General features: G+C 47.7%; 6 protein-coding genes across 6 annotated transcripts; all 6 read left to right on the plus strand.

The window, feature by feature from the left end:
• Window positions 1-2,574: 2,574 nt before the first annotated feature.
• Window positions 2,575-4,961, plus strand: LOC129695206 (heat shock cognate 71 kDa protein-like). The gene has a single exon (XM_055631982.1). The coding sequence runs from the start codon at window positions 2,739-2,741 to the stop codon at window positions 4,659-4,661; it is 1,923 nt and encodes a 640-aa protein (XP_055487957.1). The 5' UTR covers window positions 2,575-2,738; the 3' UTR covers window positions 4,662-4,961.
• Window positions 4,962-9,354: 4,393 nt separating this feature from the next.
• LOC129695205 (heat shock cognate 71 kDa protein-like) lies at window positions 9,355-11,482 on the plus strand. Its single transcript, XM_055631981.1, has one exon. The coding sequence runs from the start codon at window positions 9,404-9,406 to the stop codon at window positions 11,324-11,326; it is 1,923 nt and encodes a 640-aa protein (XP_055487956.1). The 5' UTR covers window positions 9,355-9,403; the 3' UTR covers window positions 11,327-11,482.
• Window positions 11,483-15,933: 4,451 nt separating this feature from the next.
• Window positions 15,934-18,318, plus strand: LOC129695204 (heat shock cognate 71 kDa protein-like). Its single transcript, XM_055631980.1, has one exon. It carries the CDS (start codon window positions 16,097-16,099, stop codon window positions 18,017-18,019), a length of 1,923 nt encoding a protein of 640 aa, XP_055487955.1. The 5' UTR covers window positions 15,934-16,096; the 3' UTR covers window positions 18,020-18,318.
• Window positions 18,319-23,982: 5,664 nt separating this feature from the next.
• On the plus strand, window positions 23,983-26,354 carry LOC129695207 (heat shock cognate 71 kDa protein-like). The gene has a single exon (XM_055631983.1). The coding sequence runs from the start codon at window positions 24,131-24,133 to the stop codon at window positions 26,051-26,053; it is 1,923 nt and encodes a 640-aa protein (XP_055487958.1). The 5' UTR covers window positions 23,983-24,130; the 3' UTR covers window positions 26,054-26,354.
• A 4,347-nt stretch (window positions 26,355-30,701) lies between these two features.
• Window positions 30,702-33,016, plus strand: LOC129695210 (heat shock cognate 71 kDa protein-like). Its single transcript, XM_055631985.1, has one exon. The coding sequence runs from the start codon at window positions 30,797-30,799 to the stop codon at window positions 32,660-32,662; it is 1,866 nt and encodes a 621-aa protein (XP_055487960.1). The 5' UTR covers window positions 30,702-30,796; the 3' UTR covers window positions 32,663-33,016.
• Window positions 33,017-36,480: 3,464 nt separating this feature from the next.
• Window positions 36,481-58,478, plus strand: LOC129695215 (neural proliferation differentiation and control protein 1-like). The gene is made up of 8 exons (XM_055631991.1): window positions 36,481-36,632; window positions 43,274-43,423; window positions 44,278-44,457; window positions 47,467-47,533; window positions 51,806-51,863; window positions 53,936-54,015; window positions 55,700-55,799; window positions 58,224-58,478. Exons 1-8 carry the CDS (start codon window positions 36,551-36,553, stop codon window positions 58,299-58,301), a joined length of 795 nt encoding a protein of 264 aa, XP_055487966.1. The 5' UTR covers window positions 36,481-36,550; the 3' UTR covers window positions 58,302-58,478.
• Window positions 58,479-61,377: the final 2,899 nt, after the last annotated feature.

The raw sequence follows: 61,377 nt of genomic DNA on the forward strand, positions 1-61,377 counted from the left end.
AATGTTTTCCACTGAAGTACTTGAAACATGAATACCACTCAACTATTTTATTAAAGTGTATATTGGTGGTTTTGCTAACTTTGGAATAAACCTTTCAAATTTGTTCTTTGACCGCAGTGGTCTCTTGCCCAGAGTCAGGGAATCGAGGACCTGAGGACGTAGGTTTACGGTGAGGAGGAAAAGATTTAATACGAACCCGAGCGGTAACCTTTTCACACAAAGGGTGGTGGGTGTATGGAACGAGCTGCCGAAGGAGGTAGTTGAGGCTGGGACTATTGCAAATCTGAAATTGAAACATTTTAGAAACATTTGGCCAGGTAGATGGATAGGACAGGTATAGAATGATACGGGCCAAGTGCAAGCAGGTGGGATTAGTGTAGATGGGACATGTTGGCTGGTGTGGGCATATTGGGCCGAAAGGCCTGTTTCCACATCGTATAATTCTATCAGCATGTTCCCTTGATGCTAGCGAAATTCATTTCTCATTTATTTATTTATGGTCCAAGTACGATGGAAATGGAATTTTTGAAGTTTAATCTCGAAAAAACAATGCGCTTTTCAACCAGAAAATACACGATCTATGAATTGTATCCAATTAGTAAAAAAGAACAGGAAATTCAAAGTAATTTTCCATAGGAAAAAAACATCAATTTTGCTTCTAGCTCTTCTAGCTTTTTTTCTTCCCCAACCATGCAATCACCCTGAAGAAGGGGCCCCAACCCGAAACGTCGCCTGTGTATGTTTTCCGGGGTGCTGCCTGACCCTCTGAGTTACTCCAGCACTTTGTGTTCTTCCTTGGAAAACCACCTGTAGTTCATTGTTTTTCCCGTTTCTTGCTTGCTGTGGTAATCATCACTGCTTTCCGAAATGCCTAACAGTACTGTTAAACTAATTGCACGTGTACAGCTGTGCCTATTGAGCAAGCCTACAAGTACTATTTACCCACCACTGCCCTTCTGTTCTATCATTTGAACTCCTTTGCTCAACATATTTGGAACTGACTATCTGTAATAAACTCATTAACATTTAGTTTTATGGCTGACAAAGGTCACATGCTTAAAATGTGTCAGTCTGGAATGTGTCACCATATAACCATATAACAATTACAGCACGGAAACAGGCCATCTCGGCCCTACAAGTCCGTGCCGAACAACGTTTTTCCCCTTAGTCCCACCTGCGTGCACTCATACCATAACCCTCCATTCCCTTCTCATCCATATGCCTATCCAATTTATTTTTTAAATGATACCAATGAACCTGCCTCCACCACTTCCACTGGAAGCTCATTCCACACCGCTACCACTCTCTGAGTAAAGAAGTTCCCCCTCATATTACCCCTAAACGTCTGTCCCTTAATTCTGAAGTCATGTCCTCTTGTTTGAATCTTCCCTATTCTCAAAGGGAAAAGCTTGTCCACATCAAGTCTGTCTATCCCTCTCATCATTTTAAAAAACATTCTTGGTGAAGTTGGCACAATTCTCTCTGACTGCTTTCGGAACGCCTTTGGAGATGAAGAACCTAGATGTTCCCTTTTTTTTGTATCAAAAAAAATATTTATTTATATTCCAACATGATGCAAAACAACAACAAAAACACAAAACCGTGGTGGCACACCAACCACCATATTACAGAATCACCAAACTATTCAGATATTAAATTACAAACAACTATGTTACAAATAACATCACCCTCTCCAATACCTCACGGGCGCGGACGTAACCCCGGGAAAGGGGCACGCATCCAGGCTCGGGCAAAGCCCTCTTCCACCTGCCGCCGTGAATCGCAGATGGCCAGCTTGGCCAGGCCTAGGATCAGCCCAACCAGTACATCTTCGGCCCTGCTCACTCCCTAGATCCCGTCATCAGTCCTTCGGTCACTGACAGCAGAGCCACTCCTCCCCCTACGGAGCCCTGGGTCAAGTGGCGGTCACTGCTGTCAGTGCCACTCCGGACCCTGTCAACAAAGTCCTTGCCGTCCGGACCCTGGCTCCTACTGGTCCCCCGACGTTCCCCTTGGTTGCTTCCCCCAGAGTGTCTGGGGAGTCTTCGACACCCCCCCCCCCCCCCCCCCCCCCCACACACACACACACACACACACACACTCACACACACATACCCACCACCACCACCAGCCGCGCCCACACAACAACTTTCCAGCACTTTCTGGCCACTCTCCTGAACTTTCTGCCACTTTCCCGAACTTTACAGAACTTTCTCGCTCAATCTAAAGCCGCCGCCCCCAGCAGCTTCCTGCATTCGCCGATGAGATCACCGACACGCCCTCCCATTGGCCAAGGTTGCCATCGATCAAAGCGTGGGCGGGTCTTGTGCGGGTCCAACCCCCGCCATTGGCTGGTGGGCTGGGAGTCTCACCTCATTGGCCAGTAGACTGGGCCAATCTGCGCCCCCGGCGGCGCCCGTCTCCCCTGCGATTGGTCACTTGCTTCAGAACGTTCTCCAACGTTCTGGCGGTGACTCACCGGCGCCTCCTCCCATTGGTCGAGCCCAACGCAGCACCGCCCACATCTGGGCCGCTCAAGGTATATAAGGAGCTGGTGGTTGGTTGTTCGAGCAACTTGCAGCGGGACAGAGAGAGAAAGAAGGAAAGAACTATCGGAAAGAAAGCAGAAGTTAAAGAAGGAAGAGAAGTAGAAGGAAGAGAAGAAGTGGAAAGAGGAAAAAAACAACGACTGCGACTGAAGACAGGAATCTGAAGACAAACTTTGTCGAGAACCAGAGATGCCAGGATCCAAGGGGACAGCCATCGGCATCGACCTGGGCACCACCTACTCCTGTGTCGCCGTCTTCCAACATGGCAAGGTGGAAATCATCGCCAACGACCAGGGCAACCGCACCACCCCCAGCTACGTGGCCTTCAACGACACCGAGAGGCTCATCGGCGACGCTGCCAAGAACCAGGTGGCCATGAACCCGTCCAACACCGTCTTCGACGCCAAGAGGCTCATCGGGAGGAGGTTCGACGACCCCGTGGTCCAGGCCGACATGAAGCACTGGCCCTTCCAGGTGGTGAGCGACGCTGGGAAGCCCAAGGTGAAGGTGGAGTACAAGGGGGAGAATAAAACCTTCTACCCGGAGGAGATCTCCTCCATGGTGCTGACCAAGATGAAGGAGGTTGCCGAGGCTTATCTGGGCACCAGTGTTACCAATGCTGTTGTCACCGTGCCCGCTTACTTCAATGACTCCCAGCGGCAGGCAACCAAAGATGCCGGCGTGATCGCTGGTCTCAATGTCCTGCGTGTCATCAACGAACCAACTGCAGGTGCCATTGCCTACGGCCTGGACAAGAAGGGCAGTGGAGAGCGCAATGTCCTCATCTTTGACCTGGGTGGCGGCACCTTCGACGTGTCCATCCTCGCCATCGATGACGGTATCTTTGAAGTGAAATCCACCACCGGCGACACCCACCTGGGTGGAGAGGACTTTGACAATCGTATGGTCAGCCACTTCATTGAGGAGTTCAAGCGGAAAAACAAGAAGGACATTAGCCCGAACAAGAGGGCGGTGAGGAGGCTGCGGACAGCCTGCGAGAGAGCTAAGAGAACCTTGTCTTCCAGCACCCAAGCCAGTATTGAGATCGACTCTCTGTTTGAGGGCATTGACTTCTACACCTCAATCACCAGGGCTCGGTTTGAGGAACTGAACGCTGATCTGCTCCGAGGCACGCTGGAGCCGGTGGAGAAAGCCTTGAGAGATGCCAAGTTGGACAAGTCTCAGGTCCATGAGATTGTCCTGGTCGGCGGCTCCACCCGCATCCCCAAGATCCAGAAGATGCTGCAAGATTTCTTCAACGGCAAGGAGCTGAACAAGAGCATCAACCCTGACGAGGCGGTGGCCTACGGGGCGGCTGTCCAAGCGGCCATTCTGATGGGGGACAAGTCGGAGAACGTCCAGGATCTGCTTCTCCTGGACGTTGCTGCTCTGTCCATGGGTCTGGAGACGGCGGGCGGTGTCATGACCACACTCATCAAGAGGAACACCACCATTCCCACCAAGCAGACCCAGATCTTCAGCACCTACACTGACAACCAGCCTGGCGTCCTCGTTCAGGTATACGAGGGCGAGAGGGCCATGACCAAGGACAACAACCTCCTGGGCAAGTTTGACTTGAGCGGCATCCCACCTGCCCCTCGTGGAGTGCCCCAGATCGAGGTGACCTTCGACATCGACGCCAATGGCATCCTCAACGTGTCTGCCGCTGACAAGAGCACTGGCAGGACAAACAAGATCACCATCACCAACGACAAGGGCCGGCTGAGCAAGGAGGAGATTGACCGAATGGTGCAAGATGCAGAGAAGTATAAGAATGAGGATGAAATGCAGAGGGAGAAGGTCGCAGCCAAGAACTCCCTGGAGTCCTACGTCTACAACGTGAAGAGCACGATGGCCGATGAGAAGGTGGCGAGTAAGGTCAGCGATGAGGACAAGAGGGCGGTGGTTGACCGGTGCAACCAGACGATATCGTGGCTGGAGAAGAATCAGACGGCGGAGGTCGAGGAGTTTCAGCACCAGCAGAAAGAGCTGGAGAAAGTCTGCCGTCCCGTCATTGCCAAACTTTCCCAAGGAGCGGCCCCGGGAGAGTCATGCCGAGATCAGGCCCGGGACACCGCTTCCTCAGGGCCCACCATTGAGGAGGTGGATTGAAAGCCAACAAATATTATCAGAACATATTGAACTTAAACTAATGGCACTGACCTCCTAGTTTCCTGAGGACATTCCTGAACTCTTTTGTAATTATTTGAAATTTGTGTTTAAAAAAATTTGAGTGTGTGGGGGGGTAACCCATCGGGGCTTTTGGTATCTTCTTGGATTATTGTTGTATATGTTGCCTTCTGTACATTATTTTTAATTGTTCTACTTGGTGGTTTTACTTTGTATAGCTTTGTTTAAATATCATGTTTTCTAAGGTGGCTTTTTGCCAATAAACAGCCTCTTGACGTTTAACCATGTAGTGGTGTTTCTATTTGACACAAGGAACTGCAGATTGTGGTTTACAATCAAAGAGGAACTAAATGCTGCAGTAACTCAAATGGGCTGGGCAGCATCTCTGGAGAACCTGGTTAGGTGACATTTTGGTTACGGACTCATCTCGACTCTTTGTACGCATATCTAGTCCGTGAGAGATGCAGAGGTATGGTGACCTAGTGGTTTGGGCAGCATGTCTGGAGAACATGGTTCAGTGCCATTTTGGGTTGGGACCATTATTTAGACATTTCATATGCATATGTGCTAAAGTAACTTAGTGAGTTGCAGCATCACTGACGAACATGGATGCCATAATCCTGAGCTGAAACAACACCTATCCATGTTCTCCAGAGAGAACGCATGACTTGCTGAGATACTTCGGCACTTTGCTTCCTCTCATGTCTTGCTTCAACTCTTGACACTTCCCCCACTCCCATCTCTATTCTCCTCCCAGCAGACAAATTGAAGCCTCGGGCTATTACCATTATGATTTGAATTTGTTAATTCTGTGGAGAACGATGGTATGAAAACTCTTTGCTACAATTCTAAGGTAAACCAATGTCAGCTCTCGTAAGCTGAATATTCTGCCTGTCTGCACAGGTATGCCTGGCCCATTGTAATGGCTATCTTGAACCAAGACCATTTCAACCTTTTGACCCAATTTTTTTTAAAACAACCAGTTCTTGGAGACCATTATCTGATCTCATGGTTATTGTCTATCTTAATTGATAGGTGGTTGCAGGGAAGGGATGAGGGAAGGTGGTGATTGCCAGCTCCAGAAGAGTAAGTGACAAAGCCCAGGGATGCAAAGGAGATCAAAAGATCAAAAAATCTAAGAGGGGAGAAGGACACGACAGTGGCAGAAATGGATGGAGACCTTCTGCAATTCCTTGTTTTTCCTGTTTTTGTGCTTGCGGTAATAATCATTACTTTGAAGGAAACGTGTCAATTAAGTTCCCTGTTTTCCGAAATACCTCACAGTACTATTAAACTAATTGAACGTGGTCAGCTGTGGCCATTGAGCAAGCCTACAAGTACTATTTACCCACCACAGCCCTTCTGTTCTATCACTTGAACTCCTTTGCGAAACATATTTTGAACTGACTACCCATAATAAACCCCTTAACGCGTAGTTTTATGGCTGACAAAGGTCACATGCTTAAAATGTGTCAGTCTGGAATGTGTCACCATTCTTGGTGAAGTTGGCACAATTCTCTCTGACTGCTCTCTGATCCCCTTTGGAGATGAAGAACCTAAATGTCCCCCTTTTTTTCATATCAAAAAAATAATGTATTTAAATTCCAACATGATACTAATTTTTTTTAAAACACAAAACCGTGGTGACACACCCACCACCATATTACAGAATCACCAAACTCTTCTGACATTAAATTACAAACAACTATGTTACAAATAACATCACCCTCTCCAACACCGCCCAGGCGCGGACGTAACCCCGGGAAAGGGGCACGCATCCAGGCTCGGGCAAAGCTCTCTTCCGCCTGGCGCCGTGACTCGAGGATGGCCAGCTTGGCAAGGCCAAGGATCAACACAACCAGGACATCTTCGGCCCTGCTCACTCCCAAGATCCCGTCACCAGTCCTTCGGTCACTGACAGTCGTGCCACTTCTGTCCCTGCGGGCCCCTAGGTCAAGTGGCGGTGCTCCTTGCCCTCTGGACCCTGGCTACAAGGAACGCTCTATTGGTCCCCCGATGTTCCCCATGGTTGCATCCCACTAGTGTGTCGGGGAGTCTTCGACACCCCTCCACCCGCCACCCCCCCCCCCCCCCCCCCCCCCCCACACACACACACCACTACCACCACCACCCCCACCATCCGCACCATCCCAACCCACACCCCCACCACCTACCGTTGTTACAAAACCTACCATCAGCGGCGCTCCAGATCTGCCACTGCCTGTGGGTGCGATTCCGGAGGCAGTGGTAGGCGACTCCGGAGGCTGTGGGGGACGGATTAAAATTCAGGTTTGTATTGGTTGTCGGAGAGGTATTTGCTCGGACTTACAAGTTGATAAAGAAAATTCGTTCTGCGCTTCTGTTCCCGTTTAAAAAAAAGTTCCTCGACGATTGCATCACTGGATTGAAGTTAAACGCGACTTCTAACGCCTTCAACATCTCGGATCAAAATCAACATCAAGGACTTCCACATCAGGACAAAACAAAAGTTATCTCATTTATTTAACATCTTACCTTGCTTCTTGGTGTAGTTTCATTGAAATCTGATGATTCAAGATATGTTATTTAGGCCCCGATATCGGCCATGTCTTGCCTGCCTATATAGCGGGGCTTATCACGGCAGCGGCCACATCCCGATCTATCACAAAGCACTCTCAAGATAACTAAATTCATTATTTGTTTGCACAATCATCTCATAAGAACATGTAACTCGTCTATATTTTGTGTTTTTGTCTATTTTTTAATAAATATATTTTTAGCCTTTTAAGAATGGGATGTTTAGATCTAGTAATTGAATTTAGATGAATTTCATTGATTTGATGACACTGATGAACATGCTTTTTTTGTTGAGTATTTACAGTTTGTTTTAACGTTACAATAATATTAAAGTTCTGATCTTGATAATAACACATTTTTGATTTTTTTAAGGCAGTCTGGGTGTTTATTACTATTTCCGTCACAACGGTCCATTTGTAATTAATTAAATAAGTAAGTAAGTAAGTTTATTGGCCAAGTATTCACATACAAGGAATAAGCCTGGGTGCTCCGCCAACAAGTAACAACATGACATACAGTGACAGCTACGAATGACTCAGAAAACACTAAACATTAATAATAATAAAATATTAATGATAAAACACCATTGATCAAGCATGTGAACCAACAAAATACCAGATCAAAGGGACGCTACAGTTAGGTAACTACTAATCTACAATTAGGTAACCTTAGAAGATTGAGGGGGGACCATATAGAAACTTACAAAATTCTTAAGGGGTTGGACAGGCTAGATGCAGGAAGATTGTTCCCGATGTTGGGGAAGTCCAGAACAAGGGGTCACAGTTTAAGGATAAGGGGGAAGTCTTTTAGGACCGAGATGAGAAAAAACATTTTTCACACAGAGAGTGGTGAATCTGTGGAATTCTCTGCCACAGAAGGTAGTTGAGGCCAGTTCATTGGCTATATTTAAGAGAGAGTTAGATGGGGCCGTTGTGGCTAAAGGGATCAGGGGTGTATGGAGAGAAGGCAGGTACAGGATACTGAGTTGCATGATCAGCCATGATCATATTGAATGGCAGGGCAGGCTCGATGTGTTTTGTTTTGCCTTCCTTCACAGCGAGGAGAAGATGCGCTTTGAAGGATGTTTGTGTAAATTGTGTTGTGTCTTGGGCCTTTTTCGTTAAATTGTATTGTATTGTATTGTAAGGCCCGAATGGCCTCTACTCCTGTACATATTTTCTATGTTTCTCACTAATTATATGCTTTAATTTCATGTAATCCAAGTAAAATGTATCATATTTGTTTCAGAATACTTCAATCTACAATGACTGACAATTTCATTCTGTTCTCTAATTTGTTAAGAAATCTATGGGCTTTTATGTCAATCGACTGACATCCATCTCAGCTTCTGTGTTACGTTGATGGAAAAGCAATAGGGAGCAAGATGCTAATTTCCCAGTATGAAAAGGACCATAACTTTTGTAGAACTGAAGACATTAACGTGAATTCGGTATCAGATTAAAGTTATTGTTATGCTTAATCTGATCGGATAAATTACAGGCTTGATTTTTACAATATCAAAAATGTGTAACATTCCTGCACCACCCCCGCCCCCACCCACACAACAACTTTCCAGCACTTTCTGGCCACTCTCCGGAACTTTCTGCCACTTTCCCGAACTTTACAGAACTTTCTCGCTCAATCTAAAGCCGCCGCCCCCAGCAGCTTCCTGCATTCGCCGATGAGAACACCGACACGCTCTCCCATTGGCCGACGGCGCCGTCAATCAAAGCGTGGGCGGGTCTTGCGCGGGTCTAACCCCCGCCATTGGCTGGTGGTTCGGAAAGTCTAACCTCATTGGCCGACAGGTCCTGGCGAATCCCCGCCCCCGGCGGCGCCGATCTCCCCTGCGATTGGTCAATTGCTTCAGAACGTTCTCCAACGTTCTGGCGGTGACTCACCGGCGCCTCTTCCCATTGGTCGAGCCCAGCGCAGCGCCGCCCACAGCTGGGACGCTCAAGGTATATAAGGAGCTGGTGGCTGGTTGTTCGAGCAACTTGCAGCGGGACAGAGAGAGAAAGAAGGAAAGAACTATCGGAAAGAAAGCAGAAGCTAAATAAGAAAGAGAAGAAGTGGAAGGAAAAGGAGAAGAGGAAGGAAAAGAGGAAAAAAACAACGACTGCGACTGAAGACAGGTATCTGAAGACAAACTTTGTCGAGAACCAGAGATGCCAGGATCCAAGGGGACAGCCATCGGCATCGACCTGGGCACCACCTACTCCTGTGTCGCCGTCTTCCAACATGGCAAGGTGGAAATCATCGCCAACGACCAGGGCAACCGCACCACCCCCAGCTACGTGGCCTTCAACGACACCGAGAGGCTCATCGGCGACGCTGCCAAGAACCAGGTGGCCATGAACCCGTCCAACACCGTCTTCGACGCCAAGAGGCTCATCGGGAGGAGGTTCGACGACCCCGTGGTCCAGTCCGACATGAAGCACTGGCCCTTCCAGGTGGTGAGCGACGCTGGGAAGCCCAAGGTGAAGGTGGAGTACAAGGGGGAGAATAAAACCTTCTACCCGGAGGAGATCTCCTCCATGGTGCTGACCAAGATGAAGGAGGTGGCCGAGGCTTACCTGGGCACCAGTGTCACCAATGCTGTTGTCACCGTGCCCGCTTACTTCAATGACTCCCAGCGGCAGGCAACCAAAGATGCCGGCGTGATCGCTGGTCTCAATGTCCTGCGTGTCATCAACGAACCAACTGCAGGTGCCATTGCCTACGGCCTGGACAAGAAGGGCAGTGGAGAGCGCAATGTCCTCATCTTTGACCTGGGTGGCGGCACCTTCGACGTGTCCATCCTCGCCATCGATGACGGTATCTTTGAAGTGAAGTCCACCACCGGCGATACTCACCTGGGTGGAGAGGACTTTGACAATCGCATGGTCAGCCACTTCATTGAGGAGTTCAAGCGGAAAAACAAGAAGGACATTAGCCCGAACAAGAGGGCGGTGAGGAGGCTGCGGACAGCCTGCGAGAGAGCTAAGAGAACCTTGTCTTCCAGCACCCAAGCAAGTATTGAGATCGACTCTCTGTTTGAGGGAATTGACTTGTACACCTCAATCACCAGGGCTCGGTTTGAGGAACTGAACGCTGACCTGCTCCGAGGCACGCTGGATCCAGTGGAGAATGCACTGACAGATGCCAAGTTGGACAAGTCTCAGGTCCATGAGATTGTCCTGGTCGGCGGCTCCACCCGCATCCCCAAGATCCAGAAGCTGCTGCAAGATTTCTTCAACGGCAAGGAGCTGAACAAGAGCATCAACCCTGACGAGGCGGTGGCCTACGGGGCGGCTGTCCAAGCGGCCATTCTGATGGGGGACAAGTCGGAGAACGTCCAGGATCTGCTGCTCCTGGACGTTGCTGCTCTGTCCATGGGTCTGGAGACGGCGGGCGGTGTCATGACCACACTCATCAAGAGGAACACAACCATTCCCACCAAGCAGACCCAGATCTTCAGCACCTACACTGACAACCAGCCTGGCGTCCTCGTTCAGGTGTACGAGGGTGAGAGGGCCATGACGAAGGACAACAACCTCCTGGGCAAGTTTGACTTGAGCGGCATCCCACCTGCCCCTCGTGGAGTGCCCCAGATCGAGGTGACATTCGACATCGACGCCAATGGCATCCTCAACGTGTCTGCCGCTGACAAGAGCACTGGCAGGACAAACAAGATCACCATCACCAACGACAAGGGCCGGCTGAGCAAGGAGGAGATTGACCGAATGGTGCAAGATGCAGAGAAGTATAAGAATGAGGATGAAATGCAGAGGGAGAAGGTCGCAGCCAAGAACTCCCTGGAGTCCTACGCCTACAACGTGAAGAGCACGATGGCCGATGAGAAGGTGGCGAGTAAAGTCAGCGATGAGGACAAGAGGGCGGTGGTTGACCGGTGCAACCAGACGATATCGTGGCTGGAGAAGAATCAGACGGCGGAGGTCGAGGAGTTTGAGCACCAGCAGAAAGAGCTGGAGAAAGTCTGCCGTCCTGTCATTGCCAAACTTTCCCAAGGAGCGGCCCCGGGAGAGTCATGCCGAGATCAGGCCCGGGACACCGCTTCCTCAGGGCCCACCATTGAGGAGGTGGATTGAAAGCCAACAAACATCATCAGAACATATTGAACTTAAACTAATGGCACTGACCTCCTAGTTTCCTGAGGACATTCCTGAACTCTTTTGTAATTATTTGAAATTTGTGTTTAAAACATTTTGATGGTGGGGGGGGGTAACCCATCGGGGCTTTTGGTATCTTGTCGGATTACTGTTGTATATGTTGCCTTCTGTACATTATTTTTTATTGTTCTACTTGGTGGTTTTACTTTGTATAGCTTTGTTTATATATCATGATATCTAAGGTGGCTTTTTACCAATAAACAGCCTCTTGAAGTTTAACCATGTAGTGGTGTTTCTATTTGACACAAGGAACTGCAGATTGTGGTTTACAATAAAAGAGAAACTAAATGCTGGAGTAACTCAATGAGTTGGGCAGCGTCTCTGGAGAACCTGGTTATGTGCCATTTTGGTTACGGACTCATCTCGACTCTTTGTATGCATATCTAATCCGTGAGAGAAGCAGAGGCATGGTGACCTAGTGGTTTGGGCAGCATGTCTGGAGAACATGGTCGGGCGTTATTTTGGGTTGGGACCCTTATTTAGACACTTCATATGCATATGTGCTAAAGTAACTTAGTGAGTTGCAGCATCACTGACGAACATGGATAGTCATAGTCCTGAGCTGAAACAACACCTATCCATGTTCTCCAGAGAGAACGCATGACTTGCTGAGATACTTCGGCACTTTGCTTCCTCTCATGCCTTGCTTCAACTCTTGACACTTCCCCCACTCCCATCTCTATTCTCCTCCCAGCGGCCAATTTGAAGCCTCAGGCTATTAACATTAAGATTTGAGTTTGTTAACTCTGTGGAGAACGATGGTATGAAAACTCTTTGCTACAATTCTAAGGTAAACCAATGTCAGCTCTCGTAAGCTGAATATTCTGCCTGTCTGCACAGGTATGTCTGGCCCATTGTAATGGCTATCTTGAACCAAGACCATTTCAACCTTTTGACCCAAATTTTGTTAAAACAACCAGTTCTTTGAGACCATTATCTGATCTCATGGTTATTGTCTATCTTAAGTGATAGGTGGTTGCAGGGAAGGGATGAGGGAAGGTGGTGATTGCCAGCTCCACAAGAGTAAGTGACAAAGCCCAGGGATGCAAAGGAGATCAAAAGGTGTCAGATGAGGGGAGAGGGACACGGCAGTGGGAGAAATGGATGGAGACCTTCTGCGATTCCTTGTTTTTCCTGTTTTTTGCTTGCGGTAGTAATCCTTACTTTGAAGGAAACGTGTCAATTAAGTTCCCTGCTTTCCGAAATACCTCACAGTACTATTAAACTAATTGAACGTGTACAGCTGTGGCCATTGAGCAAGCCTACAAGTACTATTTACCCACCACAGCCCTTCTGTTCTATCACTTGAACTCCTTTGCGAAACATATTTGGAACTGACTACCTATAATAAACCCCTTGACACGTAGTTTTATGGCTGACCAAGGTCACGTGCTTAAAATGTGTCAGTCTGAAATGTGTCACCATTCTTGGTGAAGTTGGCACAATTCTCTCTGACTGCTCTCTGAACCCCTTTGGATATGAAGAACCTAAATGTCCCCCTTTTTTTCATATCAAAAAAATAATTTATTTAAATTCCAACATGATACAAATTAAAAAAAAAAAACACAAAACCGTGGTGACACACCCACCACCACATTACAGAATCACCAAACTATTCAGACATTAAATTACTAACAACTATGTTACAAATAACATCACCCTCTCCAACACCACCCGGGCGCGGACGTAACCCCGGGAAAGGGGCACGCATCCAGGCTCGGGCAAAGCTCTCTTCCTCCTGGCGCCGTGACTCGAGGATGGCCAGCTTGGCCAGGCCAAGGATCAACCCAACCAGGACATCTTCGGCCCTGCTCACTCCCTAGATCCCGTCACCAGTCCTTCGGTCACTGACAGTCGTGCCACTTCTGTCCCTGCGGACCCCTAGGTCAAGTGGCGGTGCTCCTTGCCCTCTGGACCCTGGCTATAAGGGACGCTCTATTGGTCCCCCGATGTTCCCCATGGTTGCTTCCCACTAGTGTGTCGGGGAGTCTTCGACCCCCCCCCCCCCTCGGCGCACCACCACCCCAACCCACACCACCACCACCTACCGTTGTTACAAAACCTACCATCAGCGGCGCTCCAGATCTGCCACTGCCTGTGGGTGCGATTCCGGAGGCAGTGGTAGGCGATTCCGGAGGCTGTGGGGGAGGGATTAAAATTCAGGTTTGTATTGGTTGTCGGAGAGGTATTTGCTCGGACTTACAAGTTGATAAAGAAAATTCGTTCTGCGCTTCCGTTCCCGTTTTTAAAAAAAGTTCCTCGACGAATGCATCAGTGGATTGAAGTCAAACGCGACTTCTAACGCCTTCAACATCTCGGGTCAAAATCAACATCAAGGACTTCCACATCAGGACAAAACAAAAGTTATCTCATTTATTTAACATCTTGCCTTGCTTCTTGGTGTAGTTTCATTTAAATCTGATGATTCAAAGTATGTTATTTAGGCCCCGATATCGGCCATGTCTTGCCTGCCTATATAGCGGGGCTTATCATGGCAGCGGCCACATTCCGATCTATCACAAAGCACTCTCAAGATAACTAAATTCATTATTTGTTTGCACAATCATCTCATAAGAACATGTAACTCGTCTATATTTTGTGTTTTTGTCTATTTAAAAAAAAAGATTATATTTTTAGCCTTTTAAGAATGGGATGTTTAGATCTAGTAATTGAATTTAGATGCATTTCATTGATTTGATGACACTGATGAACGTGCTTTTTTGTTGAGTATTTACTATTTGTTTTAACGTTACAATAATATTAAAGTTCTGATCTTGAGAATATCACATTTTTGATTTTTTTTTAAGGCAGTCTGGGTGTTGATTACCATTTCCGTCACAACGGCCAATTTGTAATTAAGTAAGTAAGTAAGTAAGTAAGTAAGTAAGTAAGTAAGTAAGTAAGTAAGTAAGTTTATTGGCCAAGTATTCACATACAAGGAATTTGCCTTGGTGCTCCACCCACAAGGAACAACATGACATACAGTGACAGTTACGAATGACTCAGAAAACACTAAACATTAATAATAATAAAATATTAATGATAAAACACAATTGATCAAGCATGTTAACCAACAAAATACCAGATCAAAGGGAGGCTACAGTTAGGCAACTACTAATCTACAATTAGGTAACCTTAGAAGATTGAGGGGGGACCTTATAGAAACTTACAAAATTCTTAAGGGGTTGGACAGGCTAGATGCAGGAAGATTGTTCCCGATGTTGGGGAAGTCCAGAACAAGGGGTCACAGTTTAAGGATAAGGGGGAAGTCTTGTAGGACCGAGATGAGAAAAAACATTTTTTACACAGAGAGTGGTGAATCTGTGGAATTCTCTGCCACAGAAGGTAGTTGAGGCCAGTTCATTGGCTATATTTAAGAGAGAGTTAGATGGGGCCGTTGTAGCTAAAGGGATCAGGGGGGTATGGAGAGAAGGCAGGTACAGGATACTGAGTTGCATGATCAGCCTTGATCATATTGAATGGCAGGGCAAGCTCGATGTGTTTTTTTTTGCCTTCCTTCACAGCGAGGAGAAGATGCGCTATGAAGGATGTTTGTGTAAATTGTGTTGAGTCTTGGGTCTTTTTCGTTTTGTATGTATGGCTGCAGAAACGACATTTCGTTTGGACCTCAACGGGGTCCAAACGACAAATAAATTGTATTGTATTGTATTGTAAGGCCCGAATGGCCTCTACTCCTGTACATATTTTCTATGTTTCTCACTAATTATATGCTTTAATTTCATGTCATGCAAGTAAGATGTATCATATTTGTTTCAGAATACTTCAATCTACAATGACTAACAATTTCATTCTGTTCTCTAATTTGTTAAGAAATCTATGGGCTTTTATGTCAATCGACTGACATCCATCTCAGCTTCTGTGTTAAGTTGATGGAAAAGCAATAGGGAGCAAGATGCTAATTTCCCAGTATGAAAAGGGCCTTAATTTTTTTAATACTGAAGACATTAACGTGAATTCGGTATCAGATTAAAGTTATTGTTATGCTTAATCTGATGGGATAAATTACAGGCTTCATTTTTACAATATCAAAAATGTGTAACATTCCTGCACCACCCTCGCCCCCACCCACACAACAACTTTCCAGCACTTTCTGGCCACTCTCCCGAACTTTCTGCCACTTTCCCGAACTTTACAGAACTTTCTCGCTCAATCTAAAGCCGCCGGCCCCAGCAGCTTCCTGCATTCGCCGATGAGATCACCGACACGCTCGCCCACTGGTCGCCGGCGCCGTCAATCAAACCGTGGGCGGGTCTTGTGCGTATCCAACCCCCGCCATTGGCTGGTTGTTCGGGGAGTCTAACCTCATTGGCCGGCAGGTCCCGGCGAATCCCCGCCCCCGGCGGCGCCGGTCTCCCCTGCGATTGGTCAATTGCTTCAGAACGTTCTCCAACGTTCTGGCGGTGACTCACCGGCGCCTCCTCCCATTGGTCGAGCCCAGCGCAGCGCCGCCCACATCTGGGCCGCTCAAGGTATATAAGGAGCTGGTGGCTGGTTGTTCGAGCAACTTGCAGCGGGACAGAGAGAGAAAGAAGGAAAGAACTATCGGAAAGAAAGCAGAAGTTAAAGAAGGAAGAGAAGTAGAAGGAAGAGAAGAAGCGGAAAGAGGAAAAAAACAACGACTGCGACTGAAGACAGGAATCTGAAGACAAACTTTGTCGAGAACCAGAGATGCCAGGATCCAAGGGGACAGCCATCGGCATCGACCTGGGCACCACCTACTCCTGTGTCGCCGTCTTCCAACATGGCAAGGTGGAAATCATCGCCAACGACCAGGGCAACCGCACCACCCCCAGCTACGTGGCCTTCAACGACACCGAGAGGCTCATCGGCGACGCTGCCAAGAACCAGGTGGCCATGAACCCGTCCAACACCGTCTTCGACGCCAAGAGGCTCATCGGGAGGAGGTTCGACGACCCCGTGGTCCAGGCCGACATGAAGCACTGGCCCTTCCAGGTGGTGAGCGACGCTGGGAAGCCCAAGGTGAAGGTGGAATACAAGGGGGAGAATAAAACCTTCTACCCGGAGGAGATCTCCTCCATGGTGCTGACCAAGATGAAGGAGGTGGCCGAGGCTTACCTGGGCACCAGTGTCACCAATGCTGTTGTCACCGTGCCCGCTTACTTCAATGACTCCCAGCGGCAGGCAACCAAAGATGCCGGCGTGATCGCTGGTCTCAATGTCCTGCGTGTCATCAACGAACCAACTGCAGGTGCCATTGCCTACGGCCTGGACAAGAAGGGCAGTGGAGAGCGCAATGTCCTCATCTTTGACCTGGGTGGCGGCACCTTCGACGTGTCCATCCTCGCCATCGATGACGGTATCTTTGAAGTGAAATCCACCACCGGCGACACCCACCTGGGTGGAGAGGACTTTGACAATCGCATGGTCAGCCACTTTATTGAGGAGTTCAAGCGGAAAAACAAGAAGGACATTAGCCCGAACAAGAGGGCGGTGAGGAGGCTGCGGACAGCCTGCGAGAGAGCTAAGAGAACCTTGTCTTCCAGCACCCAAGCCAGTATTGAGATCGACTCTCTGTTTGAGGGCATTGACTTCTACACCTCAATCACCAGGGCTCGGTTTGAGGAACTGAACGCTGACCTGCTCCGAGGCACGCTGGAGCCGGTGGAGAAAGCCTTGAGAGATGCCAAGTTGGACAAGTCTCAGGTCCATGAGATTGTCCTGGTCGGCGGCTCCACCCGCATCCCCAAGATCCAGAAGATGCTGCAAGATTTCTTCAACGGCAAGGAGCTGAACAAGAGCATCAACCCTGACGAGGCGGTGGCCTACGGGGCGGCTGTCCAAGCTGCCATTCTGATGGGGGACAAGTCGGAGAACGTCCAGGATCTGCTGCTCCTGGACGTTGCTGCTCTGTCCATGGGTCTGGAGACGGCGGGCGGTGTCATGACCACACTGATCAAGAGGAACACCACCATTCCCACCAAGCAGACCCAGATCTTCAGCACCTACACTGACAACCAGCCTGGCGTCCTCGTTCAGGTGTACGAGGGCGAGAGGGCCATGACCAAGGACAACAACCTCCTGGGCAAGTTTGACTTGAGCGGCATCCCACCTGCACCTCGGGGAGTGCCCCAGATCGAGGTGACCTTCGACATCGACGCCAATGGCATCCTCAACGTGTCTGCCGCTGACAAGAGCACTGGCAGGACAAACAAGATCACCATCACCAACGACAAGGGCCGGCTGAGCAAGGAGGAGATTGACCGAATGGTGCAAGATGCAGAGAAGTATAAGAATGAGGATGAAATGCAGAGGGAGAAGGTCGCAGCCAAGAACTCCCTGGAGTCCTACGCCTACAACGTGAAGAGCACGATGGCCGATGAGAAGGTGGCGAGTAAGGTCAGCGATGAGGACAAGAGGGCGGTGGTTGACCGGTGCAACCAGACGATATCGTGGCTGGAGAAGAATCAGACGGCAGAGGTCGAGGAGTTTCAGCACCAGCAGAAAGAGCTGGAGAAAGTCTGCTGTCCCGTCATTGCCAAACTTTCCCAAGGAGCGGCCCCGGGAGAGTCATGCCGAGATCAGGCCCGGGACACCGCTTCCTCAGGGCCCACCATTGAGGAGGTGGATTGAAAGCCAACAAACATCATCAGAACATATTGAACTTAAACTAATGGCACTGACCTCCTAGTTTCCTGAGGACATTCCTGAACTCTTTTGTAATTATTTGAAATTTGTGATAAAAAACAATTTGAGTGTGGGGGGGTAACCCATCGGGGCTTTTGGTATCTTGTTGGATTACTGTTGTATATGTTGCCTTCTGTACATTATTTTTAATTGTTCTACTTGGTGGTTTTACTTTGTATAGCTTTGTTTAAATATCATGTTTTCTAAGGTGGCTTTTTGCCAATAAACAGCCTCTTGACGTTTAACCATGTAGTGGTGTTTCTATTTGACACAAGGAACTGCAGATTGTGGTTTACAATCAAAGAGGAACTAAATGCTGCAGTAACTCAAGTGGGCTGGGTAGCATCTCTGGAGAACCTGGTTAGGTGACATTTTGGTTACGGACTCATCTCGACTCTTTGTACGCATATCTAATCCGTGAGAGATGCAGAGCTATGGTGACATTGTGGTTTGGGCAGCATGTCTGGAGAACATGGTTCAGTGTCATTTTGGGTTGGGGCCCTTCTTTAGACACTTCATATGCGTATGTGCTAAAGTAACTTAGTGAGTTGCAGCATCACTGACGAACATGGATAGTCATAGTCCTGAGCTGAAAAAACACATATCCATGTTCTCCAGAGAGAACGCATGACTTGCTGAGATACTTCGGCACTTTGCTTCCTCTCATGTCTTGCTTCAACTCTTGACACTTCCCCCACTCCCATCTCAAGTCAAGTTTATTTGTCACATACACATACGAGATGTGCAGTGAAATTAAATAGGCAATGCTCGCGGACCTTTGTGCAAAAAGCCAAACAACAAAACAACCAAACAAATTATAAACACAATCATAACACACATATTCTTTTACATAATAAATAATGGAAGGAAAAACGTTCTGTAGAGTTAGTCCCTGGTGAGATAGGCGTTTACAGTCCGAATTGCCTCTGGGAAGAAACTCCTTCTCAACCTCTCCGTTCTCGCCGCATGGCAACGGAGATGTTTGCCTGACCGTAGCAGCTGGAACAGTCCGTTGCAGGGGTGGAAGGGGTCTCGTGATTTTATTTGCTGTTGAGTTGCACCTCCTGTTGTACAGTTCCTGCAGGGGGGTGAGTGAAGTTCCCATAGTGCGTTCGGTCGAACGCACTTCTCTCTGTAGAGCCTTCGTGTCCTTGGCAGAGCAATTCCCAAACCAGATGGTAATGTTCCTGGAGAAGATGCTTTCCACCGCCGCTGCGTAGAAGCACTGGAGGATCCTCGGAGACACTCTGAATTTCCTCATTTGCCTGAGGTGGTAAAGGCGCTGCCTTGCCTTACTCACGAGTGCTGAGGCTTGTGATGCCCATGTCATATCCTCAGAGATGTGGACTCCCAGATATTTAAAACAGTTCACCCTATCCACAGGATCCCCATTTATCCTCAATGGAGTGTACGTCCTCGGATGATGTGCCCTCCTAAAGTCCATGATCAGCTCCTTCGTTTTTTTGATGTTCAAGAGGAGGCTGTTATCCTGGCACCAGAGTGCTAGATCAGCCACCTCCTCCCGGTAGGCCTTCTCATCGTTGTCTGAGATCAGGCCCACCACCAAAGTGTCATCAGCAAACTTAATTATTGAATTGGAGCGGAACCTAGCCACACAGTCATGTGTGTACAGGGAGTACAATAGGGGGCTGAGGACGCAACCCTGGGGCGATCCTGTGCTCAGGGTGAGGGACTCCGATGTATTCCCTCCCATCTCGACTACCTGTGGCCTGGCGGTGAGAAAGTCCAGGACCCAGGCACACGGGGAGGTGTTGAGCCCCAATTCCATTAGCTTCCCGGCCAGTCTGGTGGAGACTATCGTGTTGAAGGCTGAACTGTAGTCTATGAACAGCATCCTCACGTAGCCCCCCTTCTGGCTGTCCAGATGGGAGAGAGCGGTGTGCAAGACCTGGGAGACCGCATCGTCCGTTCTCCAGAGAGAACGAATGAATTGCTGAGATACTTCGGCACTTTGCTTCCTCTCATGTCTTGCTTCAACTCTTGACACTTCCCCCACTCCCATCTCTATTCTCCTCCCAGCAGCCAATTTGAAGCCTCGGGCTATTACCATTATGATTTGAATTTGTTAATTCTGTGGAGAACGATGGTATGAAAACTCTTTGCTACAATTCTAAGGTAAACCAATGTCAGCTCTCGTAAGCTGAATATTCTGCCTGTCTGCACAGGTATGCCTGGCCCATTGTAATGGCTATCTTGAACCAAGACCATTTCAACCTTTTGACCCAAATTTTGTTAAAACAACCAGTTCTTGGAGACCATGATCTGATCTCATGGTTATTGTCTATCTTAATTGATAGGCGGTTGCAGGGAAGGCATGAGGGAAGGTGGTGATTGCCAGCTCCACAAGAGTAAGTGACAAAGCCCAAGAATGCAAAGGAGATCAAAAGGTGTCAGATGAGGGGAGAGGGACACGACAGTGGGAGAAATGGATGGAGACCTTCTGCGATTCCTTGTTTTTCCTGTTTTTTTGCTTGCGGTAGTAATCATTACTTTGAAGGAAACATGTCAATTAAGTTCCCTGCTTTCCGAAATACCTCACAGTACTATTAAACTAATTGAACGTGTACAGCTGTGCCCATTGAGCAAGCCTACGTACTATTTACCCACCACAGCCCTTCTGTTCTATCACTTGAACTCCTTTGCGAAACATTTGGAACTGACTACCTATAATAAACCCCTTAACACGTAGTTTTATGGCTGCCAAAGGTCACATGGTTAAAATGCGTCAGTCTGGATGTGTCACCATTCTTGGTGAAGTTGGCACAATTCTCTCTGACTGCTCTCTGAACCCCTTTGGAGATGAAGAACCTAAATGTCCCCCTTTTTTTCATATCAAAAAAATAATTTATTTAAATTCCAACATGATACAAATTTATAAAAAAACACACAAAACCGTGGTGACACACCCACCACCACATTACAGAATCACCAAACTATTCAGACATTAAATTACAAACAACTATCTTACAAATAACATCACCCTCTCCAACAGCACCCGGGCGCGGACGTAACCCCGGGAAAGGGGCACGCATCCAGGCTCGGGCAAAGCTCTCTTCCGCCTGGCGCCGTGACTCGAGGATGGCCAGCTTGGCCAGGCCAAGGATCAACCCAACCAGGACATCTTCGGCCCTGCTCACTCCCAAGATCCCGTCACCAGTCCTTCGGTCACTGACAGCGGTGCCACTCATGTCCCTGCGAACCCCTAGGTCAAGTGGCGGTGCTCCTTGCCCTCTGGACCCTGGCTACAAGGGACGCTCTATTGGTCCCTCGATGTTCCCCATGGTTGCTTCCCACCAGTGTGTCGGGGAGTCTTTGACAGCCCTCCATCCCCCCCCCCCCCCCCCCCCCCACCCCCACACCCACACACACCACCACCACCACCACCACCACCCCCACCATCCCAACCCACACCCCCTCCACCTACCGTTGTTACAAAACCTACCATCAGCGGCGCTCCAGATCTGCCACTGCCTGTGGGTGCGATTCCGGAGGCTGTGGTAGGCGATTCCGGAGGCTGTGGGGGACGGATTAAAATTCAGGTTTGTATTGGTTGTCGAAGAGGTATTTGCTCGGACTTACAAGTTGATAAAGAAAATTCGTTCTGCGCTTCCGTTCCCATTTTAAAAAAAGCTGCTGGACGATTTCATCAGTGGATTGAAGTCAAACGCGACTTCTAACGCCTTCAACATCTCGGATCAAAATCAACATCAAGGACTTCCACATCAGGACAAAACAAAAGTTATCTCATTTATTTGACATCTTACCTTGCTTCTTGGTGTAGTTTCATTTTAATCTGATGATTCAAGGTATGTTATTTAGGCCCCGATATCGGCCATGTCTTGCCTGCCTATATAGCGGGGCTTATCACGGCAGCGGCCACATCCCGATCTATCACAAAGCACTCTCAAGATAACTAAATTCATTATTTGTTTGCACAATCATCTCATAAGAACATGTAACTCGTCTATATTTTGTGTTTTTGTCTATTTTTTAATAAATATATTTTTAGCCTTTTAAGAATGGGATGTTTAGATCTAGTAATTGAATTTAGATGAATTTCATTGATTTGATGACACTGATTAACATGCTTTTTTTGTTGAGTATTTACAGTTTGTTTTAACGTTACAATAATATTAAAGTTCTGATCTTGATAATATCACATTTTTGATTTTTTTAAGGCAGTCTGGGTGTTTATTACTATTTCCGTCACAACGGTCCATTTGTAATTAATTAAATAAGTAAGTAAGTAAGTTTATTGGCCAAGTATTCACATACAAGGAATTAGCCTGGGTGCTCCGCCAACAAGTAACAACATGACATACAGTGACAGCTACGAATGACTCAGAAAACACTAAACATTAATAATAATAAAATATTAATGATAAAACACCATTGATCAAGCATGTGAACCAACAAAATACCAGATCAAAGGGACGCTACAGTTAGGTAACTACTAATCTACAATTAGGTAACCTTAGAAGATTGAGGGGGGACCTTATAGAAACTTACAAAATTCTTAAGGGGTTGGACAGGCTAGATGCAGGAAGATTGTTCCCGATGTTGGGGAAGTCCAGAACAAGGGGTCACAGTTTAAGGATAAGAGGGAAGTCTTTTAGGACCGAGATGAGAAAAAACATTTTTCACACAGAGAGTGGTGAATCTGTAGAATTCTCTGCCACAGAAGGTAGTTGAGGCCAGTTCATTGGCTATATTTAAGAGAGAGTTAGATGGGGCCGTTGTGGCTAAAGGGATTAGGGGGGTATGGAGAGAAGGCAGGTACAGGATACTGAGTTGCATGATCAGTCTTGGTCATATTGAATGGCAGGGCAGGCTCGATGTGTTTTTTTTTTTTTGCCTTCCTTCACAGCGAGGAGAAGATGCGCTGTGAAGGATGTTTGTGTAAATTGTGTTGTGTCTTGGGTCTTTTTCGTTTTGTATGTATGACTGCAGAAACGACATTTCGTTTGGACCTCAACGGGGTCCAAACGACAAATAAATTGTATTGTATTGTATTGTATTGTAAGGCCCGAATGGCCTCTACTCCTGTACATATTTTCTATGTTTCTCACTAATTATATGCTTTAATTTCATATCATCCAAGTAAGATGTATCATATTTGTTTCAGAATACTTCAATCTACAATGATGACAATTTCATTCTGTTCTCTAATTTGTTAAGAAATCTATGGGCTTTTATGTCAATCGACTGACATCCATCTCAGCTTCTGTGTTAAATTGATGGAAAAGCAATAGGGAGCAAGATGCTAATTTCCCAGTATGAAAAGAACCTTAACGTTTTTAATACTGAAGACATTAACGTGAATTCGGTAGCAGATTAAAGTTATTGTTATGCTTAATCTGATGGGATAAATTACAGGCTTGATTTTTACAATATCAAAAATGTGTAACATTCCTGCACCACCCCCGCTCCCACCCACACAACAACTTTCCAGCACTTTCTGGCCACTCTCCGGAACTTTCTGCCACTTTCCCGAACTTTGCAGAACTTTCACGCTCAATCTAAAGCCGCCGCCCCCAGCAGCTTCCTGCATTCGCCGATGAGATCACCGCCACGCTCGCCCAATGGCCGCCGGCGCCGTCAATCAAAGCGTGGGAGGGTCTTGTGCGTATCCAACCCCCGCCATTGGCTGGTGGTTCGGGGAGTCTAACCTCATTGGCCGGCAGGTCCCGGCGAATCCCCGCCCCCGGCGGCGCCCGCCTCCCCTGCGATTGGTCAATTGCTTCAGAACGTTCTCCAACGTTCTGGCGGTGACTCACCGGCGCCTCCTCCCATTGGTCGAGCCCAGCGCAGCGCCGCCCACATCTGGGCCGCTCAAGGTATATAAGGAGCTGGTGGCTGGTTGTTCGAGCAACTTGCAGCGGGACAGAGAGACAAAGAAGGAAAGAACTATCGGAAAGAAAGCAGAAGTTAAAGAAGGAAGAGAAGTAGAAGGAAGAGAAGAAGTGGAAAGAGGAAAAAAACAACGACTGCGACTGAAGACAGGAATCTGAAGACAAACTTTGTCGAGAACCAGAGATGCCAGGATCCAAGGGGACAGCCATCGGCATCGACCTGGGCACCACCTACTCGTGTGTCGCCGTCTTCCAACATGGCAAGGTGGAAATCATCGCCAACGACCAGGGCAACCGCACCACCCCCAGCTACGTGGCCTTCAACGACACCGAGAGGCTCATCGGCGACGCTGCCAAGAACCAGGTGGCCATGAACCCGTCCAACACCGTCTTCGACGCCAAGAGGCTCATCGGGAGGAGGTTCGACGACCCCGTGGTCCAGGCCGACATGAAGCACTGGCCCTTCCAGGTGGTGAGCGACGCTGGGAAGCCCAAGGTGAAGGTGGAGTACAAGGGGGAGAATAAAACCTTCTACCCGGAGGAGATCTCCTCCATGGTGCTGACCAAGATGAAGGAGGTGGCCGAGGCTTATCTGGGCACCAGTGTCACCAATGCTGTTGTCACCGTGCCCGCTTACTTCAATGACTCCCAGCGGCAGGCAACCAAAGATGCCGGCGTGATCGCTGGTCTCAATGTCCTGCGTGTCATCAACGAACCAACTGCAGGTGCCATTGCCTACGGCCTGGACAAGAAGGGCAGTGGAGAGCGCAATGTCCTCATCTTTGACCTGGGTGGCGGCACCTTCGACGTGTCCATCCTCGCCATCGATGACGGTATCTTTGAAGTGAAGTCCACCACCGGCGACACCCACCTGGGTGGAGAGGACTTTGACAATCGCATGGTCAGCCACTTCATTGAGGAGTTCAAGCGGAAAAACAAGAAGGACATTAGCCCGAACAAGAGGGCGGTGAGGAGGCTGCGGACAGCCTGCGAGAGAGCTAAGAGAACCTTGTCTTCCAGCACCCAAGCCAGTATTGAGATCGACTCTCTGTTTGAGGGCATTGACTTCTACACCTCAATCACCAGGGCTCGGTTTGAGGAACTGAACGCTGACCTGCTCCGAGGCACGCTGGAGCCGGTGGAGAAAGCCTTGAGAGATGCCAAGTTGGACAAGTCTCAGGTCCATGAGATTGTCCTGGTCGGCGGCTCCACCCGCATCCCCAAGATCCAGAAGATGCTGCAAGATTTCTTCAACGGCAAGGAGCTGAACAAGAGCATCAACCCTGACGAGGCGGTGGCCTACGGGGCGGCTGTCCAAGCGGCCATTCTGATGGGGGACAAGTCGGAGAACGTCCAGGATCTGCTGCTCCTGGACGTTGCTGCTCTGTCCATGGGTCTGGAGACGGCGGGCGGTGTCATGACCACACTCATCAAGAGGAACACCACCATTCCCACCAAGCAGACCCAGATCTTCAGCACCTACACTGACAACCAGCCTGGCGTCCTCGTTCAGGTGTACGAGGGTAAGAGGGCCATGACCAAGGACAACAACCTCCTGGGCAAGTTTGACTTGAGCGGCATCCCACCTGCCCCTCGTGGAGTGCCCCAGATCGAGGTGACATTCGACATCGACGCCAATGGTATCCTCAACGTGTCTGCCGCTGACAAGAGCACTGGCAGGACAAACAAGATCACCATCACCAACGACAAGGGCCGGCTGAGCAAGGAGGAGATTGACCGAATGGTGCAAGATGCAGAGAAGTATAAGAATGAGGATGAAATGCAGAGGGAGAAGGTCGCAGCCAAGAACTCCCTGGAGTCCTACGCCTACAACGTGAAGAGCACGATGGCCGATGAGAAGGTGGCGAGTAAGGTCAGCGATGAGGACAAGAGGGCGGTGGTTGACCGGTGCAACCAGACGATATCGTGGCTGGAGAAGAATCAGACGGCGGAGGTCGAGGAGTTTCAGCACCAGCAGAAAGAGCTGGAGAAAGTCTGCCGTCCCGTCATTGCCAAACTTTCCCAAGGAGCGGCCCCGGGAGAGTCATGCCGAGATCAGGCCCGGGACACCGCCTCCTCAGGGCCCACCATTGAGGAGGTGGATTGAAAGCCAACAAACATCATCAGAACATATTGAACTTAAACTAATGGCACTGACCTCCTAGTTTCCTGAGGTCATTCCTGAACTCTTTTGTAATTATTTGAAATTTGTGTTTAAAACATTCTGATGGTGGGGGCTCAAAGTCCAATCGGGGCTTTTGGTATCTTCTTGGATTACTGTTGTATATGTTGCCTTCTGTACATTATTTTTAATTGTTCTGCTTGGTGGTTTTACTTTGTATAGCTTTGTTTAAATATCATGTTTTCTAAGGTGGCTTTTTACCAATAAACAGCCTCTTGAAGTTTAACCATGTAGTGATGTTTCTATTTGACACGAGGAACTGCAGATGGTGGTTTACAATAAAAGAGAAACTAAATGCTGGAGTTACTCAATGGGCTGGGCAGCATCTCTGGAGAACCTGGTTATGTCACATTTTGGTTACGGACTCATCTCGACTCTTTGTATGCATATCTAATCCGTGAGAGATGTAGAGGTATGGTGACCTAGTGGTTTGGGCAGCATGTCTGGAGAACATGGTTCAGTGTCATTTTGGGTTGGGACCATTATTTAGACATTTCATATGTATATGTGCTAAAGTAACTTAGTGAGTTGCAGCATCACTGACGAACATGGATAGTCACAGTCCTGAGCTGAAACAACACCTATCCATGTTCTCCAGAGAGAACGCATGACTTGCTGAGATACTTCGGCACTTTGCTTCCTCTCATGTCTTGCTTCAACTCTTGACACTTCCCCCACTCCCATCTCTATTCTCCTCCCAGCAGCCAATTTGAAGCCTCGGGCTATTACCATTATGATTTGAATTTGTTAATTCTGTGGAGAACGATGGTATGAAAACTCTTTGCTACCATTCTAAGGTAAACCAATGTCAGCTCTCGTAAGCTGAATATTCTGCCTGTCTGCACAGGTATGCCTGGCCCATTGTAATGGCTATCTTGAACCAAGACCATTTCAACCTGTTGACCCAAATTTTGTTAAAACAACCAGTTCTTTGAGACCATTATCTGATCTCATGGTTATTGTCTATCTTAATTGCTAGGCGGTTGCAGGGAAGGCATGAGGGAAGGTGGTGATTGCCAGCTCCACAAGAGTAAGTGACAAAGCCCAGGGACGCAAAGGAGATCAAAAGGTGTCAGATGAGGGGAGAGGGACACGACAGTGGGAAAAATGGATGGAGACCTTCTGCGATTCCTTGTTTTTCCTGTTTTTGTGCTTGCGATATTAATCCTTACTTTGAAGGAAACATGTCAATTAAGTTCCCTGCTTTCCGAAATACCTCGCAGTACTATTAAACTAATTGAACGTGTACAGCTGTGGCCATTGAGCAAGCCTACAAGTACTATTTACCCACCACAGCCCTTCTGTTCTATCACTTGAACTCCTTTGCGAAACATATTTTGAACTGACTACCCATAATAAACCCCTTAACGCGTAGTTTTATGGCTGACAAAGGTCACATGCTTAAAATGCGTCAGTCTGGAATGTGTCTCCATTCTTGGTGAAGTTGGCACAATTCTCTCTGACTGCTCTCTGAACCCCTTTGGAGATGAAGAACCTAAATGTCCCCCTTTTTTTCATATCAAAAAAATAATTTATTTAAATTCCAACATGATACAATTTTTTTTTTAAGCACAAAACCGTGGTGACACACCCACCACCACATTACAGAATCACCAAACTATTCAGACATTAAATTACAAACAACTATGTTACAAATAACATCACCCTCTCCAACACCACCCGGGCGCGGACGTAACCCCGGGAAAGGGGCACGCATCCAGGCTCGGGCAAAGCCCTCTTCCGCCTGGCGCCGTGACTCGAGGATGGCCAGCTTGGCCAGGCCAAGGATCAACCCAACCAGGGCATCTTCGGCCCTGCTCTCTCCCAATATCCCGTCACCAGTCCTTCGGTCACTGACAGTGGTGCCACTTCTGTCCCTGCGGACCCCTAGGTCAAGTGGCGGTGCTCCTTGCCCTCTGGACCCTGGCTACGAGGGACGCTCTATTGGTCCCCCGATGTTCCCCATGGTTGCTTCCCACTATTGTGTCGGGGAGTCTTCGACCCCCCCCCCCCCCCTCCCCCTCGGCGCACCACCACCCCAACCCACACCCCCACCACCTACCGTTGTTACAAAACCTACCATCAGCGGCGCTCCAGTTCTGCCACTGCCTGTGCGTGCGATTCCGGAGGCAGTGGTAGGCGATTCCGGAGGCTGTGGGGGACGGATTAAAATTCAGGTTTGTATTGGTTGTCAAAGAGGTATTTGCTCGGACTTACAAGTTGATAAAGAAAATTCGTTCTGCGCTTCTGTTCCCGTTTTAAAAAAAGCTGCTGGACGATTGCATCAGTGGATTGAATTTAAACGCGACTTCTAACGCCTTCAACATCTCGGATCAAAATCAACATCAAGGACTTCCACATCAGGACAAAACAAAAGTTATCTTATTTATTTAACATCTTACCTTGCTTCTTGGTGTAGTTTCATTTTAATCTGATGATTCAAGGTATGTTATTTAGGCCCCGATATCGGCCATGTCTTGCCTGCCTATATAGCGGGGCTTATCATGGCAGCGGCCACATTCCGATCTATCACAAAGCACTCTCAAGATAACTAAATTCATTATTTGTTTACACAATCATCTCATAAGAACATGTAACTAGTCTACATTTTGTGTTTTTGTCTATTTTTAAAAAAAAATTATATTTTTAGCCTTTTAAGAATGAGATGTTTAGATCTAGTAATTGGATTTAGATGAATTTCATTGATTTGATGACACTGATGAACATGCTTTTTTTGTTGAGTATTTACTATTTGTTTTAACGTTACAATAATATTAAAGTTCTGATCTTGAGAATATCACATTTTTGATTTTTTAAGGAAGTCTGGGTGTTTATTACTATTTCCGTCACAACGGCCAATTTGTAATTAAGTAAGTAAATAAGTAAGTAAGTAAGTTTATTGGCCAAGTATTCCCATACAAGGAATTTGCCTTGGTGATCCACCCACAAGCAACAACATGACATACAGTGACAGTTACGAATGACTCAGAAAACACTAAACATTAATAATAATAAAATATTAATGATAAAACACCATTGACCAAGCATGTGAACCAACAAAATACCAGATCAAAGGGAGGCTACAGTTAGGGAACTACTAATCTACAATTGGGTAACCTTAGAAGATTGAGGAGGGACCTTATAGAAACTTACAAAATTCTTAAGGGGTTGGACAGGCTAGATGCAGGAAGATTGTTCCCGATGTTGGGGAAGTCCAGAACAAGGGGTCACAGTTTAAGGATAAGGGGGAAGTCTTTTAGGACCGAGATGAAAAAACATTTTTCACACAGAGAGTGGTGAATCTGTGGAATTCTCTGCCACAGAAGGTAGTTGAGGCCAGTTCATTGGCTATATTTAAGAGAGAGTTAGATGGGGCCCTTGTGGCTAAAGGGATCAGGGGGGTATGGAGAGAAGGCAGGTACAGGATACTGAGTTGGATGATCAGCCTTGATCATATTGAATGGCAGGGCAGACTCGATATGGGTTTTTTTGCCTTCCTTCACAGCGAGGAGAAGATGCGCTATGAAGGATGTTTGTGTAAATTGTGTTGTGTCTTGGGTCTTTCTCGTTTTGTATGTATGACTGCAGAAACGACATTTCGTTTGGACCTCAACGGGGTCCAAACCACAAATAAATTGTATTGTATTGTATTGTAAGGCCCGATGGCCTGTACATATTTTCTATGTTTCTCACTAATTATATGCTTTAATTTCATGTCATCCAAGTAAGATGTATCATATTTGTTTCAGAATACTTCAATCTACAATGACTGACAATTTCATTCTGTTCTCTAATTTGTTAAGAAATCTATGGGCTTTTATGTCAATCGACTGACATCCATCTCAGCTTCTGTGTTAAGTTGATGGAAAAGCAATAGGGAGCAAGATGCTAATTTCCCAGTATGAAAAGGACCATAACTTTTTTAATACTGAAGACATTAACGTGAATTCGGTATCAGATTAAAGTTATTGTTATGCTTAATCTGATGGGATAAATTACAGGCTTGATTTTTACAATATCAAAAATGTGTAACATTCCTGCACCACCCCCGCTCCCACCCACACAACAACTTTCCAGCACTTTCTGGCCACTCTCCGGAACTTTCTGCCACTTTCCCGAACTTTACAGAACTTTCTCGCTCAATCTAAAGCCGCCGCCCCCAGCAGCTTCCTGCATTCGTCGATGAGATCACCGACACGCTCTCCCATTGGCCGGCGGCGCCGTCAATCCAAGCGTGGGCGGGTCTTGCGCGGGTCCAACCCCCGCCATTGGCTGGTGGTTCGGGGAGTCTAACCTCATTGGCCGACAGGTCCCGGCGAATCCCCGCCCCCGGCGGCGCCGGTCTCCCCTACGATTGGTCAATTGCTTCAGAACGTTCTCCAACGTTCTGGCGGTGACTCACCGGCGCCTCCTCCCATTGGTCGAGCCCAGCGCAGCGCTGCCCACATCTGGGACGCTCAAGGTATATAAGGAGCTGGTGGCTGGTTGTTCGAGCAACTTGCAGCGGGACAGAGAGAGAAAGAAGGAAAGAACTATCGGAAAGAAAGCAGAAGCTAAAGAAGGAAGAGAAGAAGAGGAAGGAAAAGAAGAAGTGGAAGGAAAAGTGGAAAAAGCAACGACTGCGACTGAAGACAGGAATCTGAAGACAAACTTTGTCGAGAACCAGAGATGCCAGGATCCAAGGGGACAGCCATCGGCATCGACCTGGGCACCACCTACTCATGTGTCGCCGTCTTCCAACATGGCAAGGTGGAAATCATCGCCAACGACCAGGGCAACCGCACCACCCCCAGCTACGTGGCCTTCAACGACACCGAGAGGCTCATCGGCGACGCTGCCAAGAACCAGGTGGCCATGAACCCGTCCAACACCGTCTTCGACGCCAAGAGGCTCATCGGGAGGAGGTTCGACGACCCCGTGGTCCAGGCCGACATGAAGCACTGGCCCTTCCAGGTGGTGAGCGACGCTGGGAAGCCCAAGGTGAAGGTGGAGTACAAGGGGGAGAATAAAACCTTCTACCCGGAGGAGATCTCCTCCATGGTGCTGACCAAGATGAAGGAGGTGGCCGAGGCTTACCTGGGCTACAATGTCACCAATGCTGTTGTCACCGTGCCCGCTTACTTCAATGACTCCCAGCGGCAGGCAACCAAAGATGCCGGCGTGATCGCTGGTCTCAATGTCCTGCGTGTCATCAACGAACCAACTGCAGGTGCCATTGCCTACGGCCTGGACAAGAAGGGCAGTGGAGAGCGCAATGTCCTCATCTTTGACCTGGGTGGCGGCACCTTCGACGTGTCCATCCTCGCCATCGATGACGGTATCTTTGAAGTGAAGTCCACCACCGGCGACACCCACCTGGGTGGAGAGGACTTTGACAATCGCATGGTCAGCCACTTCATTGAGGAGTTCAAGCGGAAAAACAAGAAGGACATTAGCCCGAACAAGAGGGCGGTGAGGAGGCTGCGGACAGCCTGCGAGAGAGCTAAGAGAACCTTGTCTTCCAGCACCCAAGCCAGTATTGAGATCGACTCTCTGTTTGAGGGCATTGACTTCTACACCTCGATCACCAGGGCTCGGTTTGAGGAACTGAACGCTGACCTGCTCCGAGGCACGCTGGAGCCGGTGGAGAAAGCCTTGAGAGATGCCAAGTTGGACAAGTCTCAGGTCCATGAGATTGTCCTGGTCGGCGGCTCCACCCGCATCCCCAAGATCCAGAAGATGCTGCAAGATTTCTTCAACGGCAAGGAGCTGAACAAGAGCATCAACCCTGACGAGGCGGTGGCCTACGGGGCGGCTGTCCAAGCGGCCATTCTGATGGGGGACAAGTCGGAGAACGTCCAGGATCTGCTGCTCCTGGACGTTGCTGCTCTGTCCATGGGTCTGGAGACGGCGGGCGGTGTCATGACCACACTCATCAAGAGGAACACCACCATTCCCACCAAGCAGACCCAGATCTTCAGCACCTACACTGACAACCAGCCTGGCGTCCTCGTTCAGGTATACGAGGGCGAGAGGGCCATGACCAAGGACAACAACCTCCTGGGCAAGTTTGACTTGAGCGGCATCCCACCTGCCCCTCGTGGAGTGCCCCAGATCGAGGTGACCTTCGACATCGACGCCAATGGCATCCTCAACGTGTCTGCCGCTGACAAGAGCACTGGCAAGACAAACAAGATCACCATCACCAACGACAAGGGCCGGCTGAGCAAGGAGGAGATTGACCGAATGGTTCAAGATGCAGAGAAGTACAAGAATGAGGATGAAATGCAGAGGGAGAAGGTCGCAGCCAAGAACTCCCTGGAGTCCTACGCCTACAACGTGAAGAGCACGATGGCCGATGAGAAGGTGGCGAGTAAGGTCAGCGATGAGGACGAGAGGGCGGTGGTTGACCGGTGCAACCAGACGATATCGTGGCTGGAGAAGAATCAGACGGCAGAGGTCGAGGAGTTTCAGCACCAGCAGAAAGAGCTGGAGAAAGTCTGCCGTCCCGTCATTGCCAAACTTTCCCAAGGAGCGGCCCCGGGAGAGTCATGACGAGATCAGGCCCGGGACACCGCTTCCTCAGGGCCCACCATTGAGGAGGTGGATTGAAAGCCAACAAACATTATCAGAACATATTGAACTTAAACTAATGGCACTGACCTCCTAGTTTCCTGAGGACATTCCTGAACTCTTTTGTAATTATTTGAAATTTGTGTTCAAAACATTTTGATGGTGGGGGGTAACCCATCGGGGCTTTTGGTATCTTCTTGGATTACTGTTGTATATGTTGCCTTCTGTACATTATTTTTAATTGTTCTACTTGGTGGTTTTACTTTGTATAGCTTTGTTTATATATCATGTTTTCTAAGGTGGCTTTTTACCAATAAACAGCCTCTTGAAGTTTAACCATGTAGTGGTGTTTCTATTTGACACAAGGAACTGCAGATGGTGGTTTACAATCAAAGAGAAACTAAATGCTGGAGTAACTCAATGGGCTGGGCAGCGTCTCTGGAGAACCTGGTTATGTGACATTTTGGTTACGGACTCATCTCGACTATTTGTATGCATATCTAATCCGTGAGAGATGCAGAGGTATGGTGACCTAGTGGTTTGGGCAGCATGTCTGGAGAACATGGTTCAGTGTCATTTTGGGTTGGGACCATTATTTAGACATTTCATATGCATATGTGCTAAAGTAACTTAGTGAGTTGCAGCATCACTGACGAACATGGATAGTCACAGTCCTGAGCTGAAACAACACATATCCATGTTCTCCAGAGAGAACGCATGACTTGCTGAGATACTTCGGCACTTTGCTTCCTTTTATGCCTTGTTTCAACTCTTGACACTTACCCCACTCCCATCTCTATTCTCCTCCCTGCAGCCAATTTGAAGCCTCAGGCTATTAACATTAAGATTTGAGTTTGTTAATTCTGTGGGGAATAATGGTACGAAAACTCTTTGCTACAATTCTAATGCAATTCCAATGTCAACTCTCGTAAGCTGAATATTCTGCCTGTCTGCACAGGTATGCCTGGCCCATTGTGATGAATACCTTGAACCAAGACCATTTCAACCTTTGACCCAGATTTTGTTAAAACAACCAGTTCTTGGAAATATGATCTTATCTCATGGTTATTGGTATGGGATAGTTTATTGACTGGGAATTGGTGCAAAAGGGCTTGATTGGAGAAAAATATAGTCTGGACCTTGGGGAGGAGTTACTGAAATAGGGTTAAGGCAGAGCTTACCATAATTAGACACAACATTCTTGTAGCTATTAAACTACCTTTTGTTGAAAATCTAGAAGGTAGAGGAAAAATTTTGTTTTCCAAACCCCGAAACTCCCTCGCTCGTAACTCCTTAATTGCCATTGACATGATTGTTTTTATAAAGCATTTTTCCTATAGCTTGAAGCTTCTTAAGAAAACAACTATTGCGTTTTAGCCGAACTACCTATAGTTGTATCATTAGTCATGTCAAATGCCTGGTCACAAGAGTCAAGATGACATTCTTACCAACAGCAGCATAACAGGCCTGTAAGCACAATACTCATAGATAACATATTAAACAAAAAACAATAAATAACAACCAAGAAAAGAAAAACAAATACTAGTGCAAATGTCCAAAGTTCTTTGTTCATAGTTTAGTTAGTTTTAAAGTTTTAGTTTAAAGATACAGCAGGGAAACAGACGTGCAGATGCTGGTCTCCAGAGTCAGAGATGCTGCCTGATCCGCTGAGTTAACCCAGCATTTTGTGTCTATCTTCACTGATCATACTGTTGTGTTGCAAGCAAGTCAGGTGGAATATGAGGTGCTGCACTGCTCTGCAATTAACCAATAGTTGAGAGAGAGTGATACAGTGTGGAAACAGGCCCTTCGGACCAACTCACCTACACCGGCCAACAGTTCCCAGCTACACTAGTCCCACCTGCCTGCATTTGGTCCATATCCCTCCAAACCTGTCCTATCCATGTACATAACTAACTGTTTCTTAAACGCTGGGATAGCACCTGCCTCCCTAATTTTGAGGAAGGACATCCTTGTGATTGAGGCAGTGCAGCATAGGTTCATGAGATTGATCCCTGGGATGGCGGGACTGTCATATGAGGAAAGATTGAAAAGCTTAGGCTTGTATTCACTGGAGTTTAGAAGATTGAGGGGGGATCTTATAGAAACTTATAAAAGGACTGGACAAGCTAGATGCAGGAAAAATGTTCCCAATGTTGGGCGAGTCCAGAACCAGGGGCCACAGTCTTAGAATAAGAGAAGGCCATTTAAGACTAAGGTGAGAAATAACATTTTCACCCAGAGAGTTGTGAATTTGTGGAATTCCCTGCCACAGAGGGCAGTGGAGGCCAAATCACTGGATGGATTTAAGAGAGAGTTAGATAGAGCTCTAGGGGTTAGTGGAGTCAAGGGATATGGGGAGAAGGCAGGCACGGGTTATTGATTGGGGATGATCACAATGAATGGTGGTGCTGGCTCGAAGGGCCACATGGCCTCCTCCTGCACCTATTTTCTATGTTTCAACTACCTCATCTGACAGCTTGTTCCATACACCCCCAGAAGATGATGGATGACAGCATCAGTCTGCATAGTTTGCAGGAGGGGGTGGGGGGGGGGGGGGGGGGAGGAGGAGGGGAGGTGGAGACAAGGGGGGAGGAGGACTTGCAGGTCCTGTGTTGAATTGATGCATTCAATGCAGCCGTTCGGGATGTCGGCTCAGCCCATCACAGGTCCTGACCTCTCCGCCATCGAAGGGAATTACAGGAGTCATTGCCTTAAAAAGGCAGCCAGCATCATCAGAGATGCACATCACCCGGCCACACTCTCATTTAACCCCTGCCATCAGAATCCTGAAAACTGATGTCCAAGTTGAGGAACAACTTCTTCCCTACAGCTGTTAGGCTATTAAACACAGCAACCCCAAATAACCTCTGAGCTACATAGACAATTATTTGTTAGTAATACACTATTATTATCTATTTTTTATATGTATTTAGGTGTTCGTGTGTGTGTGTATATACATACAGAAGCTGGACACAAAACGCTGGAGTAATTCAGCGGGACAGGCAGCATCTCTAGATTGAAGGAATGGGTGTCATTTTGTGTCGAGACCCTTCTTCAGACTGATAGTCGGGAGAGGGAGACACAGAGATAAGGAAGAGGAAGGTGTGAAAAGGGACATCAAGGGAGATGCTATCAAGTAAATGTAAAATATATCATTGTTAGCTGGGAGAAGGTGACGAGAGAGAAGGGTTTCGGCCCGAAACGTCGCCTATTTTCTTCGCTCCATAGATGCTGCTGCACCCGCTGAGTTTCTCCAGCAATTTTGTGCACCTTTGATCTTCCAGCATCTGCAGTTCCTTCTTGAACACTAAAGTTAATATCGCTCTTGTTTCCCCCAAAAACATTTTTTGTTTAACTCCACCCTCCACCACCCCCAGTTTAAATTCCATTTGGAGTATTTTTGGAGGACCAGGAATCCAATTTTATTCGTCACATGAAATGAATTTCATCCCTCCATCCCTTTCCTAGTTCTTCGGCCAGGCTTACTGTCAGAGGGGACAGTAAGCCTGGCCGAAGAACTAGGAAAGGGATGGAGGGATGAAATTCATTTCATGTGACGAATAAAATTGACTTTGACTTTGAGAGGGAAAGCAAAGGGTTACTTGAAGTTCGGGGCCAACCCAGTACACACACTGAACTTTTTTTTCTCGTCTCTTATATCGTTTACATTGCACTGTGTTTACATATTCTGTCGTGCTGCTGCAAGTAAGACTCACATTGTTCTATCTCGGACACAGTGAACACACTCTCTGACTCACCTCCCCTCCTCAAGAGCGGACCAAACACAACCAGCCCACTCCCCTCCCCAACTCAAAATCCATCCCCATTTCCTGCTCATCATTGTGTCTCGATCGCTTCAAACGGATCATGGTTTCACTGACAGGGAATCGCTTCTCTGACATGCTGGTCCCTATTTTGTTCTTTCTATCCCCGGGGATTTCGTATACAGGTAAGGCAGGGATCATACCCGCTGCATATCAAATGTACGTCTGGGTATTGCATGCGCCGTCTGCAGCCAATTTCAATCATAAAATTATTGCAACATTAGATCTGAAATGGACAGACAGGAATGCTAGATATTATTCGGTTTGAGTAAATGCGTGCTCGGTCGAGCTGAAATTGCTATGTAGACCCTGACGTGCAGCAAATAGCTTTATATTCTTGCAATAATGAAACAACCCAGTGATATTTTCGTTTATTAACAAGATTCAGAATAGCAAGGGCCCTGGGGGATTTACTCTCGCGACTGCAAGTAAGATTTATGAATCAAAGAATATGAGTGTTTTTGAATCTTGGATGAAAAATCTCATGTTATGCTTCTTTTAGCTTGTCAATTTGTGCAGAGGTTCTAGGGACCCTCTGCGTTTAATCCTCTGTGGGGTTTTTTTAAAAGTGCGACTGAAACATTCTCCGTCTACCTGTGGCTTCATGTAAGATACGGTTCTCTCTTGGCGCTGCGGTAGAGTTGCTGCCTAACACAGCGCCACAGACCAGGGTTCGATCCTGACCACCGGTGCTTGTACGTTCCTCCCGTGACCGCGAGGGTTTTCTCCGGGTGCTCCTGTTTCCCACATGTAAACGTTTGATTGGCTTCTGAAAATTGTGTGTGGGATAGTGCTAGTGGGCGAGGTTCGCTGGTCGGCGTCGACGCCGTTTCTCCAAAGACGCGAATGTGAGGATGGTTTTCGGTTGCAAGCTGCTAAGTGTTGGGGAGGGTGTGCATGCAATCTCCGTCCCCGACACTGGGTGGCGTTTTGGAGACCGGTCATAAGGTTTAGGTGCAGAATTAGGCCATTCAGCCCATCAAGTCGACACCGCCATTCAATCATGACTGATCTAACTCTCCCTCCCAACCCCATTCCCCTGCCTTCTCCACATAACCCCCCCCCCCCCCCCCCACACACACACACACTAATCAAGTCCTAGCAACCAAGGCCAGTGGTGACGGATACATAAGATAATCTTATAAGATAGTCTGAAGAAGGGTCTCGACCCGAAACGTCACATATTCCTTCACTCTATAGATGCTGCCTCACCCGCTGAGTTTCTCCACCATTTATATCTACCTAAGATAATCTTCCATAGGTTAAGAGCGTACTACAGATTTTAGTATTTTGAAGCAAATTATAAGGATAGAGAGACATTTCTAGACCAGAACAAATGGTTTTAATGTCAACTTTTAATCTAAAGTTACAGCAGGATCTTAATCAGTTGGGCAAGTGGTATGAGGACTGGTGAAATGAGTTGAATGCAGGTAATAAACAATAGACAATAGGTGCAGGAGTAGGCCATTCGGTCCTTCAAGCCAGCACCACCATTCATAGAAACATAGAAACATAGTAATTAGGTGCAGGAGTAGGCCATTCGGCCCCTCGAGCCTGCACCGCCATTCAATATGATCATGGCTGATCATCCAACTCAGTATCCCGTACCTGCCTTCTCTCCATACCCTCTGATCTCCTTAGCCACAAGGGCCACATCTAACTCCCTCTTAAATATAGCCAATGAACTGGCCTCAACTATCCTCTGTGGCAGAGAGTTCCAGAGATTCACCACTCTCTATGTGGAAAAAGTTCTTCTCATCTCGGTTTTAAAGGATTTCCCCCTCATCCTTAAGCTGTGACCCCTTGTCCTGGACTTCCCCAACATCGGGAGCAATCTTCCTGCATCTAGCCTGTCCAACCCCTTAAGAATTTTGTAAGTAATGTGATCATGGCTGATCCTGTGTTCATGGCTGAGAGTAAGTACCAAGTAGCCAATAGAGTGTCCCCCACTGCCCTTACACCACAATGGGTTGCATGGTGCATACACTCTATAACCCATACTGCTAATGAGTCTGTCATGAGTTTGCCCTGCTGGAGTGGTCCACAGCCCAGCCATACAACCAGTACACATCACAGTTGTCTCCACCTGTCCTGATCTCCTTCAGTAGCCTCCTCCTGCAATTGAACGATTTCTTGGATGGGTAGGCATCCGTCTCTCCAAGGGGGGCTTGTTATTTATACTATTAGTCTGCCTCATTGTTTTAGGTACCACCACCTTATGTTCCCATGATACTTTCTTAGCTACTAGGTCGGCATTATTATTCCCAATGTTCACTGGAGTCTGTCCTTTAGCATGGGAGCTACAGATATTTGTCTGGGTAGCATTAAGGCCTTCAATAAATCTGTCACCTATTGTTTGTTTGATATTTGGCTGAGAGTTGTTACATTTTAGAAACATAGAAAATAGGTGCAGGAGTAGGCCATTCGGCCCTTCGAGCCTGCACCGCCATTCAATATGATCATGGCCAATCATCCAACTCAGTATCCTGTACCTGCCTTCTCTCCATACCCCCTGATCCCTTTAGCCAAAAGGGCCACATCTAACTCCCTCTTAAATATAGCCAATGAACTGGCCTCAACTACCTACTGTCCCAGGCCTCAACTACCTTCTGTGTTTAAGAGGGAACTGCAGATGCTGGAGAATCGAAGGTTACACAAAAAAGCTGGAGAAACTCAGCGGGTGCAGCAGCATCTATGGAGCGAAGGAAATAGGCAACGTTTCGGGCCGAAACCCTTCTTCAGACTGATCGGGGGCGGGGGTGGGCGGGGACAAGAAAGGGAAAAGGAGGAGGAGCCCGAAGGCTGGGGGATGGGAGGAGACAGCAGGGGGGCTGAGGAAGGGGAGGAGACAGCAAGGACTAACAAAATTGGGAGAATTCGATGTTCATGCCCCCCGGGATGCAGACTCCCCAAACGGAATATGAGGTGCTGTTCCTCCAATTTCCGGTGCTGCTCGCTGTGGCCATGGAGGAGACCCAGGACAGAGAGGTCGGAGACGGAGTGGGAGGGGGAGTTGAAGTGCTGAGCCACCGGGAGGTCAGCTTGGTTATCAACTACCTTCTGTTTGTGTAGGACCTTCACATTGAACGCTGGGGCTCTGGGGCATGTTGTAGAGCAGAGGGATCTAAGAGTGGCAAGCACATAACTCCCTGAAACAGGTGTTGCAGGAAGATTAGCTGGCCAACAAGGCTTTCTGTAAATTGGCCTTGATCAGTATGGGTATTGAGTATAGAGGTTGGGGTGTTATGTTACGATTTGTGAGGCTGCCATTCAGGACCGGATTTAGATGAAGAGAGGCCCTAGGCTTGTGAGGCCCCTCCCAATCCCCCACCCCAAGACTAGAGGAAGATGGAAGAGTCCACCAGATTGACACCGATTTGCAGCCGAACGTGGCCGATGAGATAAGGGGCTGGAGAGCTGCACTTCTATTTATTTATTTATTTATTGCCAGTGCTAGTGTCGAGTTATCGGCTTAAAACACTATTATTCTGAAATGGAGGGCAAGGAAAAATACTGAAGGGTTGACAGCATATGACAGTCCCTCCATCCCGGGAATTAACCTGGTGAACCTGCGCTGCACTCCCTCAATAGCAAGAATGTTCTTCCTCTAATTAGGGGACCAAAACTGCACACAATACTCCAGGTGTGGTCTCATTAGGGCCCTATACAACTGCAGAAGGACCTCTTTGCTCCTATACTCAACTCCTCCTGTCATAGAGGCCAACATGCCATTCGCTTTCTTCACTGCCTGCAAATAATAATAATAATAATACATTTTATTTATGGGCGCCTTTCAAGAGTCCCAAGGACAAAAAATTACCAAATATTTACCTTACAAAAATTTAGCAGGTAGAGGAAAAACATGTAAGGGGAATGAAATAAATAGTAGAGACATGACTAGTACACAAAGTGAATACAGAATTTAATACAAAACACAGTATGAGGCAATTAATGCACAGATGGTCGGAGTGGACCTAGTGGGTTGAAGGTAGACTCGAAAAGGTGGAGTAACTCAGCGGGTCAGACAGCATCTCTGGAGAAACGGAATAGGTGGCAGTTCAGTTCACAAGTTCACGGAGTAGAATGAGGCCATTCAGCCCATCGAGTCTACTCCGCCGTTCAATCATGGCTGATCTCTGCCTCCTGATCCCATTTTTCTGCCTTCTCCCAATAACCAAACGGGGCGGCGGGACTGTCATATGCTGAGAGAATGGAGCGGCTGAGCTTGTATACTCTGGAATTTAGAAGGATGAGTGGGGATCTTATTGAAACATAAAATTATTAAAGGTTTGGACACACTAGAGGCAGGAAAAATGTTCCCCATGTTGGCGGAGTCCAGAACCAAGGGTCACAGTTTAAGAATAAGGGGTAAGCCATTTAGAACGGAGATGAGGAAACACTTTTTCATACAGAGGGTTGTGAGGGTTGTGGTTGTGGAATTCTCTGCCTCAGAGAGCGGTGGAGGCAGGTTCTCTGGATACTTTCAAGAGAGAGCTGAATAGGGCTCTTAAAGATAGTGGAGTCAGGGGATATGGGGAGAAGGCAGGAAGGGGTTACTGATTGGGGATGATCAGCCATGATCACATTGAATGTTGGTACTGGCTCGAAGGACCGAATGGCCTACTCCTGAGTCTATTGTCTATTGTCTAACCCTTGATATCCGGTCTAATCAAGAATTTGTCTATCTCTGCCTTAAAAATATCCACTGACTTGGCCTCCACAGCCCCCTGTGGCAATGAGTTCCACAGATTAATTACTCTCTGACTGAAGAAGTTCCTTCTCATCTCCTTTCTAAAAGAGCGCCCTTTAATTCTGAGGCTATGACCTCTGGCCCACCAGCAGAAGAAGGTTCCCGAGACCCTCCTTCAGACTTCTTCAGAAGGACCTGTTTCCATGCTGCATCTTTCATTAAATCAAGTAGCCTTGATCCCAGACTCAGTCTTTAATCTAAATATTTACACTGCTTGGATGGAGCAGACACAGACGTCATGAAGAAATTGCAATCGTCATTCGGTATCCATGGTTACTGCGGTGGACACAAAAGCCATCCTGTTTCAATTCACTAGGAGATTGCTTTTCTTTTCTTTCACTATGAATTCCGTCTGAGGCCAAACTGCATCTGTGCAAGTTGTTCGATTGAGACACCAAAATAATATAGATCACTTTCCAAAGAAGGGTCTCGACCCATTCCTTTTCTCCAGAGATACTGTCTGGCCTGCTGAGTTATTCCAGCTTTTAGTGTCTATCTTAGATCTCTTTCCCCTTTGCTGCATTGAACAGCACAGCACAGAAGCAGGCCCTTCGGCCCACAGTATCTGTGCTGGCCCCGGTGCCAGGTACATTTGCCTCCATCAAATAGAAGACACAAAGTGCTGGAGTAACTCAGCGGGTCAGGCAACATCTCTGAAGAAGGATCCCAGGAATGAGTGGGTTAACTACAGTTACTGGGTAATGCAATAGATAACAGGTGCAGGAGGAGGCCATTCGGCCCTTCGAGCCAGCACCGCCATTCAATGTAATCGTGGCTGATCATCCCCAATCAGTACCCCGTTCCTGCCTTCTCCCCGTATCCCCTGACTCCGCTATCTTTAAGAGCCCTATCTAGCTCTCTCTTGAAAGTTTCCAGAGAACCGGCCTCCACCGCCCCCTGAGGCAGAGAATTCCACTGACTCACAACTCTCTGGGTGAAAAAGTGTTTTCTCGTCTCCGTTCTAAATGGCTTACCCCTTATTCTTAAACTGTGGCCCCTGGTTCTGGGCTCCCCCAACATCGGGAACAATTCTCCTCCCTCTAGCATGTCTAAACCCTTAACAATCTTATGTGTTTCAATGAGATCACCTCTCATCCTTCTAAACTCCAGAGTGTACAAGCCCAGCTGCTCCATTCTCTCAGCATATGACAGTCCCGCCATCCCGGGAATTAACCTGGTGAACCTACGCTGCACTCCCTCAAATAGCAAGAATGTCCTTCCTCAAATTAGGGGACCAAAACTGCACACAATACTCCAGGTGTGGTCTCACTAGGGCCCTGTACAACTGCAGAAGAAACTCTTTGCTCCTATATTCGATTCCTCTTGTTATAAAGGCCAACATGCCATTCGCTTTCTTCACTGCCTGCTGGATCTGCATGCTTACTTTCATAGACTGATGTACAAGGACACCCAGATCCCGTTGTACTTCCCCTTTTCCCAACTTGACGCCATTTAGATAGCAGTCTGCCTTCCTGTTTTTGCTACCAAAGTGGATAACCTCACATTTATCCGCATTAAACTTCATCTGCCATGCATCTGCCCACTCCCCCATCCTGTCCAAGTTACCCTGCGTTCTCATAGCATCCTCCTCACAGTTCACACTGCCACCCAGCTTTGTGTCATTCGATGATGACTTTGTGAATGACATTGTGATGTTTTCGGTCGAGACCCTTCTTCAGACTGGAGAGTCTCGACCCGAAAAGTCACCCATACCTTCGCTCCAGAGATGCTGCCTGTCCCGCTGAGTTACTCCAGCTTTTTGTGGGCAGACAAAAAGCTGGAGAAACTCAGCGGGTGATGCGGCATCTATCGGGCGAAGAAATGGGTGACATTTCGGGTCGAGACCCTTCTTCAGACTGATGTGGAGGGGCGGGAAGAAGAAAGGAAGAGGCGGAGGCAGTGGGCTGTGGGAGAGCTGGGACTGGTGTAGATGGGGCATGTTGGGCGGCAAGGCCTGTTGCCACGCTGTGTGACTCTGGCTCTCTAAAACTCGCTCCCTTGTCCTTCCTGCGTCAGGTGCGGCTTCCTGGTGCCCCAGTCATCTGGACTGTGCCCTTCTCCGTCGCAATCCCTGCACCGCTGGATTGCAGGACTGTGGCCCCTGCTTACCCGGATACCGAGAGGACGGTGACGAGAAGTGTATCCTCGAGGGGCATCAGACGCAGGGTGAGTGGAGGAGACCTCGGTTTAGTTTCTTTTATTGTTACGTGTACCGAAGTACGGTGAAAAACCTTTAGTAGACAAAAAATGCTGGAGAAACTCAGCGGGTTAGGCAGCATCTGTGGAGAAAAGGTGAAGCATTCTTGCTATTGGGGGAGTGCAGCGTAGGTTTACAAGGTTAATTCCCGGGATGGCGGGACTGTCATTTGCTGAGAGAATGGAGCGGCTGGGCTTGTATACTCTGGAGTTTAGAAGGATGAGAGGGTATCTCATTGAAACATATAAGATTATTCAGAGTTTAGACACACTAGAAACATGCAGGAAACATGTTCCCGATGTTGGGGGAGTCCAGAACCAGGGGCCACAGTTTAAGAATAAGGGGTAAGCCATTAGAATGGAGACGAGAAAACACTTTTTCCCTCTGAGTTGTGAGTCTGTGTTCAGAGGGCGGTGGAGGCAGGTTCTCTGGATGCTTTCAAGAGAGAGCTAGATAGGGCTCTTAAAGATAGCGGAGTCAGGGGATATGGGGAGAAGGCAGGAACGGAGGGTACTGATTAGAGATGATCAGCCGTGATCACATTGAATGGCAGTGCTGGCATGAAGGGCCAAATGGCCTACTCCTGCACCTATTGTCTATTGTCTATTGCCTATTGTGACATTTCGGGTCGAGACCCTTCTTCTTCTTCAGACTGATCTGCAGTTCCTTCCTGCACAAGTGAATGAGGAAGTGGGATTACATGGGACTAGTGTGAATGGGTGATCGTTAGCAAGCATGGACTCGGCAGGCCGAAGGGCATGATTCCACCTGGTATCTCCAGACTAAACTAAACATTACATGTGTGTTTTTTGTTCTGTTCCAGCAACTCTCCTTGCTCCTGGCCTGAAACTCACCGACTCCAGCCTCAGCCACTCTTCGAGTGCCCACCAGAGCACAGAGGGACCCTGGGCCATGGCAAAGACCACCCCAGTCACTCACCCCACCAGAGGGGGGGACGAGAGCAAGAAGCTTTCCCGTCTGCTAAATGACGTGGTGTCGCTGAGTTAGGTAACGGGAGGCCGGAATTTCCGTGACCTGCCGACACTGGAATCTTGAGTGGAACACAGAGTGCCGGATGAACTCAGTGGGTCAGCCAGAGTCGGTGGAGGGAAACGGGCAGATTATGTTTCGGGTCGGGTCTGAAGTGAAGTCCTGTCCATTTCCATCCACAGATGCTGCCCGACCCGCTTCTGTTTCTGTTTAACGAGAAGCCGGAGTGGATTAAGCAGGGGTAGGAAAAGGGAATGTGTGGGGGCAGGAGTGGTGGAGAGATTGGTTATAGAATGAATAAATGAATAAGTTTATTGGCCAAGTATTCACATACAAGGAATTTGCCTTGGTGCTCCGCCCGCAAGTGACAACATGACATACAGTGACAGTTAAAAATGACACATAAAACATTAAACATTAATAATAAAACATTATCGATTAAACATGTGAATTAAATAAAATACCAGAGCAATAGGAGGCTACAGATTTCTGTCTGTTGAGTAGAGCTACTACTCGTGGAAAAAAAAACTGTTTTTATGTCTGGCTGTGGCAGCTTTGACAGTCCGGAGTCGACTTCCAGAGGGAAGTGATTCACAGAGTTTGTGGCCAGGGTGAGAGGGGTCAGAGATGATGATTGCCCGCTCGCTTCCTGGCCCTTGCAGTGTACAGTTCGTCAATGGAGGGAAGGTTGCAGCCAATAACATTCTCAGCTGATGGGAATAGCGGGGAGAGCTGGGAGGTTCGAGGGAAAGACGGAGAGGTGTGGAGAGAGGGAAAGGGAGGGAAGGAGAGCAAGGTGGTTGGGAGGGGAGGGTGAGATGGGAGAGCGGAGATGGAAGAAAGAGCAAATGGGGGGGGGGGGGCTTCAGACAGGAGAGAGAGCATCTGGGAGGAAACAAAATGGGCATGAGAGGACAGAAGGGATGGAGGCAGAGGGATGTGTGGGGGTGGGGGGAAACGGAAAGATGAAGATGGCTAATTGGAGAGAGAGGAGTTGAGTGGGAAGGACCAAGGTGAGGGGAGTTTGTAGGAAGGTCAGAGAGATGAGGGGGGAGTGGAGGTGATGGGAGGGGTGAGGGGAGGGTGAGGGGAAAGGAGGGGAGAATGAGGGGAGGATTCACACCTTTTCTCCAATTAGCCACCTTCGTTCTCCCCATTCACACCCATTTATTTTCCACGTCGCTCTCCATCTCCCCCTTTTCCTCTCCGATTCCCTCTCTCTGACCTCCACTCACTCTTTTTTCCATCCCACTCATCTGTCTCAACCTCTCTCCCTTCCCCTCTCAACTCCCTCACAAACCAACTTGTAGAGTCATAGAGTGATATAATGTGGAAACAGGCCCTTTGGCCCAACTTGACCACACCGGCCAACAATCTCCCAGCTACCCTAGTCCCAGCTGCCTGCGCTTGGTCCATATCCCTCCAAACCTGTCCTATCCATGTATCTGTCCAACTGTTTCTTAAATGATGGGATAGTCCCAGCCTCAACTACCTCCTCTGGCAGCTCGTTCCATGCACCCACCACCCTTTGTGTGAAAAAGCTACCCCTCGGATTCCTATCAAATCTTTTCCCCTTCACCTTGAACCCAGGGCCGGAAATCCCGGTGGTGAGGTCGGAGGGGTTGACGAGGGGGGACACACGGCTTTGAGGGGGGGGGGGCTTTCCATGGGCTTCAGACGCGGGGGAGGCCCACGGCTTAAAATCAAGTGCTGCCTCCCGAGGCTTTTGAGACCGGTGCGGGGCCCCTCGACAGGCCGATTCAATCCCCCATTCGGGGTTGCTGTGCTGGATCCAGAGTTTGGTCACCAACCAGGTCAGCTCCCGATGTTACCGTCCACAGGGCCCACGGCCGAAGCCTCCCGCTCCCTCTCCCCACATCCGTGGAACTCACTGCCTTGGAGACTGTCATTGGCAAATTAAAGTGATCAAGCGGCTGCATCGTCAAGTCAAGTCAAGTTTATTTGTCACATCGAGTGCTGAAATGAAAGTGGCAATGCCGCGACTGTTGTGACGCCCAACAAAACACGGGCAATTAAAACACAATCCCACACATTCGACATAATAAATAATAGGCCGATTGTAGAGTTAGTCCCTGATGAGAAAGGCGTTACAGTCCGATTCCTCTGGGGTGCATGGCACGAAGCTTTGCCTGACCGTGCGGCTGGAACAGTCCGTGCAGGGGTGAGTCTCTCAGAGTTGGTCACCTCCTGTTGTACCAGGTCAGCTTCCCCATAGTGATGTTACCGTCACTTCTCTCTGCAGAGCCTTATTGTCCTTGGCAGAGCAATTCCCGAACCAGATGGTAATGTTCCCGGACAAGATGCTTTCCACCGCCGCTGCGTAGAAGCACTGTAGGATCCTCGGAGACACTCTGAATTTCCTCATTGCCTGAGGTGGTAACGCACCTTGCCTTACTCACCATGGAGGCGTGTGATGACTATGTCATATCCTCAGGATGTGGACTCCCAGATATTTAAAACAGTTCACCCTATCCACAGGATCCCCATTTATCCTCAATGGAGTGTACGTCCTCGGATGATGTGCCCTCCTAAAGTCCATGATCAGCTCCTTCGTGTTTTTGATGTTCAAGAGGAGGCTGTTGTCCTGACACCAGAGTGCCAGATCAGCCACCTCCTCCCGGTAGGCCCTCTCATCATTGTCTGAGATCAGGCCCACCACCACAGTGTCATCAGCAAACTTAATTATTGAATTGGAGCTGAACCTAGCCACACAGTCATGTGTGTACAGGGAGTACAATAGGGGGCTGAGGATGCAACCCTGGGGCGATCCTGTGCTCAGGGTGAGGGACTCCGATGTATTCCCTCCCATCTTGACTACCTGGGGCCTGGCGGTGAGAAAGTCCAGGACCCAGGCACACAGGGAGGTGTTGAGGCCCAATGGCGGAGTAGACTTGATGGGCCGAATGGCCCAGTTCTGCTCCCGGCACCTACGAACTCATGGCAGGGTCAACTCGTTGGTCCATTGTCCACTGACTTTCCCTCCGTCCACCTCTCTCCCCAGGTCTGGTCATCATCTGCACAGTGACCGGTCTCCTCGGCCTGGCTGTGGCTGCTCGCTGTTGGTATCGGTGAGTCCCTGCTCTCTACACCATCCACAAGGCTGCAGATACACATGGAACACTGGAGTAACTCAGCGGGTCAGGCAGCATCTCTGGAGATGGAAGGACGGGTGACGTTTTGGGTCGAGACCCTTCTTCAGTCTTCAGTACCCCATAGAAACATAGACAAATGGGTGCAGAAGGAGGCCAATTGGCCCTTCGAGCCTGCACCGCCACACACTAGAGGCAGGAAACATGTTCCCGATGTTGGGGGAGTCCAGAATCAGAGGGCCATAGTTTAAGAATAAGTGGTAAGCCATTTGGAAAGGAGATGAGGAAACACTTTTTCACACAGAGAGTTGTGAGTCTGTGGAATTCAATGCCCCAGGTGGAGGCCGGTTCTCTGGATACTTTCAAGAGAGAGCTTGATAGGGCTCTTAAAGATAGCGGAGTCAGGGGATATGGGGAGAAGGCAGGAACGGGGTACTGAATGTGGATGATCAGCCATGATCACATTGAATGGCGGTGCTGGCTCGAAAAGCTGAATGGCCTACTCCTGCACCTATTGCCTATTGTCTAATGCCATTCATTGTCCTCTCCCCATATCCCCTGACTCCGCTATCTTTAAGAGCCCTATCTAGCTCTCTCTTTAAAGTATCCAGAGAACTGGCCTCCACCGCCCTCTGAGGCAGAGAATTCCACAGACTCACAACTCTCTGTGAGAAAAAGTATTTCCTCATCTCCGTTCTAAATGACATACCACTTTTTCTTAAAGTGTAGCCCCTGGTTCTGGACTCCCCCAACATTGGGAACATGTTTCCTGCCTCCAGCCTGTCCAAACCCTTAATAATCTTACATCTTTCAATAAGATACATGTTTCAATAAGATACCCTTTCATCCTTCTAAACTCCTGAGTATACAAGCCCAGCCGCTCCAATCTATCAACATATGATAGTCCCGCCATCCCAGGAATTAACCTGGTGAACCTACGCTGCACTCCCTCAATAGCAAGAATGTCCTTCCTCACATTTGTAGACCAAAACTGCACACAATACTCCAGGTGTGGTCTCACTGGGGCCCTGTACAACTGCAGAAAGACCTCCTTGCTCCAATACTCAACTCCTCTTGTTATACTTCCATCCGACACTAGGTGTCACTTAAACCTCAAACTCGGGTTGAATAACATATGATGAGCGTTTGTTGACACTGGGCCGATTTAGGAGGGGCCTTATTGAACCTTAGCAAACAGTGAAAGGCCTGCGTAGAGTGGATGTGGAGAGGATGTTCCCACCAGTGGGAGAGCTTCTCTTTCTCACACACCGAGTTGTGAGTCTGTGGCATTCTCTGCCTCAGAGGGCGGCGGAGGCCGGTTCCCTGGATACATTCATAGAAACATAGAAACATAGACAATAGGTGCAGGAGTGGGCCATTCGGCCCTTCGAGCCTGCACCGCCATTCAATATGATCATGGCTGATCATCCAACTCAGTATCCTGTACCTGCCTTCTCCCCATACCCCCTGATCCCTTTAGTCACAAGGGCCACATCTAACTCCCTCTTAAATACAGCCAATGAACTGTGGCCTCAACTACCTTCTGTGGCAGAGAATTCCAGAGATTCACCACTCTTTGTGTGAAATTTTTTTTTCTCATCTCGGTCCTAAAAGATTTCCCCCTTATCCTTAAAGAGAGAGCTAGATAGGGCTCTTAAAGATAGCGGAGTCAGGGGATATGGGGAGAAGGCAGGAACGGTGCCTCCTGCACCTATTGTCTATGTTTCTATGAATGGCAGTGCTGGTTCGAAGGGAAGAATGGACTACTCCTGCACCTAATGTCTATTGTCTATTGAGAGTCCAGGACCAGAGGTCTCAGAATAAAAGGACGTACCTTTAGAAATGAAATTAGGAAACATTTCTTTAGTCAGAGGGTGGTGAATCTGAATGGCTTTAGACGGGTTCTTCATTTAGACAGTCTTGATTTTCGAGACATTGAAGACAAAAAGGGTGGGGATTTTTTCTGACAAAAAAAAATGCAGATGTTAGAAACCTGATGTAAAATAAGAGTCAAAGACAGATGCTGCAAACTTGAGCTAAAAACCAAACCACTGAAGGAACTCAGCAGACCAGGCAGCATGTGTGGAGGGCAACGGACAGAGTATCGTTTCGAGCCAGGACCCTTCTTCAGACTGATTAACACTGCCGACTGAATCTGCTGAAGGGACCCGACCCGAAACGTTGCCTCTCCATGTTCTGCAGAGATGCTGCCCGACCCGCTGAGTTACTCCAGCGGTTTGCGTCTTTAGTTGCGAACTAACATCTGCAGTTCTTGTGTCCCCACCAATTACATTTATAGTTTAAACCTCCCAAATTCCTCTCAATTAACCGACAAACCTGACATTCCTACAATCGCCTGTCCCACTTAAGCGATTTTTTAGGCTAGATTCAGATTCAACTTTAATTGTCATTGTGCAGTGTACAGTACAGAGACAACGAAATGCAGTTAGCATCTCCCTGGAAGAGCGACATAGAATATGAATAAATAAATCTATTTACATGCATACAGTCATAGTGTTTTTCCTGTGGGAGGAGTGTCCGGGGAGGGGAAGGGGGGTGATTGGCAGTCACCGAGGTACGTTGTTGAGTAGTGTAACAGCCGCAGGGAAGAAGCTGTTCCTGGACCTGCTGGTCCAGCAACGGAGAGACCTGTAGCGCCTCCCGGATGGTAGGTGGGTAAACAGTCCGTGGTTGGGGTGAGAGCAGTCCTTGGCGATGCTGAGCGCCCTCCGCAGACAACGCTTGCTTTGGACAGACTCAATGGAGGGGAGCAAGGAACCGGTGATGCGTTGGGCAATTTTCACCACCCTCTGCAATGCTTTCCGGTCGGAGACAGAGCAGTTGCCGTACCATACTGTGATACAGTTGGTACAGGTTGTCGCCACATGGTCACCGTGGTGTCGCCTGCATGCTCGTCAGTGGTCTCTCTCCTCAGTCGCCCAAAGAGTTGTAGCGTCTTTGTGGTGGCCGCTGGATTTTCAACCTGCCGCGACTATGACAGTCGCCTAAAAATAACCCAAGTGGGACAGACCCATTACTAACAGCAGCATAACAGGCCTGCAAACTCAATACTCATACATAAAATAAATTTAAAAAACCCAATAAATAACAACACCAAAAATAAAAAAATACAGGTGCAGAAATGTCCAACCTAGACAGTTCATAGTTTAGTTAATTTTAGTCAAGTCAAGTCAATTTTATTTCTATAGCACATTTAAAAACAACTCTTGTTGACCAAAGTGCTTTACATTAGTGCAGGTACTAGCCTGCTACATACAGTGGTACATAGATCTAACAATACATACATAAATAGACAATAGAAAATAGGTGTAGGAGTAGGCCAATTGGACCTTCGAGCCAGCACCGCCATTCAATGTGATCATGGCTGATCATCCCCAATCAGTTCCCCGTTCCTGCCTTCTCCCCATATCCCCTGACTCTGCTATTTTGAAGAGCTCCATCTAGCTCTCTCTTGAAAGCATCCAGAGAACTGGCCTCCACCGCCCTCTGAGGCAGAGAATTCCACAGACTCACCACTCTCTGTGAGTAAAAGTGTTTCCTCGTCTCCGTTCTAAATGGCTTACCCCTTATTCTTAAACTGTGGCTCCTGGTTCTGGACCCCCCCCAACATCGGGAACATGTTTCCCGCCTCTAGTGTGTCCGAACGCTTAATAATCTTATATGTTTCAAGTCGTACGTATGTTTCAAATACATACATACAGCGCTCCCTCAGAGGACCTAAAGAAAGGCTTGAGAGTAGAAATAAGTTTTAAGTCTCGACTTAAAAGAATTGATGGACTTTTAGTTTAAAGATCCAGGAAGATAAAGAATTAAAAATTTTAGTTTCAAGATACAGCACGGAAACAGGCCATTCAGCCCATCGAGTGCGCGCTGACCAACAACCTAGTTCTAGTTCAACCCTACACACTAGGACCAATTTACAGAAGCCAATTAACCTGCAAACCAGCATGTTTTTATCATGTGGGGGGAAACCAGAGCACCTGGAGAAAACCCACGTGGTCACAGGCTGAAAGGTGTACACTCTCTACAGACACGCACGCGTGGTCAGGATGGAACCCGATCTCTGGCGCAGTCGGGCAGCAAAGCTACCATGCCACCCCTTTGGTTAGTTTAACCGCATCACGTACACGAGGACCGGGCGTCCACAGCACTCCAGGGTCGAATATTTAGAAGCCTTTGGTTTTTACTTTGATTTACGAGCGTCTCAACAAAGTATTTGTTTTGTTCCAGGCTGCAGAAGGAGGTGAGACTGGCACAGAAGATGGTCTATCAAGGAGTACAGCCCCCGGTAAGGAACCAAGGCACAAAGAGGACTGGAGAACTGGCAGAAATTGGACCTTGGAAAAAAATTCAACTATCTATCCATGATAATTTTTTCAACCTCAATAACATAATCTCAATAACATAATTCATCGCCATTGAGGGAGTGCAGCGTAGGTTCACAAGGTTAATTCCCGGGATGGCGGGACTGTCATATGCTGAGAGAATGGAGCAGCTGGGCTTGTACACTCTAGACCAGTGGTTCTCAAATGGGGGTACGCGTACCCCTGGGGTACGTGAGATTTTAAAATATAGGGCTACATATACAGGGCCGGCCTTAGGATGTGCGGGGCCCAATTGGGAACAATTTTGGTGAACCCCAGGTTCCCAGCCAAGGTGTGTCAGCCCAGTTATTTAGTATATATTATGAAATTGTACACTAGGTGCTATGGATTCTACACTGTGTGAATCTCTCCTGCTCCCTCCCGTTTGACTGTCAGTAGCTCCGCGGCTTCCAACCTTTACCGTAGCTGCTAATTACCATTAAACTGCATTATGTGATTGGACACAATGCCCTTGGAGACAGCGGCTGATTGGACAGGAGGAGACCTATTTGTTGATTGGACGGGTATTTTAAGGCAAGCTGGTTGGTGATTGGATGCAACCCCCTTAGAGACAGCGTTTGATTGGCCGCCAAATAACATGGTCAAATCTGTAACAAAAATCGCTGGTCGGTGCGAACTCAGTAACTATCTGGTTGTTTCTCCAAACTAAACAGTATAACATACAGGTACATTCATTTAAAATTAAAGTCAGTGATGATTTCACATGATTTCTTACTGTGTAAAGCTCAATATCTGACCAATTTCTGTTTAACATGTTTGGCCTGCCGTGAGCATTTTTCTCTCCCAAAACAGTTCATATCTAGCAAACCGATGATAAATATTTTTATTTTTTATTTTTAGCAATTTCTGCTTTTCTTTAAAATTAAGTTAATGATTTCTTTTTGAGCACAGATCTTTACTATGATCCCAAAAGAAGACACTTTATGTTGATAATTATTTTTATGTGCACAAATCTTTATTTATAATTATGTTAATTTTTTTATTTTTTTTTTTAGTTATATATTTTTATTTCCAAATAGTTCAAGAGAGACCACTACAAATGGTTATATGGTCACTGTTTTCACTACATTAGATTGAATCACTACATTTTAGTGATGAGAAATATTTGCAATAAATTTAGTCATGGATTATTAACATTTAAAATGTTCGAAATAGTTTTTTTTCAAATGTTTGAATTTTGTATGTGTTTATCAGTTCCAAAGTTTAATAAATCAGACACTGATGGCGCAGTGCTCTGTTTTAAGTCTTTTTTTTTTCAACCAAAAATGCTTTGCGCTGGTTAGCGGGTACTTGGCTGAAAAAATATTTCACAGGGGGTACATCACTGAAAAAAGGTTGAGAACCACTGTCCTAGAGTTTAGAAGGATGAGAGGATATCTTATTGAAACATAAAAGATTATTAAGGGTTTGGACACGCTAGAGGCAGGAAACATGTTCCCGATGTTGGGGGAGTCCAGAACGAGGGCCACACAGTTTAAGAATAAGGGGTGAGCCATTTAGAACGGAGATGAGGAAACACTTTTTCACACAGAGAGTTGTGATTCTGTGGAATTCTCTGCCTCAGGGGGCGGTGGAGGCCGGTTCTCTGGATACTTTCAAGAGAGAACTAGATAGGGCTCTTAAAGATAGCGGAGTCAGGGGATATGGGGAGAAGGCAGGAACGGGGTACTGATTGTGGATGATCAGCCATGATCACATTGAATGGTGGTGCTGGTTCGAAGGGCCGAATGGCCTCCTCCTGCACCTATTGTCTATGTTTCTATGTTTGTATGGGCTCTTTTTGAATGTGCGGCTGCATGGTAAATCAAATTCCACTTTACCTTACCTGGTGCATGCGGCAAAGAATCTAATTACATTCCATTCAATGCACCTGCATCAACTACCTCCTCCAGCAGCTCGTTCCATGCACCAACCACCCTTTGCATGTAGAAGCAGCCCCTCAGGTTCTGATTCAATATCTCTCCTCTTTCCTCAGTTCATGGCCAGGAGACTTGTGGAAAAGCTTCAGAGGCATCACTACCAGCACCAGAAGAAAGTCATCCAAGCCTTGGAACAGTGAGTTTCCCTGACCTCTTGTTTACCACTCAGTGTACAAGTTCAAATTCAAGTTCAAGTGAGTTTATTGTCATGTGTCCCTGTATAGGACAATGAAATTCTTGCTTTGCTTAAGCACACAGAACATAGTAGGCATTTACTACAAAACAGATAAATGTGTCCATATACCATGATATAAATATATACACACATGAATAAATAAACTGATAAACTGCAAATAACAGAAAATGGGTTCATAATAATCAGAGTTTTATCGGAGCCAGGTTTAATAGCCTGATGGCTGTGGGGAAGTAGCTATTCCTGAACCTGGTCGTTGCAGTCTTCAGGCTCCTGTACCTTCTACCTGAAGGTAGCAGGGAGATGAGTGTGTGGCCAGGATAGTGTGGGTCTTTGATGATACTGCCAGCCTTTTTGAGGCAGCCACTGCGATAAATCCCCTCGATGGAAGGAAGGTCAGAGCTGATGATGGACTGGGCAGTGTTTACTACTTTCTGTAGTCTTTTCCTCTCCAGGGCGCTCAAATTGCCGAACCAAGCCACGATGCAACCGGTCAGTATGCTCTCGACTGTGCACCTGTATAAGTTAGAGAGAGTCTTGATGTAAGAATCCTTGATGTCCAAGCTAAGCGGTGATATAATGACCTCCCCTCCCATCCACTCCTGACCTCTGACCTCTGATCTCCCCTCTCATGGATGGCACAGTGGCACAGCTTAATCTAATGCCAGCAGTAATTATGTCACTAGCGGGCGAAGCACCAAGGCAAATTCCTTGTATGTGAATAAGGGGCCAATAAATCTATTCATTCATTAATTCACTCGCTTAATACCCGAGAAGTATCCAAACTGTTAATAATCTTATATGTTTCAATAAGATCCCCTCTCATTGTTCTAAATTCCAGAGTATACAAGCCCAGCTGCTCCATTCTCTCAGCATATGACAATAGACAATAGACAATAGGTCCAGGAGTAGGCCATTTGGCCCTTCAAGCCAGCACCGCCATTCAATGTGATCATGGCTGATCATCCACAATCAGTACCCTCTTCCTGCCTTCTCCCGATATCCCCTGACTCTGCTATTTTTAAGAGCCTGATCTATCTCTCTCTTGAAAGCATCCAGAGAACCAGCCTCTAGGCAGAGAAGTCCACAGACTCACCACTCTCTGTGAGAAAAAGTGTTTCCTCGTCTCTCCTTATTCTTAAGCTGTGTGGCCCCTGGTTCTGGACTCCCCCCAACATCGGGAACATGTTACCTGCCTCTAGCATGTCCAAACCCATAACAATTTTATATGTTTCAATGAGATACCCTCTCATCCTTCTAAACTCCAGGGTGTACAAGCCCAGCTGCTCCATTTTCTCAGCATATGACAGTCTCGCCATCCCAGGAATTAACCTGGTGAACCTACGCTGCACTCCCTCAATAGCACGAATGTCCTCCCTCAAATTAGGGCACCAAAACTGCACACAATACTCCAGGTGTGGTCTCACTAGGGCTCTGTACAACTGCAGAAGGACCTCTTTGCTCCTATATCCGATTCCTCTTGTTATGAAGGCCATCAAGCCATTCACTTTCTTCACTGCCTGCTGTACCTGCATGCTTACTTTCATTGACTGATGAACAAGGATCTGCTTGAAGCCCCGATCCTTCACACCTGCTGACTAAGACTGCTGTCTTTTCTTCATCCCAGGAGCAAATCCAAGATGAATGCAGGGCAGATATCGTCGGAATCTGAGCCGGATAATGAAAACGGGGAATATACTGTCTACGAGTGTCCAGGTCTGGCCATGGTAAGCATTTCCATCACGCACCCATTTACTTCCCCTTATACCTTTCCCAAGAAAGTGCAGGTCCACCGCTGGTTTTCCAGCATCCGTGGTTCCAGAGCCTTACCGGATTATCCGTTTTGCCAGACACAACATGGCCCCATGAGGAGTCCAACGGTATCGGAACGCTGCACCTAGGCCACCCAGGGGCCGAGATACCGATGCGTGAAGTCGGCACTGGGATCGGATCACAAAGACATGTGGGCTAATTGGCCTCTGTAAATTGCCCCCTTATGTGTAGGGGACATGTGTAGGAACGCAACTGCAGATGCTGCTTTACGGTACGATACGATATAAATTTATTGAAATTTAAATGAAAGTAGGCATGCAGGTGAAGAAAGCAAATGGCATGCTGCCCTTCATAGCAAGAGGCGTTGAGTCTAGGAGCAAAGAGGTCCTTCTGCAGTTGTACAGGGCCATGGTGAGACCACACCTCGAGTATTGTGTGCAGTTTTGGCCCCCTAATTTAAGGAAGAACATTCTTTCTATTAACCATATAACCATATAACAATTACAGCACGGAAACAGGCCCTACAAGTCCGTGCCGAACACTTATTCTCCCCTAGTCCCATCTACCTGCACTCAGACCATAACCCTCCATTCCTTTCCCATCCATATACCTATCCAATTTATTTTTAAATGATAAAATCAACCTGCCTCCACCACTTCCACTGGAACCTCATTCCACACAGCTGCCACTCTCTGAGTAAAGAAGTTCCCCCTCATGTTACCCCTAAACTTCTGTCCCTTAATTCTGAAGTCATGTCCTCTTGTTTGAATCTTCCCTACTCTCAATGGGAAAAGCTTGTCCACATCAACTCTGTCTATCCCTCTCATCATTTTAAAGACCTCTATCAAGTCCCCCCTTAACCTTCTGTGCTCCAGAGAATAAAGCCCTAACTTATTCAACCTATCTCTGTAACTTAGTTGCTGAAACCCAGGCAACATTCTAGTAAATCTCCTCTGTACTCTCTCTATTGAGGGAGTGCAGCTTAGGTTCACCAGGTTAAATCCCGGGATGGCGGGTCTGTCATATGCTGACAGAATGGAGCGGCTGGGCTTGTATACTCTGTAATTTAGAAGGATGAGAGGCTATCTTATTGAAACATATAAGATTATTAAAGGTTTGGACACTCTAGAGTCCAGAACCAGGGGCCACAGTTTAAGAATATGGGGTAAGGCACTTAGAACGGAGATGATGAAACACTTTTTCTCACAGAGAGTTGGGAGTCTGTGGCATTCTCTGCCTCAAAGTGCGGTGGAGGCTGGTTCTCTGGATACTTTCAAGATAGAGCTAGATAGGGCTCTTAAAGATAGCGGAGTCAGGGGATATGGGGAGAAGGCAGGAATGGGGTACTTATTGGGGATGATCAGCCATGATCACGTTGAATGGCGGTGCTGGCTCGAAGGGCCGAATGGCCTATTCCTGCACCTATTGCCTATTGTCTATTGTCTATTTATCCCAGATAAATTGATTTGCCAACAGTCAACAGTTTCTTCCCACTGAGGGTGAACACAAAAAGCTGGAGTAACTCAGCGGGACAGGCAGCATCTCTGGAGAGAAGGAATGGGTGACGTTTTATGTTGTGACTGAATAAGGGTCTCGGCCTGACACGTCACCCATCCCTTCTCTCCAGAGATGCTGCCTGTCCCGCTGAGTTACTCCAGCATTTGGCGTCCATCCTAATGTGGATGGGGAAAATGGGATAACATAGAACTAATGTGTGAACGGATGATCGATGGTCGGCTTGGACTCAGCTAAAGGACAATAGACAATATGTGCAGGAGTAGGCCATTCGGCCCTTCGAGCCAACACCGCCATTCAATGTGATCATGGCTGATCATCCACAATCAGTACCCCGTTCCTGCCTTCTCCCCATATCCCCCGACTCCACTATCTTTAAGAACCCTATCTAGCTCTCTCTTGACAGTCTCCAGAGAAGTAAGTAAGTAAGTTTATTGGCCAAGTATTCACATACAAGGAATTTGCCTTGGTGCTCCACCCACAAATAACAACAGTGACAGTTACAAATGACTCAGAAAACACTGAACATTAATAATAATAAAAGAACCGGCCTCCACCACCCTCTGAGGCAGAGAATTCCACAGACTCGCAACTCTCTGTGAGAAAAAGTTTTTCCGTTCTAAATGCCTTACCCCTTATTCTTAAACTGTGTGGCCCCTGGTTCTGGACTCCCCCAACATCGGGAACATGTTTCCTGCCTCTAGCGTGTCCAAACCCTTAATAATCTTCTGTTTCAATAAGAAAACCTCTCATCCGTATACAAGCCCAGCCGCTCCATTCTCTCAGCATTTCCTTGTTGTATTTTTCATTCTTTCTATGGCTTCACGATCAATAAGTCCACTTTGTTGAATCTTGTGCTTCAGACTGGAGAGATGGAGGTTCACAATCCTCTGTTCGACACCTCGATCCTCAAAAGCATCTCATCCATCGAGCAGCAGTAGCCAACTGGACCCACAAGGATGAAGGATGACAGAACGCTCTCCCTGCTTCTATCGAGGGTCGAAGTGGTGGTGTGGTCAGTCCTGGTGGTGACAATGCAAAATTGGACCCTTGTACCTGCTCTATCATTCATTAAAATCTCGGACTTTGACTACACCAAGCCCGCGTTGCTGCACGAGTCCCAGTTCCCTTGATTATCATGAGGTCCTAAATCCCGAAAATCTGTCCCGGGTCATGCAGTGGGGAAGCCTCTTCACAGGAAGGCAGTTCCCCACCACTCTCGCAAGGGGTAATTTGGGATGGGCAAAAAAAATCCCAGCCACACCACACCATTAATCATGACCAGAATGACAGAGCACGGACACAGGTCCTTTGGCTTGGCAGATGCTGTAAGCTTGCTACTCCACTGGAGAAACACACATGCAATAGCCAGCACAGTGGCACAGATGGTAGAGCTGCTGCCTCACAGCGCCAAGGACACAGGTTCGATCCTGACCCCCCTCCACCCACCCAACTGCTGTTTGTCAGGACATCTCCACGTTTTCCCTGCAACCACGTGGGTTTCCTCCAGGCACCCCGGACTCCCACAACAGGGGGATACAGGCAGTTAAAAACATCCTACAGAGAAATCCTGACCCGAGAGACCAGACGAGGCCCTAGTTAAACTACTGGATCTGGGGTTGACTAAGAATGACTTTGAATTTAACGGGGAGTTCTATTTACAAGTCAAAGGTACAGCAATGGGGAAGAAGTTTACCCCATACTCAATGCCCACCACCCTTCCATCAAGGTAAAGGCCATGACTAGCCAGGAGAGGGTGGACTTCCTTGACACCACTGTCTTTAAACTACCATCAGATAACCAAGACCACAAACTAGCTACCAAAGTCTCAAACCCACAGACACCCACACACTCCTACACACCACGAGCCACCACCCAAAACACACCTTCAGAGGTATTGTTGTCACAACTGACCCGTTTCCACCATATATGTACAAGGGAGGAGGACTTCAACCAGGCCACAAGCACCCTCTTCACCCCCCTCAGACAGAAGGGCTACTGCAAACGGAAATTAAGACACATTAAGTCAGATTTTCTAAAAAGCAAACAAGCGCCCAGATCTAGGCCGTGGACGACATTGAACTTGCCACTAATAACAAGATATGGCAACATGGCTGTCCAGGCCCACAAAATAGTCAAGGGCCGTTTTGAACAATTCCAAAGGGGATTTGCCACACTAAAGGGGTACAAGGTAATGTCAGCATACAAGAGGGCTAAAAATCTGAAGGACATCCTGGTCAGTACAAGTCTACACACAGCCCCAGACTGTGGGCAGAGACGGTGTGGAGCCTGCACCCACTTAGTAATAGCCAAAAATATAGAGAACAGTGTAACAGGGAAGAGAGGCCAGATAGCGCAGAGGATAACCTGTGAGCAAAAGAATGTGGTGTATGCAATTAGATGTAAAGAGTGCAACTTACTGTACATAGGCGAAACAGGTAACAGCATCAGAGTCAGACTGACAGGACACTTCAGCAACATCACAAGGGGAGACCAATCCATACCCATTAGCAGACACTTCCAGCAACATGGGATCCAGTCGCTAGAGATCATGGGCCTGGAAACAAACATAATGGACAATAGGGAGAAGGAAGAGAGCAGAGAGGCGATGGATAGAAGCGCTACAGATGAAAGAGCCCAATGGCCTAAACCTTGCATAAACTCAAACCTAGGGTGGATCCTGACTGACTCCCACAAATCTATGGAAGGGCAAGTGTAAGGCAGATAGATTTGGACAAGGGTGATGAAACTGTGGGCAAAATATCAAGTGACAGTACATGCTGAAAAGGAATCTCCAGGGGGAGATCAATAAGCACCAGAGGGCATGTTTCCCACTGTCCGATAAATCACAACCTAACCCTAACCCTAAAAACGAAGGAACAGCAGAATGCTGGCTTACAAAAGGGCGGTCACGGTGGCGCAGCGATAGAGTTGTTGACTTACAGGCCCTTTCGGCCCACCGGGTCCGCGCCGACCAGCGATCCCCGCACATTAACCCTATCCTACAACCATTAGGCGGTGTTTTTTACATTTACCAAGCCAATTAACCTACAAACCTGTACGTCTTTGGAGTGTGGGAGGAAACCGAAGATCTCGGAGAAAACTCCGTACAGGCAGCACCCGTAGTCGGGATGGAACCCGGGTCTCCGGCGCTGCATTCGCTGTAAGGCAGCAACTCTACCGCTGCACCACCGTGCCGCCCTTTTAGAATAGTGCATGTGGCTTATGCAATTAAGATCAGTGATCGTTCCTCTTGCAACAGTGAAGTTCGAGGAGCTATTGCCTGGAGACACAAGGAACTGAATGTTAGTTCAAGTTAGCTTAGTTTCACTTCGACATACAATAGACAATAGACAATAGGTGCAGGAGGAGGCCATTCGGCCCTTCGAGCCAGCACCGTCATTCAATGTGATCAAGGCTGATCATCCCCAATCAGTACCCAGTTCCTGCCTTCTCCCCATATCCTCTGACTCCGCTATCTTTAAGAGCCCTATCTAGCTCTCTCCTGAAAGTATCCTGAGAACTGGCCTCCACCGCCCTCTGAAGCAGAGAATTCCACAGACTCACAATTTTATGAGAAAAAATGTTTCCTCATCTACGTTCTATATGGGTTACCCCTTATTCTTAAACTGTGTGGCCCCTGGTTCTGGACTCCCTCAACATCGGGAACATGTTTCCTGCCTCTAGCGTGTCCAAACCCTTAACAATCCTATATGTTTCTAGGGCTCTGTACAATTGCAGAAGGACCTCTTTGCTCCTATACTTGACTCCTCTTGTTATAAAGGCCAACATGCCATTTGCTTTCTTCACTGCCTGCTGTACCTGCCTGCTTACTTTCATACCCTGATGTACAAGGACCCCCAGATCCCATTGCACTTTCCCCTTTCCCAACTTGATGCCATTTAGATAGTAATCTGCCTTCCTGTTTTTGATACCAAAGTGGATACAGTGCGGAAACAGGCCCTTCCGCCCACCGAGTCCACGCTGACCAGCGATCCCCGTACACTAACAGAATCA

Source organism: Leucoraja erinacea, unplaced genomic scaffold (assembly GCF_028641065.1).
Source record: "Leucoraja erinacea ecotype New England unplaced genomic scaffold, Leri_hhj_1 Leri_98S, whole genome shotgun sequence".
Classification (NCBI taxonomy): domain Eukaryota; kingdom Metazoa; phylum Chordata; class Chondrichthyes; order Rajiformes; family Rajidae; genus Leucoraja; species Leucoraja erinaceus.

Coding starts and splice junctions, on each gene's coding strand:
- LOC129695206 (XM_055631982.1), top strand. CDS start 2,739: ATGCCAGGATCCAAGGGGACAGCCATCGGCATCGACCTGGGCACCACC.
- LOC129695205 (XM_055631981.1), top strand. CDS start 9,404: ATGCCAGGATCCAAGGGGACAGCCATCGGCATCGACCTGGGCACCACC.
- LOC129695204 (XM_055631980.1), top strand. CDS start 16,097: ATGCCAGGATCCAAGGGGACAGCCATCGGCATCGACCTGGGCACCACC.
- LOC129695207 (XM_055631983.1), top strand. CDS start 24,131: ATGCCAGGATCCAAGGGGACAGCCATCGGCATCGACCTGGGCACCACC.
- LOC129695210 (XM_055631985.1), top strand. CDS start 30,797: ATGCCAGGATCCAAGGGGACAGCCATCGGCATCGACCTGGGCACCACC.
- LOC129695215 (XM_055631991.1), top strand. CDS start 36,551: ATGGTTTCACTGACAGGGAATCGCTTCTCTGACATGCTGGTCCCTATT. Junction 43,424..44,277: donor CGAGGGGCATCAGACGCAGG/GTGAGTGGAGGA, acceptor GTTCTGTTCCAG/CAACTCTCCTTGCTCCTGGC. Junction 44,458..47,466: donor AAATGACGTGGTGTCGCTGA/GTTAGGTAACGG, acceptor CTCTCTCCCCAG/GTCTGGTCATCATCTGCACA.